The sequence below is a fragment of the Typopeltis vanoorti genome, chromosome 16 (assembly GCF_054136105.1).
Source record: "Typopeltis vanoorti isolate ZY-2024b chromosome 16, IOZ_Tvanoo_1.0, whole genome shotgun sequence".
NCBI lineage: Eukaryota > Metazoa > Arthropoda > Arachnida > Uropygi > Thelyphonidae > Typopeltis > Typopeltis vanoorti.
Genome location: NC_143564.1, coordinates 45,918,110 through 45,979,057, shown reverse-complemented (window position 1 = coordinate 45,979,057; position 60,948 = coordinate 45,918,110). Strand labels below are relative to the sequence as shown.

At 37.0% G+C, this 60,948-nt stretch overlaps 1 protein-coding gene across 1 annotated transcript; it reads right to left on the bottom strand.

Moving 5' to 3' along the window:
- Positions 1–18,863: 18,863 nt before the first annotated feature.
- Positions 18,864–44,602, bottom strand: LOC150097995 (uncharacterized). The gene is made up of 3 exons (XM_090406184.1): positions 44,401–44,602; positions 32,159–32,230; positions 18,864–24,559 (listed from the first exon to the last, which is right to left on the bottom strand). The coding sequence occupies exon 3, from the start codon at positions 24,501–24,503 to the stop codon at positions 19,095–19,097; it is 5,409 nt and encodes a 1,802-aa protein (XP_090262310.1). The 5' UTR covers positions 24,504–24,559; positions 32,159–32,230; positions 44,401–44,602; the 3' UTR covers positions 18,864–19,094.
- Positions 44,603–60,948: the final 16,346 nt, after the last annotated feature.

Sequence of the window (60,948 nt, the reverse complement as noted above, 5' to 3'; positions counted from 1 at the left end):
GGTATAATATATGTTAAAGATGCCAAGCTATTTTAAACCTGGTTTTACTCCATTTCCCAAGTAAGCAAACAGACAAATAAGTCAAGTTTGCGCCTGCAAGTAGTGGAAGTCTAAGTGACCCGCAAAGTAGTGCCAGTCTAAGCAACTCGTGGTAAAGGTGGAACAATACCCACAGTAATGGGTAGTGGCCCCTTGCCTTTAATGCATACCATCACACATCTCCTCAAGGAGATGGGCTTTGCATTAAGGGTAAATATTAAGAAGTGATCAGAGCTTATTCCACCTTTACCACGAGTTGCCTAGACTTGCACTACTTTTCGGTTCACTTAGACTTGCACTATGTGCAGGCGCAAACTTGATTTACTTGTCTGTTTGCTTACTTGGGAAATGGAGTAAAACCAGGTTTAAAATAGCTTGGCATCTTTAACATATATATATGAAAGAATGATCATTAACTCGATTAACATACATATTTTTATGAAGAATTGTGTGGAACAGCCGTGGCACCCACCATATTAAGATCTACCGCCTACTTTCGCTGCGATGACTGCAGCAATCATATGTGGAATACTTTCCACAAGTATACGATAGTGATGAATGGGAATTTTGGACCATTCTTCCTGTAAGCATGTAATGAGATGCTGGACTGCTGTGGAATGGACTTCTCTTGACCTCACCCAACACTCCATTTCATCCCACAGATGTTCAATACGCTCCACTTTCATCCCACAGATGTTCAATACGCTCCACTTTCATCCTACAGATGTTCAATACGCTCCACTTTCATCCCACAGATGTTCAACATCAGGGATGAAGTGGAGCATCACCCCACAGATGTTCAATATGGTTGAGATCAGACTTTGTGGAGGCCAATCAAGTGTGTTGATGTTCACAAACCAGACGGTTACAGAAGCAGCCTTATGACGCAGTTCATTGTCATGTGTCATGCTGAAAGAGACAATGGTCAGTTCTGTAGAAATGCCACAAAGTAAGAAGCATCGCATTGTCCAGAATGTTCATGGTGCTCTTGGAGTTCAATGTTTGTGGTACCATAAGCAGAGGTCCGATCGAAATCGGGAAAACATGATCACACCGCCACCTGTGAATTTCATAGTTTGGGTTACTCACTCTAGTAAGAGACGTTCCGGGCATCAGCCACACTCACACCAGTCCACATGCTCGGTAGATGGTATGATTCGTCGGTCCGTAAGACGAATTTCCAAGCTTCCATGCCCGACTGTACACTATCTTCGCACCACTGAAGACAACACTGCATATAGGTCCTGTTAATGTGGGGCCTGCATATTGCATTCCTACCATGAAAACCCATGTTGTGAGCCTCGGTTCTGAATGTTTGTGATGATTCGTGTTTCCAGTGGATGTCCAGAACTCCACATTCAACCTGTCGGCCGACGAATGATGGTTTTTGGATATCCTTCCTAGTACTCTACAGTTACGTTCCATGGGTGTCATGGATCGTCCTCTGTGGGTAGTACTTCTGGTTAACTCCCTGAGCTTACCTGGGGTAAATTATTGACCTGGGATGGACCAATTTTTCAACAGTTTATCAAAGAGATAGGCTGCAATGGTATCCTATCACAGCACTTCTTTCAAACTCCATCACCTCCCTTCTCTCAGCCATTTCACCTGGACACAGTTGCACTGATTTGGAAGCTTTCTCCAATTTATACCGGCTACAAAATCGTGACTCGTTACATGGCACAATGCGCCTTGCTCGTATGTGATGTCATTGACTTCTTACTAAGCAGTGTATATGCTTACTTCCCCACACTGAGAAAATTGCAAGATGAGTATAAAAGACTAGAGATATATCATGGGGTTTAGTTCTGGAGAACTTTTTAGTACAATTAGACAAATGTCTTGGAATTTGCCTTAGCCACTATGCAGGGGGTTGGAGAAGTGATTCCAGGCTGTCAGCTTTATCTGTGTTATAAGAATGATGACACTGGTGGGAGATAGAGAGATGGAAGCACATGTAAACAGAAGATGCGCCCCCATGGTCTTCCAAAGGGAGCAAAACACACTTTCCATTTGCAAATGACATTTGGTGGCAGAATGTGAGTTTTGTTAGTGTTTGTTTGACATTTACTGCATGCTTACGTATAGCTCCAATGTGAAATTGGAATTGATATTGCAACTCCCCTTAAAGTCTTTTTTAGTACATTTAGTCAGCCCATGGTTTGGAAAGTAGGTAGGAATTTTGAATGGAATGGGGAATCAAGGCAGTACCGAAATACAGATCGTAACACGGTAACATCGCTTAAAGATAAGCCAGAACTTTTACCATCAGTTCTCTCCAACTTCAGTATAGACAATAGAAATTCACCTTCCACCTTGCTCAGGAACAACTCACTCCATAATAATTTTTGCACGATCTTTCTTGCTAAATAACATGTTTCTTCTTGCATAATTCTAATTCTTTGGAATACAAAGATAATTTTAAAGTTCCTTGTGGAGCTTACCTTTAGTACAAAAAGTTCGCCATTTTCGAAATATACGTTAGCTGTATAACATATCAAAAGGAACTGTCTGTAGCTTCGGAAGAGTCCGAAGATTCCGACTTAGCTTCCTAATTGGTATTAGAAAAATGGAGAGCTAAACCGGAAGTCTTCTCTGTTGTTGTTGTTGTTGCAAACCTGCTAAGACCTCTCGAGATCTGAGTGGCCATCCAACCAATAAAGACAGTTCGCAACTTGTTACGGTCACCTAAGGACAGGATTGCTTTCTATAAACATCCTGAAGTATACAACATCACCTGCTCTTGTGGTTTAAATTACATAACACAAATATCTATAAGTTTAGAGGTAAAAAAAAAAAGAACACATCGGGGACGTCAACAACAACAGAGAAGATAATTCCGGTTTAGCTCTCCATTTTTCTAATACCCATCACAACATTGAATGGGATAAAAGTACTATGCCATACTTAGAAGAAGACTTTCATTCCAGTAACATCAAAGAAGCTGCAGTAGTGATCCGTTCAAGAAGCAACCTTAAGAGAAACGAAGGATTGGCCCTTGGTGACATCTGGAAAACACTCCTCATCATCATCATCAACAACCATGGGTCCAAGCCCTCTTGATATGATTCAATTTTCTGCAAGATGTCTCAGTTTGTGTACAGAGTTTCTGCACCATTTGACAATGTCATCGCCCCCTTCTCTGTTCGGTCTTCCTTTTTTGTTCTTTCCTTCAATCATCCAAAGCAGCAGCATTTCATTTTCCTCTCATCATTCATTCTACATATATGGCCAAAGAGACGTAGTTTCCTTTTGATTATTTTCTGGATCATGTTTTCTTTTGGTTGTATTCGTCTGTAGATTTCCTCATTGTTCACTTTCTGGATCCAGCTTATTCTCAAGATCTTTCTATAGCACTTCCTCTCAAATGCTAATATCATCCTTTCAGATTCTCTCAAGAGTACCCAGGCCTCATATCCATAGAGCATGCTGCTGAAGATACAGGTTTCTACAATGCGCAGTTTAGTTTGCATCTTTATAGCTCGGCTTTTCCATATTTTGTCCATGGCTTTTAAAATAGTTGTTGCTCTGGCTATTCTCATTTTTCTCTCTTTTTTGGGGGTCCAAGTCATGCGTCATGTAGCATCCAAGATATGTTAAGTGTTCCACATTTTTCAGTTGAAATCTGTCCATCGTAACTCTGTTCAGTAACTCCTGTTGGCCGAATATCATTGTTTTAGTTTTTTCAAAGTTGACATTTAGTCCATATCTTTTTCCTTCTGTGTATAGTGTTTGCAATGTCTGTTCCAGCCTTGTTGCGTCTTCTTCAATCAGGACGATGTCATCTGCAAAGCATAGACAGTTTATTCTCATGCTATTTAATGAAATGCCTCCACCTTCTTCTTTAATCTTATGTAGTGTTCTTCCCAGATGTGTGATGAAGATGATTGGTGAATTGACGTGTGATGAAGACTAGTGGCAAACCAATCTCCAGTCTCACCTGCTATCCCGATTTTTGCTTGTGCTTGGCTGTTTACATCTTTCAGCAGGCAGATCGATTCATTGTCCACACCATAGGATTCCAAGACAGCCCATGTTACATTTTGGTCAATATTATCAAATGCTTTTTTGGAAGTCCATGAAACAGCAGTATATCTTTTTGTTCTTTCTTCAAGCTTTCTCTGTTATTAGTCTTAGTGCGAGTATTTGTTGCACTGTACTTCGATCTTTTCGAAATCCGGCTTGCTCATCAGGAAGTTGTGCCTCCATATAACCCTTCAGGCATTCTGTTAGTATTTTCATCAGCACTTTGCCAAGATGACTCATTAATGCAACAGTTCTGTAATTGGTGAATTCTAACGCACTGCCTTTCTTATCGGTCTCGGAACAACCGAGACCGATTTTTTCCACTCTTCGGGGGCATACCCTGATCCCCATTTTTCATTACATAGCTTGTGCATTTCTTTTACCACTGATTCTCCTCCATATTTTAGCATCTCGCCTATTATGTTGTCATCTCCAGGACTCTTGTTGTTCTTGAGATGTTTTATAGACTTAACCACCTCCTCTTCCAAGATGTCATTTTCAAAGATCTCTGCTGGTGGAGAGATTGCTTTTAGTTCTTTGATTACTTCTGTTGCAGTATTATTTAGTTGATTTTTATATAGTTCTCTGCAATATCTTGTCCATCTGTGTATGATTTCTGTCTTGTCCATCAATACTTTATCATCTTCATCTTTGACTGCTACTGATCTTGTTCGCCACTTCCTATTGACATTTCTTATAAGTTTGTAGACCTCTCTAGTTTTGTGTTCTCCATAGTATTGTAAATGTCATTGTACTGGTCCTCCAACCATTTGGTTTTATCAGATCTTGCTGCTTTCCGTACTTCATTGCATTTTTGACGGTATAACTAATCTTCTGCCTCTGAATTATCTCTTTTAAGCTTCAGTTCTTTCTCTTTTCTCTTATACCAATTTTAGGGTTTCCTGAGTTATCCATTTCTTGTTGATCTTTTCTCTTTCAGGAATTACTTCCTCTACTGCTTTTTTAGCACTGTAGTTAGTCGTTCTACTTTTATATTTATATTTTGTTTTTTACTTAAGTCTTAAGTTTAGTTTCCAATATGTTCTGATATGCTGTTCTTAGCCTGTCTTCATTTAGTTTTGAGATGTCTCTAGCTTTTTGGAACTTTCCTTTTACTTCTGTTTCAGTTTTAGTCTTATATTCGCAATCACTAAGCTGTGGTCCGAATCAATATCAGCTCCTTGGAATGATCTGCACTGTTGAACTGACGTTCTCCATTTCTGGTCTATTAATATCAGGTCAATCATATTCCTGTGTTTGCCATCGAAGGAGTGCCAAGTCCATTTACAACAATCTTTTTGTTGGAATTTGGTATTGCAAATTATCAGGTTGTTATCTGTGGCAAATTCCAGAAGCATCTCTCCACGTTCATTTCTTTTTCCATAACCTTTTCCGATCCTGTGTTATTTTCGCCAATCTTTGCATTCAAGTCTCCTCCAATGATAAGTATATCCTACTTCGGCACCACATCAATTTCTAGTTGTAGATCCCTGTAAAATCTCTCAATGTTTTCATCTGCACTCATATTTGCAGTGGGCAAATATATTTGAATGGTCATGATATTAAATGGTTGGGCAATGAATCTATATTTCACATTTGTATTTCTTCATTTCTTCGTGAAGCAACTGCAATTTTTCAGTTGCCCAGAGTATACAGACATTCCATGTACCAATTGATATTCCATCCTTTACAGGAGTGAGTTTGGTTTTTTTGTCTTTGTTTTCAGTAACTGATTTTTCGATCCAACCCTGATTACTCGATTGGGAACGCGGACCTTGTTTGACCGGGACGTCCAAGCCGGCACGAGTCTTTTCTCTTGTTCTTTGGCATCAGATTACAATCGTGTTTTCTTTTTATTGTCAGCACATCGAACAGAAAACACTCATAAGATCACTCAACACATCAGAGTTCAACTTTGCAGCAAATTACAGAACGAACCTGTATAACAATGACTGCTAACATACACGCTCCATGCGACTGATGTAACGTTTCATTGATATTTAGAAATTTTGATATTTAGCATTCTGTTATCTTTTAACCTGATACTTTAGCTCGTTTCTGTTTTAAGCTGTTTTTGTTGCTTTTTTTTGTGTGCCAAGACGAAGCCAACAGTAAAGTCGGCGAAACTAGTAGGCTATATCTCTGTATATATCTCAGACCAATTAAACCAAGTTTTATATGTTTACTTGTATAAAGGTAAGATAATCTGATATCTCGCTAAATAGCAGATGCCGGCAAAGGTTGGTCGATTGGTAGAGCCTCTGCTACTAATGGCTCAGTTAAGTTTGAGCGCGGTTAGTAGTTGGAAGGGAGTTAATCGTTCGATGCTGTTGACACACTCTCCCTCGATGAGTCCTTGGACTCCCTGGAGGTGTCAAATAATAATAATAATCCTACATCGGGATTCTCAACCTAGTTGTGGTTGCCGGGGCATTCGAGATTGGGAAGAGAGTGGCGATCACCAATATTTTTTTTTTCTATGAAAAATTATACTTGCTAATCACATCAAATGGTAACAATTAACAAATCAATTAACTATGAAAGTAGATAAATACACATGTAACATTTATTATACAGTACAACTAAATTAAACCATTGCACAATAAGCGAAAACATTTCTCTTTACTCTGGAAAAAAACAAGTCTTCTTCGCAATCGTTGTTGATTTATAGATTCATTATTTGGGGACAAAATTTTTTAAACACGAGAAAACAATGTATCATCAAAGCATGTCGACAACGCCGGTGAAGTGGTGACACATCCCTCAAGCGCAAGGTTGCGAGTAGACTAAATACATAAAACATACGCACAAAATTGGCACTGGTAGCACTCACAAAGACAGAGGAATTACAAAATGTTCGTAATATAACATAAATGTTACATTTTTTACGGTCAATAAATATTATTACTAGGAGAAGACATACTTTCCAGTTGTTCCACCCATAATGTATACTGCAATACATTATGGGTGGGGTCACTACCCAGACCGGTTTCAACCTTTTTTGAGATAAGAATCTCTGGAGGAGATATAGATGTAAATAAGTAAATTAGGAATGTCACATACTCTGGATCCAACGAATCCTACTTCTACAAAAAGGTGGGTGGATAGCTTGCTTTGTGCTTTCTCACCAGGTTTAAAATAGCTTGGTATCTTTAACATATATATATATATATATATATATATATATATATATATATATATATATGAATTTATCTGAGTAAAAGAAATGTAAATAATGCTGTTCTCTGGTAAACTTCAAACGAAAGTATAAGCTCAGTTCACTACAGTTAGTTTTCTTAAATATGAAAAAAATACAGATTCAAAATAGTCAAACATCATTATTACATGACACCTCCAGGGAGTCTAAAGACTCATCGCGGGAGGGCAATCTACTTCGCTAAATACATCTCACCATCAATGCCATCTGCAAAGAACCTTATGAATAAGAGACATCTTCTTCACTAAGGTAGGCATTATTGCACTTTTTTTTTTTTTAATGAAAGGGAAAATTAACGTTTAAGAACAGACACAAGAGAATTGGAAATTGGATGTAGTAATTTACTGGAGACATTTGATTCTTACGATCAGGTCTTTCGTGTTAATGGTTTATCCAGATTAAGTTATGAATATCTGTTTATTATTATTACATCAACTCTCCTGAAGTCAAAGACTCATTGAGAAATGTTTAGGAACAAAGAAATATGTTCTACTTCAAAGGAAGCAGCTTTGAATTTTGCTGTTAGGGTAATTTGAATTTAGAACTCATTCTCTCAGAATATGCACATCACTAAAAGTAACTGGTTAACTGTGTAGTTCATTATTTATAAATATAATGTGTGTGTGTGTGTGTACATTAGCTATCTTTAGATATTACATGAATTTTAGTGGCCACTGTGAAATAACCACCCTGCTTATTTAGGGGCCTGAAGTTGTTCTATGAGGAAGGGGAAGCAACAACCTTTTGTGAGATTCTGATATATACCATAAACTCTGCTCTAGGGACCAAAGGTTGTTTATTTATAATCTTCTTGACAAGATTCCCATTAAAAATTCATCTGTTATGCATTGTCCACCTTAGTGATACCATTCTTCATTTTTCTGTGTGAGCAACAGTTACCACAGTTTACAAACTTTAGCTTATAGCTATTCATGGGAAATTAATTTCAGAATATGATTGCAGAAAAATGCATGCAGCCTTTAAGCAATACATCTCAGATGAAAAATGTCCTATATTCTGAACATTTCTTGTATTGGAGTTTCAAAAAAAAAGTGTTACTGTATGCGAATATTTATTTCCCTTTATTTATTATATTTTTTTATCACGATTATATTTGTTATCATTACTACTCCACAGAATCAAAAGATGTAAGAACCTATCATTAACCACTTGACCAACCAGGCCAGCTGTATGGCAATCCATTCCATTCATTCATAACTCTCCGAGCAAAAAATCTAGTCCTCATGTTCCTACTAAATACACTTTTATTCGACTTCCAGAGAAGATCTCTTGTTATGTCCCTTCTCTCTAGCTAAGTGCTGAAATATTTCCCCTGCATCAATCATATAAATTCTTGAAGTAACTTAAATGTTTCTATCATATCCCCCCCTCCCTTCTGCAACCCACACAATAAGGAACATTCCACAGACCACTCACCATCTTGGTTGCTTACTTCTAAATCTTCTCTACTACTTCCATATCCCCCAAGAAACCCAGGTGACCAGATCTGGGCGTAGTAATTCAGATGTGGACTTGTGTGTTCTTCAATAGCCAAGTAACCTTATGAGCTACTTTAGATACGGCCTCTAAACTTTAACTCTGTCTACTACTACCACCACCTCTAAATCTCTAGCTTCATCCATTTCCTGGTGTACAGTTCCATGTGTGGTATGCAGCGTGTAATCTGTTTACCCCAAAATGCATAAATTTTCATTTCTCCACATTAAACTGACACTTATTATCTTTTTGCCCATACTGACTAAGTATGGGCAAAAAGAGCTTACAAGACAAAAAAATTGTCCTGCAAGCTCTCCACATTCACCTTGATTAACTATTGCTCTACCTAATTTTGTAACATCAGCAAACAACTGAATATTTTGTTTCAGGTTATTTCCTATATCATTTATGTGCAAATTAAACAGTAATAGTCCTAGCACTGAACCTTACAGCTCCCCCACTAGTCACTAACTTTTACCTGCATTCTGCTGATCCGTATATCACTTTTTGATATCTGTCCAGCAGCTAAGGACCATGTGATCACTCTCCCCAGCAGGAAGGACTACTGATACCTTGTTTATAATCATATTCTATAATACTATTATCAATAATAGTATTATTGCCTAATCCACATAACCAATGTCATATCCATCGCCATTTGTTCAAATATGTGTAACAGAGTTTGTGGTATTTGGTCAAATGTATTTGCAAAATTCAGCAGAATCAATGTGTAGCCATTTCCTGTATCCAACTCAGCAGTCACTCTATTGTAAAAAGCTAGTAAATTACTAAAGCATGACTGACCCTTCACAATGCCATGTTGCCACTCATGGAGTATCAAGAGCTGGGAAATCTTGGGATATAACAAGTACAGGCAGCTCTCGGTTTACGCCTCAGTTCCGTTCCTGAAAAGCAGGCGTAAAACGAACCCAATTTTAATGGGAGGTATGAAGTTATGTTCTGCGCAGTCAAAAAATATGCACATGAAGTATGCGTAATATTATTATATTTAAAGCTTTGATAATACATACATATCTATATATTTGTTAAAATAAAATTATTAATAATGAAAACAAAACAAAATTATATACAAAAAATAAGAAACTTTGAAGAGATATTACATATTTCTATGTTGAAGTTTCTGGTTTCGGATCACCTGCATTTTTAAAAAAAAAAAAAGTATCCAGTATTAACTGCCTAGATTTTCTTTTTCTTTCTTTAAGGAGTTCAGTGTATTCGAATAGATGCGATTACACTCCTTTTTACGTTCGCACTCCGTTCCCAATCGTGGTCCATTTCGCACAGTTCATCAATGTCCCTATGCTTGCAAGGATACACTGTAAATCGGCCGTTTTCATATCTCTCAGAGGACCACCTTCGTTTTCTTTCTCCTCCTTTGGATGTTGACTTAATTGTTCGGCTAATTCTTTTAAGTCTTCATTGGAAAATTTTAAGTCCTCATTAGAGCAAATTGTTATAGCTCTGTTTTTGAGGGTGTTAATGACTTCAAGTTTTTGTGAGGTGTGGTGGTAAGAGTTAGCATGTATATATTGGCTGGTATGTATAGGCTTGTGGTAGACAGTGATGGATAGATTAATTATTCTACTCAAGCATTTTAACACCTTGATTATTCTGACGCCCCATGTATGCAATCTAATGCTGTTCTCCTTAAATACCTCTTGTTTATTTTATATGCACTACTGACATTCTTCCCATGCACTTTCTTATGCCACGACACTGCTCCAAACTGCTTCCTGAGTTTATCATAATCACTGGCATTATAGTTCCATATCCTTAATTATACTTCTTAACTAAAAATTCCATGTGCTTAACCACCTCTCAGGTCAAGACTGCACAATCACTCCTGCCAGTCAGAGGCAAAATCAGAACCGTGGTTATGGACAATTTCTGATAACATCATCAGAACTAGCATTCTTAAACTAAACCCCAGGTTCCATCTATCACATGTTGTTTTAGGTAAGTTCTCTCAATAGCTGCATAAATTCCATTTCTTTTCAATCTATATCCCTATAATTGAAGTCCCTATCTCACTACAGAGCTAATTTGTCAATGCACATCATCCGCATTTGCTTTTACACTCCTTAGCCTATATCAACAACTACCTATATATTATGACCTTTTTCTTGACTACTAGTATTAATAAATTAAAGACTTAATTCTATATGTTAGTCAAGTAAATAGTAGTTTAATATCCAACGTTTCACTGACTGATATCTGTCAGCATTCTCAAAGGAATACACTGGCAAGCAATAGAAAGTAACAAAAACTAGGAAACTAACTGACAATTCTAAAAATTATATAAAGTTATCACTGTGCATGATACAATGATATAATATGTGTGTCGCGCAACATTTTATTTGTTGAGATATTTAATGTAATTTTCATGAAAGTTCGTTTCTTTTTGATTAAATGACCTGATTAGAGTTTTCCATATACATTCCATTTCTTTTCAATCTATATCCCTATAATTGAAGTGCCTATACAGTGATAACTTTATATAATCTTATGGAGACTCGTTAGTACGAGGTGTGTTAGTAGAGGATTTGACAAAATCGTACCAACCTGGTGCGACCATAAAGGACGTAACTGAGTCTATTAGAGAGCAAAAGGAAAGGGTGAAAGAAATGATTGTTGTGGCAGGTACGAATGATTTGAAAGGAGATAAAATGGAAATGATAGAAGACCTGAATGAATTGTTTGAGGTAGCAAAAGAAAAGAGTGAGAGAGTTAGAATGATTAGTCTTTTGCCACGGTATGACATGAAATGTTTAAAAGGAGGGCTATAATTGCGAATGACTTTATGCGTGGGTTATGTATGACGAGTGGTGTGGAATTTGTGGATGTGTGGAGTGAGTTTGATGGGCGAAAGGATCTATATAAGATGGATGGCTTGCATTTGAATGGTTACGGTGTAAGAAGACTTGAGAAAGTGTTGCTGAATGTAGTGGATGTACAAATTCAGGGAAACTAGATTTGTTAAGGGGGGGGAGAAGAGATACAGTCCTTATGGAGGCAGTTGAATGTAAGAATGAATATAATATGCCAGAGCAAATAAGGACAACAAATCTGAGTGGGATAGTTAATATAAGGCATCAAGGTAGGGTTGGGGCTAATGGGGGTCTTAAATTCATGTACACTAATACTAGGAGTATTAGGAACAAGAAGGAAGAGTTTTTGGCCATGGTTGGCACTTCCAGACCACAGGTTATAGGTATTAGTGAAACATGGCTGACTGTAGATGATATAACTAGTGGGATTGAATGTGATGGGTATAGTGTGTTCAGGAATGACAGAGAGAATAAAATGGGGGGAGGAGTATTGTTGATGATAGCTGATGAGCTCCAGCCAAGGAGAATAGAAGTTGAATTGCAGGATAGAGAAAAGAGCACATATTTGAGGCCATTTGGTGTGAGATTGTGGCTAGCAGAACTAAATATACAATTGGGTGCTGCTATAGACCAGGTGATGGAAAAGATGGTGGTGACAGTATGCACAAGCAAATAGAAGAAATGGGTGGAAGGAGGGTGATTATTATGGGAGATTTCAACTATGGTCGCATTGATTGGAGTGAGGAGAGGACATATGGGAGGAAGGAACTGGATTTTATGCGGTTATTAAGGGATAACTATCTGCGACAGCATGTAATGGAAAATACTAGGGGTCAGAGAGTGCTTGACCTAGTAATTACATCTGAGGATTTGGCTGTAACAAATATGACCACATTGCCACCAATCGGTGAGAGTGATCATAGGGTCTTAACTTGGGAGGTGGCTAAAGGTGTAGAATTTTCAATTAAGACAGGGTACATGTGGAATTATCGGGCTGGAAAGTATGACAAGCTTAGGAGTTTGATTGGTTCAGTGCCATGGCATGTACAACTGCAAGGACTAGAAGTTGATAGTGCATGGGAGGTAGTTAAGATGTGCTTGCATGAAGCAATGGCTGACTGTATACCTAGAGTCCGAATAATAAATCAAGTAGGGGTTAAATGGATGAATAACACCATTAAGCTTGAGTTGCAAAAAAAGAAACAACTATGGAGGTAATTTAAGGAGAAGGGTGACCGGCAGGCACATGAACGGTATAAAGCGCAGGCCAGAAGGGTGACGAGTGTGGTAAGAAAAGCAAAAAAGGATTACGAAAGAACATTGGCCATGCAGGCTAAAGAGAATCCTAAACAGTTTTTTAGATATGTAGCAAGTAAAAGGAAAAATGTACATGGCAGATTGATTTTAAAGAATGCCGATGGTAGGGAGGTAACTGAATCAGTTGAGATAGTTGAGTTACTGAGTGAGCACTTTGCAAAAGTATATCATCCAGGTGGTGACATTGCAGAAACGAATAAACCAGTAGATTATACGGGAATTGTGGTGAATGAAGCGGAGGTGAGTAGTCTATTGCATAACCTCAATGTCAATACATCTGTGGGATTGGATGGTATACCAGCTCGTGTTGTACGAGAAGCAGCTAAAGAATTGTCAGTATCCTTGACCATTTTGTTTAATTTGAGTCTCGGGTCTGGGTTAGTCCCGAGCGGGTGGAAAGAGGGGAAAATAGTTCCACTGCATAAAGGTGGTTCCAAGACTGCTGTTGTAAATTACCGACCGATTAGCATATCAGGAATCATTGTCAAGGTCTTAGAGAAATTAGTCAAGAAAAGAATACAGGATTGGATAGATGAAAATGGGATATTGTATGGGGGACAACATGGTTTTGTGAAGGGTAGATCATGCCTCAGTAACTTGCTCACGTTTTATAACACAGTGACGGCTGAACTGGATAGGGGTAATGGGTTTACAGTGATACTACTGGACCTTGCCAAGGCCTTTGATAGGATACCACATGGAATCCTAATCAGTAAACTGGAGCAGATGGGTATAGATATAGGGTTGGTGAGATGGATAAGAGGGTGGTTGAAGGAGAGATATCAAAGAGTGGTTTATTCAGGAGTGGAGTCTAAAAGACGTCTTGTGACTAGTGGAGTGCCACAGGGCTCTGTTCTTGGACCACTGCTTTTCAATTTGTTCATCAATGATATTGGAAAGGATCTGAGAGGAAGTGTTCACTTGTTTGCTGATGATGCAAAGTTGGGTAGAGCAATTGTGAGTGCACAGGATGTCAAAATTTTACAGGATGATTTGGATAGTTTGGAGGACTGGGCTAGGAAAAATGGATGTCAATTTAATGTGGCAAAGTGTAAGGTTATGCACTTTGGGGTGAAAAGAATAGCAGCAGTATATCGCATTGGTGGAACCATACTCCAGGAGATTGATGAGGCCAGGGATTTGGGAGTGTTGGTGGATAGGGAGTTGAAGTTTAGGGGGCACATTGCAAAAGTAACTAAAACAGCTCACCAAATCACTTGGCTTCTGAAAAATACTTTAACATGCAGAGACGAACAAGTTGTTGTTCCTCTGTATCGAGCCGTGATAAGACCTCATCTGGACTTCTGTGCCCAGCTATGGGCACCAGGGTTTCTTCGTGATGGGAAGGAAGTGGAGAGGGTCCAGAGACGAGTGACCAAGATGATAGCAGGTCTGTGGAATGAACCTTATGAGAATAGGTTGAAGATTTGTGGGTTGCAGAAATTGGCCGATAGGCGAAGGAGGGGTGATATGATTGAGACATTCAAATTACTGAAGGGTTTTTATAAGATTGATCCAGAAGATATTTTTGAAAATATGACTGGTGGTGGGAGGACTAGGGGCCATGCATGGAAGCTGGGCAAGAGCGTGGTTGACAAGGGTGTTAGAGCTAGGTTCTTTACTTGGAGAGTGGTAAATGAGTGGAATAAGCTTCCAGAGTCTGTTGTGGGTGCTACGACCATGAATGAGCTCAAGGCAAGGTATGATAGATACTGTGTGAATGTTGAATAGTTGTTCTTGACATGATGTTAGGGCCTCCCTCGATGAGTCTGTCGACTCCTTGGAGTTTCCCGGAACAATAATAATAATAATAATAATAATTTTCAGAATTGTCGGTTAGTTTCCTCGTTTTTGTTACTTTCTATTGCTTACCAGTGTATTCCTTTGAAAATGCTGACAGATATCAGTCAGTGAAATGTCGGATATTAAAGTAATATTTACTTGACTAACATACAGAATTAAGTCTTTAATTTATTAATACCTATATATTGTCCTGTTGGATCATATTTCACAGCACTGCTTCCCTCAATCTTATCTTCTGATACTCTTACTGGTTGCAATTCTTTTGCTGTCATTAGCAATACCCCCCCTACACACACTCTGTTCTGTTTTTCTCTATCCTCTTTAAAAAGAGTATCGCTTACATTCTAATTCTGTACACTGTTAGAAAAATAGAATAAATAGAGAAAATAAGAAATTAATTTGATTTGTTCACTGCAGTGGATGCTTTTTTAATCTCCAGTTATTCTTCTCACCAGAAAGTAATAATACCTTTTGCAATAATAGATATCTCAAATAAGACTGATTAAATTCTTTGACAAATCAAAATGTAGGGCAACATTTTCATAAAAATTAATACAAAAGAAAACTTGCATTAGAAGCTTAACTGCATAAAATTTTCACCCAAGTATCAAGGGAATCTACACTATGAATTCAAAAATTAAGCAAGGTGAGGTACAATGAATCAATGAGTCAATTACTCACAAAGAGAATAGAGTAGCATGCTTTCAAAGACCTGCAATGTTTTTTGTACATGTTCAAAAAAAACAAACTAGGGAGAACTGTGTGAAGAACAATTTCTCATAAGGAGGATAACTTAAGCATATCAGATTTATTCTATTCAGACTTACAGAATTTTTTTTTTTTTTTGCTGTACGACGGTTTCAAAAGTTTCTTTATGTAACTGCTTCAGCAGAAAACAATTTTTATGTAAGTCATCATCATAATGCTAATTATGGATATAGACCAAATTGGTCTGTTCTGGTCTCATTATCCATCCACTATCCTTTTTTGAGGTCTACCCTACCTTCTCTTTCTAACTGGCTTATATTTTAGTATTTGTTTAGGATATCAGGTTTTATGTTTAAGATATGTTGGCCATTCGGTTTACATGCTCTATCAATTTTTGTTTATAATTGTTTAGTTTTTCTTCTATTAATTTTGTTTTTAGTTCTTTTAATATGTCTTTGTTCCTTTTTTGGTCTAATGATGTGTATTTTGCAGTTCTTCTCATAAACCTTATCTCCTTTGTAAATGAAATTCATGTAAATCTTTTTCCTAAAGAATTCTACATTTGGATTTGATAACATGTTCTACAAGTCTAGATTGTATCATCTGTGGAATTTAATATAGTCTAGATGTTCCTCATGATGAACAACTGAAAATCTGTCAGTTTGGCCAAAGTACGATAAATTAGGCACAGAGAATTTGTCCTTTGCAGAGCCTAGAATGGAGGTAAATTTATTAATTGAGTAAAAAACCACACTGGGAAGAAGCTGTCAACTATATAACATCTTTCTATATGGTTGAAATTCCATAACTGTTAATGACCTCGTTCAAAAAAGACTCAGTGAGGAGAAGCAGCTTCATAAAATATATTTCTTGCGTTAGTAATGTCTCACACAATGTGTGTGCACCTGATGGATAAGAGTTTTAATGGTACCAGATTTTCAACAAGGATGGTAGTCTGATCATGTATGGATATAAAGTCCAGTGTGCATTTTCTTTCTAAGGAAAGAAAACCGAAGGCTACCATCTGGCTGATAAAGACTAAGCAGGTTTAGGAAGGAAATGCATCTGTTATTGTTTCTAGAGCAAATCGTAGATGAAGAATGTAACTATTGATCTTTGCAAGAAAAGTCTAAAGTTCAGATACAAATTAAGGAGATTATTATTCCTCTTTATAAGGCTTTAATAAGGCCACACTGAACTTCCTTGGGAATTTCAGTGTGGCCTAAACTAAATTCCTTGGGAATAACGAGGTGTAGAGAGAATCCAGATCAGCAGCCAAAATTGTGATAAGTCTATGGAATGTTCCCTATGAAAGATAGATTGAATCTCTGTGAGTTACAAATGTTTGCTGACACATAGAAAGAAAAAGAGGAAGGGTTATAGAAACATGTTATTAAAGGGGTTTTATAGAATTACACAAAAGACTTTCTTCAATACATAGCAGCAAGTGAGAGAATTGGGGGGGGGGGCACTCCAGGAAATTGTATAAGAGTGTGGTTAGCAAGGGTATGAGAAGACTAGATTTTTTGCCTAAAGTGTGATGAATGGATCAGCTAAGTTGAAAGTCATATTAGTGAATAAAGTTCAAGGAGAAGCATGAAGGTATAATGTGAATAATGATTGAGACTTCCATGATGAGTCTTTGACTCCATGGACAAACATAATAATTGTTTTGTTTAATTTTTGTAATACACAGACATAATGTGTTATAGTATTTAGAAATAAAGTAGAATAAATAACTTAAGTAATATTAAAATGTATTATAGGTGGCACTGCACTACTACCAACTACTATCCAGAAAAAACGGTATCATAAAAATAAATCTTTATTATTTTTTTTTTAATTTTTTTTTTTTCTGTGGAAGTATGCCAGAATAGGAAAACCATTCAACAATGACAATGATATAAGATCTACAGATCAACCAGAAAAACTGCTCTCTTTCTTTCTCTCTCTCTCTCTCTCTCTCTCTCTATGTTAAATTTAGTTTAATCCTTTATCCAAGTGTGAGCGAACAAAGTTTGCACCTGAAAATATCTTCAGGACTGGGGTAAGGTAGTACAACACTGGGAAACTCGTAGCAAAGGTGGACCAAGCTAACATCACTCCTATCTCCCATAATGCAAAACACATCTCCTTGCAGATATGTATAATGTTATGCATTAAGGGAAGGGTAACTACCCATACTAGTTTCAACCTTTATTGAGGTCTCTTCAGTGGGAGCCAGGCCCAGAAGTGGAGATACCAGGCAGAAGCAATGGCAAGGTCATCTTTACCTATAGGAGTTCCCAAAAGGTGTGCCACCTTTTTATTAAATTACTCTGGATTTAGAGAAAGATGTTGAAAGTTTATTTTTCACTTGGTTAGATTATAATAAATTTAGTTTAATCCTTTATCCAAGTGTGAGCAAACAAAGTTTGCGCCTGAAAATATCTTCAGGACTGGGGTAAGGTAGTACAACACCGGTAGTACAATACCAAACAGCTAACATCACTCCTATCTCAGTATCTCCCATAATGCAAAACACATCTCCTTACGGATATGTATAATGTTATGCATTAAGGGAAGGGTCACTACACAGACTAGTTTGACCTTTATTAAGGTCTCTTCAGTGGGAGCCAGGGTGATGTTAACTTAGTCCACCTTTGCTACGAGTTGCCCAGTGTTGTACTACCTTACCCCAGTCCTGAAGATATTTTCAGATGCAAACTTTGTTTGCTCACACTTGGATAAAGGATTAAACTAAATTTATTATAGTCTAACCAAATGAAAAATAAACTTTCAACATCTTTCTCTAAATCCAGAGTCATTTAATAAAAAGGTGGCACACCTTTTGGCAACTCCTATAGGTAAAGATGACCTTACCATTGCTTCTACCTGGTATCTCCACTTCTGGGCCTGGCTTCCACTGAAGAGACCTCAATAAAGGTCGAATCGAAACTAGTCTGGGTAGTGGCCCTTCCCTTAATGTATAACATTATACATATCCACAAGGAGATGTGTTTTGCATTATGGTTTTGCATTACTGAGATAGGAATGATGTTAGCTTGGTCCACCTTTGCTACGAGTTGCCTGGTGTTGTACTACCTTACCCCAGTCCTGAAGATATTTTCAGGCACAAACTTTGTTTGCTCACACTTGGACAAAGGATTAAACTAAATTTATTATAGTCTAACCAAGTGAAAAATAAACTTTCAACATCTCTCTCTATATGTATGTGTATATATATCTATGTATGTGTATGTTTTTTTTTTTTAAATAACAAATCAGCAGTAATAGAATAATAATTGTCATCGGTGGTAGCATGAAAGCATTAATCATAAAACTGCAATCTCAATTTTCACATCAGCTTTATATTATGAAATTAAAATTGTGATATTTTAATATAATAAAAAATAATTACACTCTCAATGTCTTTCGTTATGAAACAGTCTGCTTTTTAGTGCATAACTACAATATTTTGCTTCAAATTGAATAAACAGAGCCATTTTAGTAATAATTATTCAAACTATTCTTAATATTAGTGCATATTATATTGTTGTAATCAAAAATATATAAATAAAATTTTAATTTAAAATATGCATTTAGATATAAGCAATCAATAAGATAATAAAACAGACTACCATCAATTCTCATATTTGCTAGCTTTTTGAACGTGTGCGATCTTGGAGCTGGGAAAGTTTGAGTATTCTATTTATATCTACTTTATGCATTTCTGTCAAATGTTTTGTGAATAGCTCTAATGTAAAACATGACCGGTAGCACTTAGAACATACATATTTTTTTATATCTGTACTTGTATCAGCAGTCAAAATCTCATCACTATGCTTAGATAAAACTATCCATCCATCACAGTTAGTAACATCAGAAAGAGATGTGGTCTGTGTCACTTGCACAGAGCTAAGGGATCTGTTACTTGTAGCAATGGACGTGTTCGATTTTAGGGATATAACGTTAGTGATTATAGGTAGTATTCCTGGAAGCTCATGTGTATTAACAAAACAACTTTCCTGTTGATTTGAATGTTTTGAAAAATTATTAAATTGTTCTACAGGTGCTGTATAACAATCAGCTGTTGTTGAAACCATCTGTGTGCCAGCAGAAACCTGTGGATATAGTGACACCTTTTGAACAATGGGAACAGATGCTGACATGAGAGTGCTTAGTGGAGGGACATGAACAAAAGATGGTAACACATTTAATGAACTTGAATTTTTTTCTTCCTGTGTATTCCAAAATGATGTTTGTGAATCAGAAGCCATTACTGTATTACTCTGTGACACACTATTAGCAACAATTAAATTTATAGTAGCAGGTCCTTTGTGATTTAATTCCATAGGGTTATTTAATTGACATTTTTGTTTTGAAAACATTGCTGTCCTCTGAAATTTTTCTGAAAATGGCTGGTGTGAAACAGTAGTTTGAACTTGTACATTCTTTGTGCAGTTTATACTGGGTTTAAGGCATTTATGGTCATTGATATCATGTGATTGCAGGCTTTTCACATATTTTTTTTTGTATGTTTGAAATTCATCTTGATGTAACGAGCAAGTATCAACTGTTGGATTCACATAGGCAGTTCTGCAAAGTGGGAAAAGTCTTAGATGCTTTAGAAAGCTGTATTTATCTTGAAAATTTTCAAAACAGATTTTACATTTAATATCTTTTCCATTTAGTGATGGCTGCTGTACATTTGAGGGAATATATACAATGCCATTATTGTTGTTATTTTCATTTTGGTTTAAAGGATTTATTTCTTGATGGTGATCAATAAAAACAGAAGAATTGCAGGTATACTGGTGAAATGAGGCCTCATGATGTTTTAAGTGTAAACATGAATCAAATGATATGCCACATAATTTACACAACCAATTACAAACAACCTGAGATTGACTGCTATCTTTCAAAAAACTGAGCCTTGTAGGCACACTTTTGTCAACAAACAGAAATGAATTTTCAGTATCTGACAGAGACTCTGTCTTAACGTTAGAATACTGATTAAGTGTATTCATATTAACTAAATTATCAGTCACACTCATTCTGCTGCTGTCTTCTATATCAGTACTACAAAGAGAATGACACACATGCCTTTTCATATCAACAAGAGTAGCAAAGTTGTTGGAACAAATTTTACACCTCCATGGATGTTTGAAAGACTGCTTAAGCAGATCTGCTGCAGCAGTAGGCACAGGTGTTGAATGTGAAATAATATGTGTTGACAGAGCATTCTTGGATGTAAAGATAGCTTGACATAATGTGCATTTATTACTTATTAATGATGTTTTGTTGTTGTTTTCATGGACACTAGATAACAGCTTCAAATTATCTTGTTCAGATGCAACTAACAATAAACTATTGTTATTATTCTCTTTACATATCTGCAAATTTTTGGCAGTCTTGAAACTGTTTGCAGTATCATTGCATGATTGTGTTGCTTCTAAAGCTGAAATCTGTTGGCAGACTTCATTTTTCATATTATGAGAATCCTCAGAATTAATGTGACTCACAGTGAACCTTAATTGCTTTTTGTGCCCATTTACTAATTCATTAGGAGAAAGCTTGTGCAAAAGAACGATACATGATCTCATATGCAGGAGATAATTTTCACAAGGATGTGCATCAAAGGTTTGTATATCTAGACAGCAGAGGCCACATGTGATACAATATACTTTTTTATTGTACTGTGGTTCTTTACAAGTGTTTATGTCATCCTGATTGGAATCTGGATTATTCTGAAAATCACAGTTCTCTGAGATTATATTGCTCATGGAAAATGTCTTCCGAGATACACAAAATTCTTTATGATTTAAGAACATTCCAAGATTTTCAAATTTATTAAAGCAACTCATGCAAACTATAAACAAATGATTTTCAGATGAGAGATTTTTAGGCAACTGCTTCGTATTACACCTAACAGAATGAGAAAGAATTAAATCAAACTCTGGAAAATGTTGCTTACATTGTGGACACTTCCATATGGTTCCTTTGTGATACACAACTACATAGTCTGGAAGAACTGACTTTGCCAATATGGTACGTGTCATGACAGATATTTTATCACTACCAGAAACCACTTTTAGAATGGATTCACAAACTTTTTTTTTAGTCCTATTGGTATCCTTGAACTTATTTTTGGCATCTTCATGATGATTTTCAAATATGTTCTTTTTATTAGATAATGAATTACCCTTTCTTTCAGAATAAGCAGTGTGCTCTACTTTAGCATTATCTGATAACAACTGATTGTGATCTTCACTATTTTTATCAACAAAACTGAGAATTTTTGGAACTACTTTGCGCCGTTTTAATACAGAAAAAGTACACACAGTATTCATATTAGTAATACTTTTTTTCTCATCAGCAGTTTCTCCCCTTTTAATTTGCATCAGTTTTCGTTTTTTTGTACGCGTCATGACAGATATTTTATCACTACCAGAAACCACTTTTAGAATGGATTCACAAACATTTTTTTTAGTCCTACTGGTATCTTTGAACTTATTTTTGGCATCATCATGATGATTTTCAAATATGTTCTTTTTATTAGATAATGAATTACCCTTTCTTTCAGAATAAGCAGTATGCTCTACTTTAGCATTATCTGATAACAACTGATTGTGATCTTCACTATTTTTATCAACAAAACTGAGAATTTTTGGAACTACTTTGCGCCGTTTTAATACAGAAAAAGTACACACAGTATTCATATTAGTAATACTTTTTTTCTCATCAGCAGTTTCTCTCCTTTTTATTTGCATCAGTTTTCGTTTTTTTGTACGCGTCATGACAGATATTTTATCGCTACCAGAAACCACTTTTAAAATGGATTCACAAACATTTTTTTTAGTCCTACTGGTATCTTTGAACTTATTTTTGGCATCTTCATGATTTTCAAATATGTTCTTTTTATTAGATAATGAATTACCCTTTCTTTCAGAATAAGGAGTGTGCTCTACTTTAGCATTATCTGATAACAACTGATTGTGATCTTTACTATTTTTATCAACAAAACTGAGAATTTTTGGAACTACTTTGCGCTGTTTTAATACAGAAAAAGTACACACAGTATTCATATTAGTAATACTTTTTTTCTCATCAGCAGTTTCTCCCCTTTTTATTTGCATCAGTTTTCGTTTTTTAGAGACTAGCTTTTTAGATATTTTTGAGCAATTAAAAATACTACTATTTCTAGAAGCATGAATGAGTTTATTTGAAGACTTTATGAAATTTTCAGAATTATCTGGTTCATTATTCTTGGTCTGTTTAAAATCTACTTCAGTATCACAATTTGCTGATGATTCTAATGTCCGTTCTGCTTCATTTTCGTTTTGAAGAGGAAATAATTTAGTACTGTCTTTAAGCAGTTCTGCACATTTCAATGTTTTCAGGTCAGAAATACTTTCCTGTTCTGCTTTGTTTTCAGCTTTGATAAAAACAAGTGCATCCTTATCTGTAACCATTTTAACGCAATGTAAAGCTTTCGGCCTCTCTAGGTTTGATGGTATCTCATCTGCTTCATGAGGATTAATTTGGACTGCACTGTTCTCTTCTGCTTTTTTATTTTCATGATCACAAGTTATTCTGCTTTCTTCTTTCTCTTCTACTCTTTCAAAAGTACTAGATATCTCCATTTCTTCTGACATGATTGTTTTATTCAGATTACAAGATAATAAATCTATCATTTTGGATGGTGACTCATCTGTATTACCAATATCCATAGAACTAGTTGTTCCATTTTTCTTTAACTGCTTGCAAATATTCTGCTCACTTTCACTTAAATGAAAACTTGATCTGAAACTTTTTTGAAATCTTTCTGCAGAGAATGATGTATCGTAATTTTTTAATCCTGCAGTTTCAATGTGGCTTGAAGATGGTGCAAGCTTTGCTTGTGAATCTGTCTTCAATAGTTCTTCTGTATCAGTAATTGAACAGCATTTTGGCATAGATAATGTCCTAAGCAGCTGTGCCTTATGTTGATCATGAGCAGGTGCGACCTTCATATCCTCAATTCTTTGCACAAAGCTAGTTCTACCATTTTCTGATTTAACTGTATTGTTGATAGCAGTCGGTGAAAGTGTTGACATATTAGATGCATTTTTTGGTAACATTTCTGCATTTGATACTGGGTTGGTAGAAAAAACTACTGTAGATGTTACCAAATGATTGCTGACACACTGGTTAGGTTTTTTGTTTTGCTCCTGATTTTCATCACAGGAATTATTCTTTTTATCATGAATCAGAGAAGTATGTGTCTTAGGAGGACTAAAGGGGAAATGAGTGTTACCTTTTTCCACTGCACCAGAAAATTGTTTATTATGTAAGCTTGTTGAATTTTCTGAATCTGATTCTATACAGTCTGAATCTCTCAAAGTGTTATTTGTTATTTGATTTACCAGAAGTTCTGTAGTGGCACATCTGTGGTTTTCAAATGATTCTTTATCTTCAAATTTTAAGCAACACTGAATACATTTCCAATATGATGAAATACAGGAATGGTCATCATTTTCACAAATAGTTTGATCATCTTCTGCAAATTTCTTTGGTGAAGTTAGGCTATCACATTTAGAGAGTGATGAAGAATCTTTGGGTCTTCGTTTACAAAAATCCAAGTGCATTTCATATGATGTTTTCCATTCATTTGATAAATCAAACTGAAAACGGCAATGAATACACTTTTTATCCAAAATTGCATGTTGTTTCATGTGATCTCTTAGAAGCGATGAATTTTCAAATGTATCAGGACATTTATTACATGGCACCCTTCCTTTCATGTGATAAAAACGAACATGTTCTGAAAGATTAAACTTTGATTTGAATGGAAAATTACATATTGGGCATATCCACGGACGAGGATCTTTACCAGCATCTTTAGCTTTAAACGAACACTGAGGAGGTTCAAAAGTCTGAATACTACCTAATCTTAATAATTCTTGAACAACCTTTTCACAGTCTTCTGAAGAAACATTACTTCTTCCCTCTTTCTGAATGAAGATGGTATTATCATTCTTGTCTAAAGATGAAGATAATTTTTTTAATCTGCTAACATCTTCCATTACCACATCTTTTGTATTACCATAACAAAAAGTATTCTGATATTCTCCTGTTGATCCTATCAAAAAGAGAAAGCACACCACTATAGTTCTTTTTTTTTTCCCTAACATTTCTAAACAAATAATATATGTATAATCACATATAGACCAATAAGTGCATCAGCAAAATCATTTCTTTGCCATGAAGCACATTTATTATTAAAATATGAATTTTTTCTGTTATAATAGAGATTTCAAAGTTAGCTGAATTCAATTTTTAATTATCCATTCATTCAATGTCAAGTGACATCATTAGGAAAATATAGCATAGTAACAACAAACAAGCAAAGACATTTAGGTTGTAGATGATTTGCATCACCTGAAGTGAGACTACTAACTTGATTAAAGTGTTATGAAAAGTTCGTGTTTGATCTCTACACTAGTTTTCTCATTTGACCTAACTTGACCCACCTTGATACTAATATCTATCTAATGTTGCTTATTTTTCATAGAGAGCATTATCATTAAAATCAAATATAATAATAAACAAGTAGAAAACTAACATCCTGTGGGTATATTTGTAGCTGCATGCTGGGTTTCTGTTTCCCATTGTACGGGTTTCACTAAAATGTTGGCGTAAAACAGTATCTTAATCTTTTAGATATGTAGGGAGTCTGGACTCAGTTTGGAGTGTTTTTCAAAACTCCCAGTCAGTTCTTTATTAAAAAAAAAAAAAAAAAAATTTCTGGCTTGAATAGTATGTGATGGGCAACACAAGAGAATAAGGAACATCTAATTTGGTGCTAACATCTAATAACACAGTGTTGCATAAACTGACAATCCCTCCACAGTGAGTAAGAGTGATCGTAAGGTTTTCAAGAGAGAGACAGTAAAAGGCAATGATATTTTCATAAAGAAAGATTATATGAGGAACTATAGAGCTGATGATTATGTAAAGCTTAAAAACTATGCTTCAGGAAGAAAGGTAGTATCAGCAAATTTGACATTGAGAGACAAATGATATGTGGAACTATTTCAATGTCATTTCAAAAAATGTTGTAATCTTCTAATCATTAGTGTATGGTTAACATTACCAAATCATAATACCTAAGAACATAAAGCACCATTATTTCTCCCTTTAGGTTTTCATCTCTCTAAAACAGTTTGCCTATTTTAGAGGGATGAAAATCCAAAGGGAAAATCCTTCCATTTCATATGAGACTGGCTACCTCACCTTTAGTCAAAAACATGTCTAAATATCAATGGGAGAAACAATGCAATAGTCATGTGAATCATATTTGAATCATAATAAACAAGTGGAAAACTAACATTCTGTGGGTATATTTGTAGCTGCATGTTGGGTTTCTGTTTGCCATTGTATGGGTTTCACTAAAAAAGAAAAAGAACTGGATTTGGAAGCAATATAAGACAAAATAAGTGTAGGCACAATCAATATAAAAAGCACTCTCAGTTACTAACAGGAACACTGTTAGTAACCAATTTGGATCTTGATCTTCTGTGATTAAACCTATCAGATGAGGGAACATGAACAGGAGTTAAAAAGGAAATTAAGGTTAAATCTCAAAGCAGTTTATTCTCAAAAAAATAAGAATTGTAAATAGTTCACTACTAGTAAATAAAAGGAGGATATCATTAGGTTATCTCTCATAAACGCTGATGGAAACAGTTAAGTGAGCAGCATGTGGTTGTGTTGATTTGGAAAAATTATTTTGCAAAAGATTTTGAGGGTTTCTGTTAAAATGCATAGAGAGATTAGAAAATGGGTGTACAAACTTTTTCATTTCAGTACCAATATCTGAAATGCATTTTATACAGTGCATCAGTGGAAAATGTTAGTGGCATGCTCTTGACCAGCTACTTTAAATAAATTATGTATGTTTATTTTCACATGTTCATTCAGTTTTATTCTCTGAGTTTGTTCACTATGTGCTACCAAATTAATGCTCCTTGGCCATGTTCTGCAGATTGATTTCCTGTTCTTCTATTACTTTAATTCCTGTTATAATATACGAATGTTATGATAAAAAAAAAAAAGGGTTTTATAATGATCAATACTAGTTATTTTTCTAAATATTTTGAACTCTTGTTATAACAGATTTCTACTGTATGCATTAATTTTATGGAGGTATGTGAATTCATTATTATGGGAAGGAAATCAGTGCAGCTTGGTCCGTACGCAAGAACTATCTGGCAGAGGCAATGACTGAGTGTAATCCAAAAGTTGGGAGATTAAATAAGATAGGTGTAAAATGGATAGGTGAAGCATGTAATATGAAAGAAAAGGGCATATGGAGGCAGCACAAGATGAGTGGAAATAACCAGTTACATGAGACAAAGAGTAAGCAAGGAAAGTGACTTGCTTGGTAAAGGTAGTAAAAATGCAACATGAGCAGAAGTTAGCAAATGAGGCTAAAAGAAATCCTATGGAATATTTTTTGATAAGTGGCCAGTAGAAGGAAGAATGATGTTGGTCAGTGATAATAGTAGAATGATAACCATTAAGGAGGATATATAGCAGAGATGTTAAATGAGCAATTCATTAAAGTATTCCACCCTTGTGAATGTAACATAATGCAGAACTTAAAGGGCAGTAGTTGGGGGGATGGGGTGGGGACTACTGATGGTGAATGAGCAGAAGGTATATGAGAAATGAATAAACTTGATCTTGGTTGGCCGAGTAGTTAGCGTATCCACTCTCCAGCCAAAAGGCTGAGGGTTCGTGACCCTTCCCATAATGCATAGAATCGTACATGTCTGTAACGATATATGCTTTGCATTATGGGATAGGTCACTACCCAGGCTTCAACCTTGGTATCACTTCTGGGTCTGGCTCCCACTGATGACACCACAATAAAGGTCGAAACCAGTCTGGGTAGTGATCCCCTTCCCATAATGCATAGCATCATACATGTCCATAAGGATATCTAGTTTGCATTATGGGATACTAAGGCAAGTGATGTGAAGTCATGAGCCTCTATATATGAGTTGCCCAATCCTGAAATTACTTCAGGTGCAAACTTTGTTTGCTTACACTTGGATAAAGGATTAAATCAATAATATAATTTTTTGGAATCTTTAATTTAAAGGCCATAAGATGTGATGGTATATCACCACGTGTCTTGAAGGAATGTTCCAGGGAGTTAAAAACAGCCTTAACTTATCTTTTTAATATGAGTCTTAGATTGGCCCAAGTTTCAAAGGAGTGGAAAGAGGACAAAATTGTTCTGCTTCATAACCTAAAATCTTTTGGACATTTTCCTATAAAAATTGTGAGGACAATATGGATTATGGAAATGATGCAGGGAACACTGACATATAGAAGTAAGGTGTTGTCTCAGGGTGTTATCATTGCACAAGGCTTTGATAACGCTGCATAAGGTACAGTGGTGCACAGATTTGATCAACTGATTTTTAAAAGAATGGTGAGTTGATGGAAAGGGTTCAGAAAATTAACTAAGTTGGTTTTGCATCTCTGGAATGTGGAGTATGAAGACAGATTGAGCAAATGTAATTTTGCAGAGCCTAGTGGATAGGAGGAAGGGGACATGATTAAGACAAAAGTTGGTAAGGAGTAATTACCAGATTAATGTGGATGAGAATTTCATGGAATCACTGGAGATAGGGGTGAACAAAAGGCCATCCCTGGAGGCTGCATAAGGAAGGTATGAGCAAGAAAATGACTTTTACAGTATCTTGACAGCCACTTGTAAGATTTTTCTCTGTTTTTGTAACCTCATTTTATGTTATGAAACTATTTTGTTCTCTTTTCACTCCATTGGTATCCTGCTAGAGATGAGTCTTAAAGCAACCTTATCAGAGACTCAGCTGAGTATCACACATTCTTAAATATGGGCCAATATCTCATCCAGTCCAATGGCTGTATTGACATTGATATTAATATCCTAAGCACCTCCAGTTCATCTACATCTATTCTCACAGTGTCTATCACATCAATCACTATATATCTTCTCTGCATGATTCATGACTTATATTTAACAGTATTAACAACACCAAATGAACTATTTTATAAAAATATGTTTTATTAACTTGCTTTTTTCACTTACTCACTGTCACATTTATATGTGACAGTGAGTAAGTGAAACAAATCAATTGTAACAAATTGATTTGTTAAAAATATTTTGAAATGAAATGTAAATTGCTCTTAAAATAACAATATCAAAAATTTTTGGCAAATTAATGCAACCACATTTATTCAGAATGGAAGAATTCTTTACAGCCATAGCTGACTCAAAAAATAATCTTTTGGATCTGTAACGACTTCTTAATAGCACATTAATTTCCTTCCATCTAATCCTGTGTGAAGAGGTGTCTAAAGTGTGGTCTGCCAGGCCTGACTTGCCATAATAATGGTAGCGAATGTACAGGGTGTCTACAAATGTTTACCCTGATTATAATATATTATAACTCTTCAGTGGATACTTGAAATGGAACACAAAGTTAGACTTCAATGCATAACATATAGAAAAAAAGTCACGAGACCAATGAGATGGAGCTCCGTCCTGTTGAAAGCTAATGTTTGGTTGCATCTCCTGTAGCTGGGGAATGGCATAATTATGGAGCATGTCTAAGTACACATTTCCATTAATTTCTTTTTCAAGAAAGAAGAAAGGGCCAATCACTCAATCATGCATTAGTCCACACCACACGCTGAGTTTTGGACTAGCTTGAATATGTTCTCTTCTCGGTTTTTAGATCCCCAGATAGATCCCTACATTGTGTTTGTTGACTACTCCACTCACGTGAAATGTTGCCTCATCAAAGAAACAAACAAACACGCTACAAAAAATCATTATCCTCATTGATGCGGTTCAAAATGAGGTTAGTAAATTCTTCACGCCTTGGACGATCATCTGGCTTTATCTCCTGGACAATTTGGACTTTGTACACAAACAATTTCAAACGACTTCTGCGTTGACCTGGTGAAGGAAGTTTGAACTGTCTCCTCGGAAACTGATAATCTGCCACTGCTTGTACCCTTATGAACTAAACCTGTTTCTTAAAACTTTGTCTTCTATGGCTTAATGAGCTTGACATCAGGTGGGGTCTTTTCATACTGTGCCCTACACATTCTCTGAACTGTAACTGGAGATTTTGTTTCTGCTAGCCACAGAACACATTGGGCTTTTTCCTGTACTGAAGCCATTTTTATTTAAAGAAAATCAGCAGCAGCGCTCCTGGTGGCAAAAGCAGTATACTGAAGATACCAGTATGGAAACTTTATGAGTGCCCAAGTTTACCTGCAACAAAATTCATTCAGTTAGTTTCATTGTTAAAATATTATAGCCAGATGTTAACAGATCTAGTCCGCGCGGTTAGCCTAGTGGCTTTGCGCTTCGCAACCATATGCCTGGGGAAGGAGTGTCCTAGGTTCGATTCCCGTCGGAGACGTGAAGAGCTGAAGGATCTTCCTCAGCCATAGCCAAGTTAGCCGGTCTTGGGTGCGGGCAGTAGGGTTTTTTCCGCCAGTTTATCTGGTGTTTTTCATCCCACAAGCAGGCAAACCGGACCATTGAACACACAGGGATACAGCCAAGAATACCTTGAGGCATAGGAGTGACCATTCTATCCTCGTATTTCGGTTATGAAATCCAAGCATGCTTGGAAGGTTGTGGGCCTTAAAGGCCTGTTAAAGCCATTGGGATAGATAGTTAACAGATCTTCCTGTCTGGCCATAGGAGGCCAAGTCGCAAGGAACTTCATACACTCCAGGGTGTGCTAAAGGGTGAAGTTTATTCTCAGGTGAGCGGATCAGAGTTGCTAATTTAACGAGGTTTGAATGTGGCGCAAAGGCCATGTTTCATTAGTAATTTGGCTATTTTTTTTCTGATGTACCTCTGACATAGGGAACATAAATAGTAATGTTGTGTTCCTGTGTATTATTATTATGTGACACCTCCAAGGAGTCCAAAGACTCATCGAGGGAGGGCACCTACTCTATAACTCTTATCTCTACCACTCAATTCACCAACTCCAACGAACTACAACTACGCCAACCACCACCACTAGTATTTTCACAGACAATCGCAAACATCCATGCCCATGGCAGGATTCAACCCCATGGCCTTTTGGCTGGGGAGCAGATACACTAACCACTCGGCCAACCAAGCCAGTAGGCCTGGTTCTCCCCCCCCCCCCTCCTGCTACTGTCTTAAGTTCTGCATTATGTTACATTCACAAGGATTAGAGGAGGGAGAAGTAATGGGGCTATGTAGTATTTTATCTATTTCGTAGGAACTGTAGCCGTTGGCCAAGAAACTATGGCACAGACATTTGAGTTTTGTGGACAGAGCTGTATCATTAAAACAAATGGCTCTAGTTCCTGTGTAAGTGTTTTAAAAATAAAAATAAAAAAATAAAAAACCATACTGTTGGGCTGGATGATGAGGTGATTGTGGGGGGGGCCTTTCTGTAAATGGAAAAAGATAGTGGTCCATCTGAAAGGCAGGTGACTAATGTGTCAAGAAAAGGTAAACAGTTGTTAGATTGTTTTTCTACTGTCAAGTGGATTTTTGGGGTGTTGGCTGTTTAGGTAGATGAAAGACAACATGGATACATTCGTGCTGTCTGTGGAGCCAAATGGCAAACACATGATCAATGTAGCATAACCACACTAGGGGCTTGTATGTAGCTGTGGTAAGTACTTTGTTTTCAAAGTGTTCTATGTAAAAGTTTGCTAAAGGGAGAAAGAGGGGGGGGGGAACCTATAGCAGGAGCATTAATCTGTTTGTAGAATTTTTCTTCCCATGTTTTTTTTTTTTTTTTTTTTACCTCGGATAATACAGGAAAAGATTAAAAGTGCGAAGAATGTTGCCTAAGCACATCAGTGAGAACCTGCTTGCATGAACGATATCAGCATGTAATACTTTTTTTTTTTTACAACATTAGAGGGTGCCAAAATAGGACTTTAGATTTTTTGTCTTTTACAATTGTATTGTTTCCATATACATGCTGTGTTGTGCTTTGATGATGCTGATTTGAAATTCAGCAAAATAGAGGCAAGTTAATAAAACATCTTTTTATAAAATAGTTCGTTTGGTGTTGTTATCTATTAGATTATCTGTTAGGTCCTCTGCATGAACCCTTTGTAAAGTGATCACTCCGTAATTCAATGACAGTTTTTGTTTCTGTCACTTCCCAACATCGGCATTCATTAATGTTATCCTTCCATAATCTTTTTGATGCGAAACATCTCTACAAAAGTTTTCTACATGGAGTACACTCGCAACATGTATGTCACAAAATTAGATGATGGAAGTAATTGTCATTGCCTTAAAGCAGTGATGTTTGCAACAGCATGTGACTAGTCAGCATCACCTCATTTTGCAACAACTCAAGTTCTACTGGACCGATTTTAAAAATTCAAAATGCAGTGATTTTCTTTCATCATTTTTGGTAAGAAAAATGTGAATTCCAGAAAACCACTACCTATGTAACAGTCACATGACACTGCATTAAGTAGATTACAAAACATTATACATATAAGAAAACAGAAACTTTCAAGAGAAAAAAAAGAAAAAGGCAATCATAACACAACACATACTATAACATACTGCCAATAAAAAAGAAAACAAGTATTAAGGGAAACAACCAAGAAAAATAAATGCTTAAATCACACAAAATAAAACAGGTAGACATACCTTCATCTATATAAACAATCTAATTTCATCCTGTAAATTTCATGAAGTTTTACACAAAATTGACATAATTACCTACAAATATTTAAAAAAAAAATAAAAAAATAAAAAAAATTGTTTAGTTCTTGACTATTAGTTCAACTTATCATCTCATAGCAAATAAACTATACATTATCTCTGTTATTCTTCACTATTCTTAGTATTTCCTACATAACATAACCTCCAGTAATAAAAAGATAAAAAAAGCATTTTTATACATAACCAGTTGACTTTAATTTAAGAATTTTAATGACTGCACAATGAACCATAAAAAGAGAGAACTTACTCTGTAATGTAATATGTTAGATAATTGAAGGGGGGTGGCATTCCAATGAGTTGGCTCATGCAACTGTTGCATGAGCACAAGGGCAAAAGCAATTAATGGATGCATTGTTCCTTATCTCTAGCTACTGTGCCCTTCCCCAACCCAGAAAACACTACCAATATTCAGAAATGTCATGAAGTAATATAAAGAGAATAACTTGTAATTAGTCAGAAAAGACAGCAATCATTATTGACAGTATAACAGTTAATACAGCCTTAAAAATTTCGATCTCCAAGAACATGCTACTGTCGTATGAAGATGGACAACAATACAGAACCTTGTTTAAATACATTGGAATGTTTATCATCAACAAAATCAGTACAAGTGTCAAGCTGTTATCTCAAGTTCATGAAAGGTTAAAACAAATAACACAGCATGTTAATTTAGTGGAAAAAGTTAATAGGAGAACTTTGTCAACTTTCACCAGCACAAGCTACTCCAATGTATAAACAGCCAAAGAGACCTTAGATCTCATGCAAGCCAAATTTCTTCCTGATATTTCAGTCCTGTTTCAGTTCACCATGAACTCAAGCTATTTCGTTTGGTAAGGAAAATTTTACAAACAGACAGAGGGGACCGCCATGGATTCTCCACTCCTGGCCAACTTCTTTATGGAGACCTCTGAAGAAAAAGCCTTGAACTCAGCCCCACAAAAACCCACTGTTTGGCTACACTACGTGGATGATGTGTTCACTATTTGCCCACATGGTTTAGATACACTCCACAACTTCTTAACACACTTAAACAATCAACACCCCAGAATCCAGTTCATCTTGGAAAAGGGAAACAACAACAATCTCCCTGTCCTAGACACTCTGATTACATGCCAGCTTGATGGATCCCTGGCTTTCTCTGTTTACAAAAAACCAACCCGTACAGGTAGATACATTCACCAGCAATCACCCTCCTACACACACAACAATATGGGATTATAAAAACCCTATATAACAAGGCTAAATTAATCTCTTCAGATAACAATGCCCTAACTATTGAACCAACCATATCCTTAACACCTTCTTAGCCAGTGGCTATAACCCCAAAAAAATTCAAAAAATATTAAAACCAGTCAACAACCCCCCCCCTCCCTCCATAACAGAGATTACACTAAATCTATCACCATTCCTTATATCCAAGGCACGTTTGAAAAGCTAACAAAAGTGCTAAAAAAATGACTTGACTACCTGTTACAAACCATATAAGAAATTGGCATCCCTTATCCACTCCACCAAAGACCAGACACTTCCCCTAGACCTACCTGGAGTATACCAGGTCCCATGCAGTTGTAAACTGTCCTACTATGGCCAAACAGGCAGGACAGCTAATATCAGAATATCCAAACACAAAGACTACATTTGGTTTCACCAATATGGCCACTCAGGACTTGCTGACCATGCCCTAGATACCCACTACAGAATATGCTGGAAGAAAGCCACTTTACTACACACCATGGCAAATATAAGTATGAAACATTTTTCCTGGAATCAGCTTCAGCTCTAAAAAAAAACTTCCCAAACCTCAACAAATTTGGGTGCATGAGACTACCCCAAATTTGGGAAGCTTTCATCCTAAGGACATCAGTTCAACCCAATTCAGTCTGCTAGGGGACACCTTTAGGACTCTAGGACCAACTTCAGTTCCCTTCATCAGCCTGATTTGCTTGTTGTTAATGCCTGCGTGCACATATCATAGTTTGATCTTCCAAGAAGATGGCAGTGTAAAATTGCCGAAATATAGGAAGGTATTGATTAAATTTTTTAAATTAATATTTTAGTATACATTGTCATTTCCTGAAAAATTTAAAGTCATCTGTTTATACATGGGAGTAGCTTGTGCTGGTGAAAGTTGACAAAGATCTCCTCTTAAATACCTATCTTATATAGGAAGGTATTGATTAAAGTTTTTTAATTAATATTTTAATATACGTTGTCATTTCCTGAAAAATTTAAATTCATTGTATAAATAGATGAGACAGCGTATTGCCAGGTCACTCTGTGGCATGAGCTCAACAAAGTGATGCATTAGTCTAACGTTTTCTTCACCATGTTCACCAAAATTAATCACGGCTTGAAGTTCGAAATTTGCAAAAAGACCTGATTGAATCTGCATTTCATGACTAAAGAAGAAGCTGATTGTCTTCGTGCCGACAGTTACAGGACTGTTTCTTCGCAGTCATTCTGTAAATTGGTATAATAGCTCAGTGTTTAACTTATCAGAAAACAAGTTGACTTTTGCCACTCAAGACATCTTCTCATTAGGTGCAAAAGCACAGAGTAAGAAGCCCATGTAAGACAGAAGCTACATAAAATGTCTGTTTTAGATACCAGCAGTCAGCCCTATGAACTTCCCTTAGTTGTGAGAAGTTCATAGGGCCCCGCAAATTGCTTCACAGTAATTTGTGCTGCTGAATGTCTTTTGCCTGACAGACAAACTGTTCTCAAGTCACATACATTTTTCCATCACAATGAATACAGATGTTTCTGATGAATTAGGAAATGGAGCTTTAGGTCAACTGGCAAGCATTGAATTTGAAGATTGCATATCCAGCATCATATGACTTTGAATCATATTTCCAAATGCTCTGCCAGTTGGCTCCCTAAGCCAAGAAATAAGGCCCAGTATGCCTGATCAGAATAAGAGGTGCTCTTATTCTGATCAGACAATGCACGGCCAGTTTGTTTTTGAATAACAATAAAACAATGTTAGCTAAATGGAACACGTCCCCCCTCATTCCAGTTTGTGCCATAACCATTCATAAATATCAAGGAGGAACTTTCAATTCAGTTGTGTGCAAATATGAAAAGAACCACAAGCAGTTGTGTGCATCACCTTGTCCAGATTAAATGATATCACTGGAATCTACATCGTATCCACTGCAGTAACAAGATCTTTCATCATAGACTGAAAAATGTGCAACCAGCAGTGCTTCTCCAAAAGAAGTTTGGAGGAGCAAGCAAAGCAAGATTGTCAACAGACCAGTGGAGTTGCAGTACACTAAAACAAGAACAATAGTGTATACGTTATTACTCCCTATCTCGATATTATTTAGTGAGAAATGACAGGAATGTTTGTAGGTATCAAGCTGTTACCTACAGCTTGATACCTACAGCTATAGAGGGCACTTTGTGCTGCTAAATGTCTTTTGCCTGACAGACAAACTGTTCTCAACACAGTTACATACATTTGTCCAAACCACTCAATTGAAAATATATATTTCATTCACTTTGTTTCTTCTTCTTATACAACTGAGAGTGCTGCACTGTTCAAGAAAAATTATCATCAAATACTAGTGATTCTAAATGGCAACTTCAGTATTGATTTCTCTGATCCTAATCTGTAAGCCCTTGTCGAGTTTCTAAAAGAGAATTTCAATTTCACTATGAATGCTGATTTTGCTGTAGCAACAATAAAAAATTGTACTTCTATAGATGCAGTTTTTCAGCAGAGATTGCAATCACAAGTCTCTTGTATTTTAGTTACTACCAATCAATTGTATCTTGTATTCTTGAAATTTAAAGCTGATGAATTACATAAAAAAATTTCTTTTTTTTCTTTATTTTAAAAACTTAAATTTTACAGAGAAAATAGAACATCGTTTGCATATGCTTGGCACATGCATGTTTTTTTTTCTTTCTTTTCCTTGCTACCTACAACTACAGGATTTCTTTTTTGACAACTCCCAGCTATTTTCCTTTCATAATCTCATTTTGCCTTTCTTGCCATGTTTGTCACCCTTCTTATACACAGCCTTTTTTTTTCAACTTCCACTACTCTCTCTCTTGATTCTAGGTATGAAATCTAATACTGATTCTCACTATCGCACCACTACTTCTAGCTACCTCCTGACTTCCTCATAATCAAAAGGTCTGTAGTTCCACATAATTCCCATAATTACTGAAAATTCCACATTTAGCAAAGAGTACTTAATCAAACTCTTTGTTTCATCCATCACATGTTGTTTCTTAAGTTGCATATATTCAATTTCCTTTCATCCATATGTCTGTTTATCCTTCCAATTTGTGTCCCAATCGTTGAAGTCCTCCCTAATAATTGCTAGTCCGCCATTCATTGAGATATTTGCCCATTCACATCTTCCTTTGCATCTCCTGGCCTTTCACAAACTTCTGTTTGTTTGGGTGCACTGCTTCTGTGGTTCATCAACAGCCCCTCATCCTGGTTAATCTGTCTACAAGAAAACATAATACCCTCCCCAATATTTTATCCTCCTATTGCTCCTTAAATTCATTCAATGTGTATACTCAATGTGTATATTCAATGTGTATATTATGATGCAGGTCAAGAATATAAATTCTTAACAAGCTATTATATTCTTTTATTTAAATAATTATAATACCCGAATTAACTCACGTAAAATATTATTTATTAGTATAATTTTCGCCTGAGTATCACAGGCATCTTCAGTACAAAGCTGATAGAACAATAACTGACAATTCCAAAAGGTGTCACCTAAGTAGCTAATGTAAGATAACTAAAAAAAGGTCATTACATTTCGTAACTTTCGTAAATTTAGTTATCTTACATTATCTACTTAGGTGACGCCTTTTGTAATTGTCAGCTATTGTTCTATCAGCTTTGTACTGAAGATGCCTGTGATACTCAGGTGAAAATTATACTAATAAATAATATTTTACGTGCATTAATAGCCAACAAAGGTTGGCCGATTGGTAGAGTCTCTCTTCCTAATGCCTCATGCAAAATGTTAAGCAAGTTTGAGCACAATTAGTAGGTTGGAAGGGGATCAATCGTTTGATGCTGTTGGCACAGTCTCCCTTGATGAGTCTTTGAACTCCCTGGAGGTGTCACATAATAATAATTAATTCCGGAATTATAATTATTTAAATATGCCTACTCACAGTAATTCCTTATTGAAACACACTATTATATTCTTGTTTTTATCTATATTTTACCCATAAGTAAATAATAAAAGTTTGCATCAAAAGTATTTTTGCAAGAAGTTTTGAGAGCAGCTGACTTTACAAGTTGCCATTAGTGCTCATAACATAAAGCAGACTTCCTAGGATGTATAAATTGTTCTTTATTAAGGTGAGAATCATGCCCCAGATAAATATGAAAAAACTTGATATAGCCATCTAAATCTAGAGTATAGTAAACTATGATTACACTTCATTTTAATACTAGTATATAAGAAATATAACCTCTAACAAAGAGCTATGTCTGTGGTAGAAATACCTTTGCAGGGCTAGCTTCCCAGTAATGAGACCTCAGTAAAGAAACAAAGATTCAATATCCCTTTTCCACTATATTACTGTATTGTTTTGAACAGCATTTTCTCTTGACACCTTTCAGATACCTTTTCCAGATCTACAAAACTTAAATAACAGATCCTTGTTATATTCCCAAGATATCTTATTGTTCTAAAGTAAAAATCTGATCTTGTTTACCCCATTTGGCCTGAACCCAGCTCATTCTTCACCAGATTTCTCTTCCACAATTTTTACTAGCCTCTTCTCAGTATGCTTGCATAAATCTGACATGGAATACTCAGTACACAAAATTTCTCTTTGATTCCAACATTGTTTTATTTCACTTTTTAAATATGGGTACTATGAGAGTTTTATTCCAATAATTTGGAATTTGACCTTTTAACCATGCCTTCTGAATTATGCAATTCAGTTGCTGTAAAACATTTATACCTCCACACTTCAGCATTTCTGGTCAAATATCATCTACTTCAGCTGACTTTCCGCATTTCATATTTTTGATGGCTTTTCTACCTCAAGTATTGATTATGTAGTTTGATAGCATTCCTCTCAAATATTTCCTACCACTGTTCTGTTACTACTTGTTTAACAGTCTTTCAAAGTAATTACTCCAAACTTCTATGATAACTTTATCTTCAGATTTCATGTTACTTTTATTATTTCTGATTCCTTGTACAGTACTTTTCTTCAGATGCTCTTTTTTTCAATAGCCTTCAGAACATATTGCCACCTTTCCTGATATTTCTCTTCTATATTCTTACAAGGTCTTCCCATGACTTTTATTTAGCTACTTTTACATATTACATTTACTTTTTACAACATTCTCTCAGAGTACATGCTGCCTTACTTGCTATTAACTTTCAATATATTTTCTTTTCCATGACTACCTCTCTTGAAATTCCTAATTTCACCATAGAATTCTGATATTTCTGTCCTTGCAGACAGTTTCACATGCCTCTGGCTGCATCAGTGTTTTCTTCAAAGTCTGACACTACTAATTACCAACATTTTGATTATCATTTCAAAATCTGTCATTTTTTTTATATTTGTATTTATATTATATTAAATAATATTTGTATATTTGAATCCACAGTTTACTACTCAGTATTCCATTTAAACCCATATGGATATGGGTTTATGCTGACTTTGTATTATGAGAAAGTTCAAGGGAATTGAAATTGGTAACATGCCTATGACCAGTCTGTTTATTGTGCATTTCAGCACTGGCAGTGCTGAAATGCACAAAAAAAATATATGTTCATTTTGGAAATGGATATATAGAAATATAATATTGAGAATATTATTACCCAACATGGAGTCAGAGACTCATTTAAGATGTATTGCTATATTCTAGACTCATATAGGATATACTAATAATAATGAGATACAGCACAGCTTTGTAAGGGGGAAAGTTTTATATAATAATAAAGTGACAGCTGAGTTCAGTGACCAACATATAAACATCAAATGGAGTATATTGATGGGGCAGAATCAAGGAAAGAGAAATAATGTGGATGATGGCAAATAGTAATGTGCCGCAGGACTCTGTAGTTAATTTGCTACAATTCAGTTTGCCCATAGTAATATATATTTGTTTGCTGGTGATAAACTGGGGAACACAGAAATAAAAAGACAGAGTTCCTGCAGGATGATTTGATATAGTAATATTATAGGCAAATGTAATGGTTATCAGTTCAGTGTGGCAGTGTGTAAAAGTTATGCATTTAGGGCTCATAAGATTTTAAACTGTACTGTATTGATGAGGCCTACAATGCAGGAGTTTGGTGGTGGACAGAAAATTTACGTTCAAGACACACATTGGAAATGTGGGCAAGATAACACAAAGAATCATTTGTTGGGATGTTGTTGGGGGGGGGGTAATAAGCATATGAGAAAAATATCCTTCTTTTTATACAACTATGCTCAGAATGAGTCACATGGATTTCCTGGAGTTGAAGTGATTAAGGGGATCCAGAAACAGATTACCAGGTTGCAAAAATGGGTTAATAAATCAGAAGGTAAGAACATAACAGAAACATAAGTGCTGAAGAGGATTTCATAAAATAAATGCAATGGAAATTTTTCAATATATGTTTGAAAGGAAAAAGAACAAGGTAATGAACAAGGAAGTGGTCCTCTTGGAAGTTGAATAAAAGCATGATTAACAAGAATTTCCAAACCAACTTTCAGATGAGCTACAGAGCAGTATACTAGGACAACTCCTGTTAAATTTGTACATGAATTTTTGATAAAACGGAATTTTTTTAACAGAAACAGCCACTTGATTCTTAATGACGAAACAAAACTGAGGAGGATAACAATTGATAGAGATGATGCAGAAATCCTGCAGAATGATAGAAACAGACTGACAGTGGGAACAATGGATAAGGTTGTCAGTTTAATCTGCAAAGGATAAGGTTATATACTTTGAGATGAAAAATTACAAAGTAAATTCTATTAACAGAACTGGACTGCAGAAAACTGATGAGGCTAAAGAGTTATGGATGATGGATAGGAATCTGAAGTTCAGAGAGAGCATACTCCTAAAGTGAAGTATGCGCTCGCTCTCTCTCTAACAATAATTAACATCTGAGTAGCAATAATTACTTGAATGCTATGTAACATTACTATTGTGTACAAGGGTTGGTTGCCTAAGTTTCTTGGGATGAAGGGATGATGGAGAGGAATCAGATGCGAGTGATCAAGATGGTGACTGGTCCATAGACTGCTCCCTGTGAGAAGAGATTGAAAGTGTGGATTACTAAGTTTATTTAGTTGACAACAGAAAAGAGGAACATGATAAAAACATACAATTTTCCAAAGAGACTAAGATTTATGGAGAAGAATTTTTAGTGCATAACAAGAAAGTCATTCCTGCATGTGTTGTATATAAGTATGGTTAAGTTAACAAGGACAAAAAAGATATTTTTTGCTTGGAGAATGGTGAAAAGATGGAATGTGTTATCAGTGTCAGTCATGACTACTTTGTCATCGAAGTATGACAGGTACTGTATGAAGAATAGTTAGTGCAAACCCTCCATGATCAGGTCTTCAAATTCTATGAAGATATCTGTATAATAATAATATTTCACTTTTCTAGGACTGTCTCTTTAACTTATTGAATGTTCTGATTTTTCTTTATCCTGCAAACAGCTTCACTACATTTGCAATTATCTGGGTCAGTAATCTTCAGCTTTTCCTACTTAATCTCTAAGGTTTGGTTCTTATTTTCAAACTTTTTAAAACATTTTTTATTCTTATCCCGTTCATTTCAACGCTAAGTGGTAGTCATTTCCTGTTTTTGTCTTGTTGTTTTATGAACTATTTTTTTTCTATTTTTATTAATATATATTTTTTATTATTATTAATCTTCTTCTTCTTCTTCTTCTGCAGCTTCTCCCACTTAAGTGGGGTCACTGTTTCTTATGAGTCTCCTCCACACCTTCCTGTCTTGGGCTGTCACCACATCCAAGTTCTTCATCTTCAAGTCCTCTTCTACCAGCTCCCTCCATCTCTTCTTTGGCCGCCCACGCTTCCGCCTTCCTTGCACATCCATCTGCATGACCCTTCTTCCCACATATTCGTCCTCCCTCCTCATCACATGACCAAACCATCTCAACCTTGCCTCCTGTATTTTCGCTCCTAAGTTCGTAACTTTTATTTTTTTTTTTTATTATTAATATTTTTACATAATCCAAAAACTATGCTCCAGAGACTAAACATAACTTCAAACCATATCAAGCATCCAATAAATGAAGCAAGTAGTTTCATGCCAAGCAATGAAATTCATGACAGTGCCATTGCAAAAGGATAATGGTAAAATGCAAGCATCCAATTGTAGACCAGCTTGTTGTAGAAAATGGAAAGAGCTCATATACAGAGTTGGACAGATGAGGGTGTGAATGAATTTCAGGGATATTGTTACAGTAATCTGCCTGCCTTTTTATAATAAAGTGAGAAAGAGTGGTTGATGATGTATGCCCGTGTCTGGGATTAATTTCCTGCTATGCTTTTTAGGTCTCCAATAGGAACTGGCCTTTTCTTTTTCTTATACACAAAAAGAAAAACGAACATGACTATCTTCCTTTTTCTAGATGGTTATCTACTGCCCTCTCTAATTCCTCTAATTTTTAAATGAATTTCACCCAGAAACTTACCTCTAAAAATCAACACTGAACTTTTTCATGCCATTCATGCCACCAACAGAATGGATGCAGCTAAATATACTGGCGATGAAACCCATCCACTACCTTAAAGACATTCACAAACACCCATGCCCATTGTGGGATTCCAACAATGGGCATGGATGTTCCAACTCCGACCATCAGTTGGAAAGAACTAGAACACAGACGCATAGAACCTTCCATATAATCATTGACACAATAAGAACTGTTGTCTAATTTCCCAATTTGAAATTTTTTCATATCAACATCCTAATTGAAACTGCCTGCCATTCAAGAAGTTTCTCTTTATGTTGCCTGATTATATTGTTTTATAGTTATGATTTAGATGTATCTCACTTGTTCTTTTCTTCTTAAACAATAAGCAATTATCTTGACATGATTCTGTTATTCTTCTCTTTTCCAGTGATGTTTCTTATGTTAATGGCACCTATGGAGTTTGTTCCAGTAATTGATTTACAATGTTCACTCTTGTTCACTGGCAAAAACATGAGACTTGTTTAACCAGTCAATGTTCCAGCTGACATGGCATTTGATGGTTACCATACATGTGTAGTTTAAGATAATACAGAATGCATTGTCAGCCATATCCCAAACTGCTAGCCCATTTTCATTTGTTCAGTCTTTGCTGTTCTGTCACTGCTTTGTTCGTTTAACAATTTTTAAGGTGGATACTTCCATATTTAAGAGTGAGTACCTAGTAAGAAGCACATCACAAGAATGTAGAGTTTGAATATTAGGTCAGAAGTGCATTCAATCATCTGCATACTTAATAGGCTAGGTGGAAGTCTTAGCTATTTGATGCTAACCCTTAATCAATCCTATACTTCAGTAAAATATGGTTGTAAGCAATAATATAATTTGTTGTTAGATATACAAGTAAGTGGGGAAGGGAAAAGGCCAGGGGAAAAAAAAACAATACAGGTGTATATTACTCACTTGCCCTCTTCATTACTCATGTAGATCAGGGAAGAGGAGGAAGTGATACCACTTCTCACTTTCTTCCTCATCACAAGTTTGCTTAACTTTCAGTTTGATTCCTTGTTTTCTCTTCTGCTCATGAATAATCTCCTCTGTACATACTGTACAAAATCCTTACCCACAGAAACAGTTTCAACTTTTTTTCTTATTGTTAGAACACCTAGTAATTCTCTGAGCATAGTAGCTGTGTCAGTTGTCTCATGTTTCTCCATCATATTGTATTTTTTTTCTATTTACCAAGTACTGAAGCTTTCACCACCACTGATTCTGCCTTAGTTAATATTCTAGTCCTGATATAATCATGTAATTAAAATTATATGTTCAAGACAATATATTACTGCACAGCAAATATTATGAGCTATCAACAATATTCTCTATAGTCACATATCCATAATGACTATTCTGGACTGTCTCTTCTTGATAATCTAGCACTTATGGTAAGCAATTGTAAAAAGCCACTCATTTTTATTTCCCCCCCCCCCCCGCACTGAGTCTTTTGACTCCATGGAGGCCTTAATCATAATAATAATGATATTTATTTGCTTTGACCCTTCTCACTGTCCTCAAAATCTTTTCCTTTCTCAATTTCATTATCATAAACTAAAGAAAATTACATATTCCTCACACATAAACACCAAACGTTTATTTTTTCTTGATACCATTAACTATTATTAGGCTAAAACAGTTAATTGTATATTCTGTTTTTAGAATAACTTTTCTGTCACTAGAGAAAATAATCGTTATTCTAAAATGGCTTCACTGTTTTCCTTGGATGGAGAAGAGCAACCTCTTCCAAGATGGTTTAAAAGTTCACTTTGTTTTTGGAGTTACAGCCAGAGTAATGAAGACTGAGGCCAGTGTATTATGTTTGGTAATTGCATATGTCCTTCTGGCTAGTGTGTCTGTTTTACAAGATTTAGCAGAAGAGTGCAACTTCTACCAAATTACCTTTCAAGGAGGTTACAAAACTGTTTGCTTCTTTGTGTTATCTTGAACCCAAAAAACATTATTCTAATTCCTCACCTGATCTACGGATTGCTTAGATCTCATCTATTAATGTCTGTGATAAAGATCTAGATTTCTTGGCGGGAAGAAATGCGGCGGGGGAGGGGGGGGGGAATTCATTACTAGTAGCTGACATGTGACCAAAGACTACACTTTGCTTTCTCTCAATGAAGTTTCTTATTTAGCAAAAGAAAATATTTTATGTACGTCTGGTGTACAAAATCCTTCCTCTATGTGATTGTTATGAGGTTTGAGCATGATATTCGCTTGAACATTTCCTTTGCTTCTGTTCAATTTGTCTCAAAAGAACGATGACATTCTTAATAGGATTTTTTTTTTCGTATAATTTTACAAAAAAAAACAAAAATAACTACAGCAGGCATTGATGGAATATTTCAGTGCAGATTAGTTACCCAATAAATTAGAGTTTCTGAAAGTTAATGCGAAGTTCAATTCGAAGTCCACATTTCTTACCTCGAAAGAAATTTCAAATGATTTCTGGAGTTTATTTACACGTGAGTAGTTTCATTGTAAATTTCATCGCATCACTATATCAACAAGCAATCAGCTGAATTTTTATGTAACACTTTTCTCAATTTATATAAATTACACAACCACGCTTTGCGATTTTACCATGGTGACTAAATATTAATAACAATTTACGATATGCCTTGCTTTCTATTAAAATTCTTGCTTTCGTTTACATGACGAATCTAAGCGGCGCCCAACGCAGTATATACTGCTTGCAAACAGACGATTATTCAGATTTACTACACAGAAAAGAAAAAAAATATATATATATATGTGTGTGTGTGTGTGTTTTCTTTAGAAAAAAAAAAACATTTAGTGCATATCTGCAACATTGATATACCTGTTTTACCAAAACATTGCATACTTCTTCCTTTTCTTTCAAAACTTTATATATGCCAGTATATTCCACAGAAGTTATCTGTGGAAGTTGACAGCACAGGACCCACAGTGTGTGTGTGTGTGTTGGGGGGGGGGGGATCATAGGAAAGTTGGAGTTTCAAATTTTGAGGATTATGTGACAAAAAAAAAAATACTGATCAAATATTTCTGTTAAAAAAAATCAGCCAACCCCTGGCGAGACCTTTTAACGCTATCTAGCTTTTGGAGACTGGGTGGGCAATTCCATCTCCACCTTCTGGCCCAAGATTGACTAATTATAAGCGACAACCGATGAAGAGATTGTGTTGCCATTTCTTGATACCTAACCCTAACAGGGTATGTTTATTGTCTGAAATAGTGTGGGTTCGATTTTCCTCCAGTTAGCGACTAGATTTGAACTTAAGTCTATCTTCGACGGCCTAGAACAGAGAATGTAAGCACCAATTCCGCCGAGCTACACAGGCTACATGTTTCTCTTAATGAGCAGCTTGATTTCTGGAATCCAGGAATACACAAGCAATAATGATTTTTTTTTGTTATTGTTTGTGTGCGTTTCCTCTCATGATATTCCACAAAAGAACACAAGTTTTACATATTCCGTATAAAATTATGTTAAAGCGCTGTTATTATACACTCAATTGACAAAACATTAGAGATAGGAGTGATGGGAAGTTGACACTGGCATCCCCGCGCAGAGTGAAACATAGGTTGGTCGATTGGTAGAGCCTCTGCTACTAATGGCTCAGTTAAGTAAGTTTGAGCACGGTTAGTATTTGGAAGGGATCCAAAGACTCATTGAGGGAGAGTGTGCTGTTGGCACACTCTGTCGATGAGTCTTTGGACTCCCTGGAGGTGTCAAATAATAATAATAATATACCCAAGCCGAAAGTAGACAGTAAATAGGCAGACATCGAGGCTTCCCAATAGTGTATCACAATCAATGAACATGGGTAAATTTGAAGTTCTTACCGACTGAACGTGGGCGTATTATCGGCACAAGGCAGATTCGTCATTCTGTCTACCAAGTGGTAATAACTCTAGGGTTCTCAATGGTATCAAGGATCTACGTGAGTGTACCATCAACGGACCAGCGAGCAAGTGGTACCTGCTACATGCCGCTGATTACCGGGGTCGATGTTGACCATCCAGGCTCGTACTGCAGAGCAACGGCGGCACAAAACACCCGTTCTTTTTCTATGTCAGAGGGCCAAGCAGCGTCAGCAAGCGAATGGTATGGGAGCCGACGCCCTAATCATGTACTATTGTTGGCTCGTTCATCGGGAATTGTGCCTCGCTTCTGAAAACCATCAAACTGTACCTCTGCAGAGTGGACCAGAGTCATGTGGTCTGATGAATCCCGTTATCAGCAGTACCGAGCTGACGGCAGGGTAGAGGTATGGTCAGCAGCATGAGGTCATGGTCCAGCCATGCCAGGTCGGTTCTGTTCAAGGAGGTGGTGACTCTGTGAAGGTTTGGGGAGCCTTCTCATGTGAAACATTTGGTCCCTTAGTGTGTTTGGAGAGGTCCTTAAATGCTGCAAGCTACCAGAATGTGCTGACTGATCACCTACACACTTTCATGGCCTTTGAACATTTTGCAGTGGATAGTCTGTTACAGCAGGACAATTCTTCACCCCACCTGGCCATAACCACCTAAGCATGGTTTGAGGAACACTCCTTTGAATTTGGGACCATCCAATTTCCCCCAAGGTTCCAGGATTTAAATCCATTCGAAACTCTCTAGGAGTCAGATATCCAGATATCATGTATCCGGTACTGACATATAAATCGTATTTGTTGAGAATGCTGCAACAGGCATGGCTGGAATTGCCTCTGGCAACCAGCTGGCATCTGATGGAGTAAATGTCTCGGAAAGTACAGGCTGTTATTTGCGCTAGAGTAGGACCGACAAGCTATTAGGTAGGTATCTCTGATGTTTTGTCCATTGAACGTATAGTACCCCAATGGGATGTGAGGACTTATCCCAGAAAAACACTCAGTTCACCAGGCTAAATTCTAAGCAATGACTGTATTATGCATTTTTAAATTTACACTTACCTTTAAAATTAACTTTCCTAACTTCAGAAATTAATCTTCAACAAATAAACGAACCCGTTTTGATATGAATATTTGGGATTATACATTTTTATTATATACAAAATAAGAATAAAATATAATACTGTAAAAAGCCTGTACTTATTTTTATTCTCCAAATGGATTAGGCAAAACGTTTTAATCCTTTCTGAAAAAGCTACCGACATCTTTCTCATCGCCTCAACATAGTGGGATATTTAGCTAAGATGGACAAACGAATCAATAACTATAGCATATATCTCACTAAGTAGTATCAGAGTAGGTTAATATAGTCTTCGGGCTATCGTTTTTTCTGAATTTCATGAGAAACAGACAGGAGTATGAAATGTTTTACTACAGATAAGGAAAGAAACCTACGACCTAAAGATCGAGTAACAATCAACGCTGGAGAGGCTAGAAAAAAAGTCCTCTAAACTGAACGACTGCAAACACATAGGTGTAATTGTGTGATGTGCATAATCGTATGGAATACAGTGAATATTAATGTAACTAATATGCTTATAAAGATTTATTTCCCACATAAACCATGCGCAGCAATTTACATATATCTAAATCCAATCTGTAATTTCTAACAGCAACACAGTTCTTCCCCTCAATTTTCCAAACTACACACTGATATTTGTAGCAAAAGAACCTCTGTAGCTCAGTCAGTATAGACGAAGCCCTTTGGTCGGAAAGACCTGGGTTCGATTCCCGCCAGTGAATGTGAGAAATCTTTCTCTGGTCTCTTTCAACTAAAGGTGAATTAGCCAATCTCATACGGGGGTACGGATTTTTCGTCCTCCAGAACAGCAAAACTGGCGTTGTGAACACACATGGATTGCAGTCATGAAGATGTCCCAGCCATATGCCGGTTCAGAGCATGAATAAAATTGGGGTGGGGGAAACAATGGTGAAGTACCCTGTAAAAATCTCACCAGGAATACTTTGTGAACAACGCCTACAAAGTCACCTACGGAAACGACTGAAAGGGAAAACCAGGACCAGTAGCAAAAATCGCACCTCTATCACTCAACAAATTCTAATAACCACTCAAACACTTTTAATTATTTATTTTTCAGGGTAGATGCCTGTGTAGGCCTTTCAGATTGGTGCTTGCTTTCAGAGTATTAGACCACTAAAGAAAGGGCACCAACTAGGGAAAATATTTTTTGGTCTCTCTCTCTTCAGCTGGTTCCAGAGTTAGTCGATCTTGGGGACATGAATTTGGTTTATTCTCGTAGAAATTCTGATTTTTAACCTCACATCGCAAATTAACCGTAGAACTCACCATTTCAGACACATATGCTGGTAGGATTTAGAGCCACAAGATACCTCTGTTATCCTCATTCTTAGCTATCGCTGACTGATAGTGGGGGGGATGGACTGCCCACCTATTTTCAAAACAATACTGCTGAAAGCATTTCTAGCTACTCCCAAAAGATTTATATTTATTTATTGTTTATTTTTATCCTTCAACTTCACGCATGATTTTCTACAGTCTAAAGCTAGTGTTATTACTTATCTTTTGCATAATGTTGATAGAATACTGAATTGATTTCAGTACTTGTAAAACTCAAATCTTATTTCTCATGAAATTGAACCTTTGTTCCATTCTTACTTTAGACAACATGCAAAGATTTCATCTCTGGAGATGAAACTTTTCACTTGAGACAGTGTTAATCTCCAAACTTTCTTGTCATAAATATAACAAATATTGCATCCTATGATCCAAGTAATCTCTTTTTCTCTTTCACTCAAGGCATTACTTTACCCTGAACTCTGTACAAAACCATAAATCTGTTCAATTGTTGAATACCACTGTCACAGTTGAGATGGTGTCAAAATCTGAGCTGCTTAAAAATAATGGACTCCATACACCAAAGATAGTTCTCATTTCAATTTCTACAAATATTTCCATGGGTGCTGTTTATCAGAACTGTTGAATACTGCTGTCAGATTTTGGAAGGTGTGAAAAGCTATGGCTCCTTAAAATATCATCTATAATTTCGCCCTCCCCCACATAACACACACAAACTCTCCTCTAAATCTGTTAAAACTTGTGACGACTGTTGAATATTCCTTTATAGTTGAACTCCAAACTTCCAGAACAAAATTTTCGCTCATTCTTACTACTCATTCAGAATCATCTCCCTCTTATGTATTTCCTAAAAAATACAATCTATGGGTTTTATATCAAATATTTATTTCACTTCACTTTCTGCCCATCGATAGTGGTAATCCCATAAGACACTCCAGGAATAAATATTGACCTACCTCTTCCGAGGGATTTCGGTTTCGAACGCCTGCACAGCGACATGTGGGGCTACACATGAGCGTAAGTCAGTTTGTCGATGTACGGGGGGGGTATCAAATAATGGAAAGACCTATAAATTTTTGGAGAATTTTTTATTAATGAGGTTTATGCCCGCCATAGGCTGTTAGAACACCATGAATTCGACTTGGAATAGACTGATACAAGTCATGTACATATGATAATGGAATTTGGGAATATTCTTCCTGCAAAATATGTCCGATTTGTGCCAGCAATGATGTAGGCGGAAAATGTGATCGAACCTTGGAGAACTGATTGGAGAAAAACGCCTTGTCTGTTTCCATAAAAAATTGGCAATTCACATTAATGTCTTTAGGGGTGAAGCGAAAAGCTTTTCATATTCCCCGCTATCTGTTATGGCTATACTGAGGTTAGACTTTTATGAGCATTTTGCTCGCCCTGAATGGGCATGGAGATGATGCATCGCTACAGGAACTTAAAATAGCTTTTGGTCTTCTATGCTTGAATACATTCGCCGCATCGTGCGCTACAGCTTGTTGAACTAGATTATTGGGATGTGTAGACGTCTTTAGGAAGAATTTTGTTGCTAAAGATTGTAGGAAAAAGATGATATAAGGAATATTTGTGTCTCAATGGAGTTGATTATTTCTGACGAACCATGGGGCGTTCAGTATCATTCGCAAGCACTTGTTTTGTACACGTTGAAGTTTGATAATATTTGTTGTGGGGGTGTGGCTCCAGGCTGGAGAAGTGCGACTATAGGACGAATCATCAGCTGGTATAAAAGCAATTTGATTCTGACGTTTAGCTTGCTGTTTCTGTTAATTAGGGGGTAGATCTGGGCGATGGCTTTAGATGCCGTTGCACAAGTTGCCTTGATGTGTTGGTTAAAAGTTAATTTTTTGTCGAGGACAACACCAGGGTATTTTGTTTCTGTCTGCCAGGGAATTTTGGTATTGAATAGTAAGACGTCTCCTGCAGGAGAGATTGACCTTTTCGTGAAGAGAATGGCTGCGCTTTTTTGGAGATTTACTAGCAGTCTCCATTTGGAGAACCATCTTTCTAGCTTTAGAAGGTTTTCATGAAGCTTTCTGGTAACAAACTGTGGTTGGAGAGATCTGGCTAACAATGCTGTGTCATCCGCATACAGGGCCATGATGGATGACATTGGGTTGTGCGGGATATCTGACATGTATATAGAGAACAGCAATGGGGCCAGTAGGGATCCCTGCAGTTCTCCGGCCAAGATGTGGCGCCGAGATGAGGTGGTGCCATTGATTTTGACTCGCATGGTTCTGTTTTGTCGGTATGATCTAACTAGGTGTACCATTTTTATTGAGATGCCAGCTGTGATGAGTTTATGTAGCAAACCGAAGTGCCATATTTTGTTCAAATGCTTTGGATAGATCGAGAAAAACATCTCCCATGTATTGGCGCCAGTTGTAGCTGGTAGTAATATATTCCACAATTCTGTGGATCTGTTGGGTAGTACTATGGTGTTGTCGAAAACCGAACTGTTCTTTAGGAAGGATGTCTAGTTCATTTACTGAGGCTTGAAGTCGTGAAAAGATGCCCTTCTCCGCATCTTTACCCAGGTTGGAGATGAGACTGATTGGACGAAAACTTTGAGGCAGGTGTGGGTCCTTGCCTGGCTTGTGTATAGAAATTACATCAGCCAGTTTCCAGGTGGAAGGAAAATAGTGAAGTCTTAAGATTGCATTTATTATTATGGTTAGGTGCCCTACAGCTTTTTGGTGAAGTAGTTTGATCACCCTATTTGTAATGCCTTCTGGCCAAGGAGCTTTATTATTCTTTAATTTTTTAATAATTTCATATATTTCAGCTGGTGATATCTGGAAGTTTGAGTGAGTGTCTCTGACCTGTCTGTGAGTTTTATACAAGTGATCAAAATCTAGGTTTTCATATGAGGGTTTGCATTGCTCTTCTAAATTGTTTGCTATGACTTCTGCCTTGTCTACGTCTGTATGAGCAAGGCCCTGTTCAGAGAATATTGGGGGAAGGGATCTATCTTTGTTTCTGATATTTCTCAGTAGTCCCCAGATGAAGTGATCAGTAGGTGAAATATATTCCACAATTCTGTGGAACTGTTGGATAGTACTATGGTGTTGTCGAAAACCGAACTGTTCTTTAGGAAGGATGTCTAGTTCATTTACTGAGGCTTGAAGTCGTGAATGGATGACCTTCTTTGCATCTTTACCCAGGTTGGAGATGAGACTGATTGGATGATAACTTTGAGGCAGGTGTGGATCCTTGCCTGGCTTGTGTATAGGAATTACATCAGCCAGTTTCCAGGTAGAAGGAAAATAGTGAAGTCTTAAGATTGCATTTATTATTATGGTCAGGTGCACTACAGCTTTTCGGGGAAGTAGTTTGATCACCCTATTTGGTTAACTTTTCTTCCCATACATGGTCTCTATGAGCTTTGAGATTTAATCTGTTTAGAGCTGTTTTGTCTTGTGGTGCACTAGTGTTAATCTTCTCCTGGCTCTGTTTTTTCTCTGATCAAGTTCATAATATCTTCGGGCAAACGACCTGGCTTGCGGGCAGATTTGTAGGAGGTGGCTGCCGATATAGCAGAATTAATTTGTTGGGTGAGGTTTATAACTACAGATTCTAATTCTTCTTTTGTACATATACGAGGAACCGGTTCAATATAATCCTTAAGTGCTGTTGACAGTCTTTCCCATGATATATAGGAATGAGAAGGAGGAGACAGGTATTCTTGTTTTCCCAGCTGTAGTAGAATTGGGTTGTGATCAGATGACAACTCATTTATTGATTGTAGGCTGTACTGAAGATTAATATCCCGCAGGATAGCTATATCCAGGATGTCCGCAGTGCCAAACATACTAAGATGAGTTGGTTCGGTGGGGCCTGCCACAACAGCATTGTTTGATCCTATGTAGGTGGAAAGGATGCAACCATTCTTGTTGGTGGATCTGCAATTCTATGCAGGGTGCTTGGAATTCAGATCTCCGGCTATAATTGTGGGTTCTCTGATGCATAAGATGGCATTTAGGTCAGGGTGTAGTAGAATTTTTAGGGGTGGGTTGTAAGCAGAGTAGATTTTCAATCTGCCAGCTGAGCTGGTGAATACTTCCACGCTTGTGATCTCAAGATTAGTGGTTGGAGGGTTGTTCATAGAACTGTGCTTGATGCGACTTTTAACGAAGATGGCAGTGCCACCGCCTCTGTAAAGCGGTAACCCCTTATTTTAGGGTTATCTGAGGGTCTTAAGTGTGATTCACTAATTAATATAACATCTGGTTGATACCTGTATGCGAAATCTTGGAGCTCCAGAATTTTGTGTTTGGGGCCATTTGCATTCCATGCAACGATCTGAAGGGATGCTGGAATAAGTTAGTATCTATTCATTTATGAGTGCTGCGAGGATGACCTGGATCTTTTAGTGGAGGTTGCTGAAGGGTTTGACAGGCTGAAGTCTTGTAACATGTTCGCTATAGAGGCTGTAATAACAGCTGTCAGGTTTGTAGGTGCTGTTGCCTGATTCTGTTCTGGTATTGATTTATTTGAACGGGCCACATTGGCATAACTTCTTGTTTGCCTTTGGCTCCCTTTATCTTTGAAGGTCTCCGACTGTGGCCGCTGAGCCTTCGGTTGTGGTGCACGGGCCTCTGGCGCTCTTGTACTGTAGGGGGAAGGGCTATTTATCTGTCTACATCCGTCTGTTCTTTGGGTGCTGAATGCATCCCTTATAATTCGCGGAATGAGGGCTACCGCAGTTGGCATATTTGGCTGGGGTAGTTTTTGGTTTTGTGCAGATGTTGGTTGGGTGGCTATCCCCGCATTTTAAACATTTAAATTCAGCTCTACACAGTTTCTTGGCATGGCCAAACTTTTGGCATCTGTGGCATTGCCCAGAAGCTGCCCTTTTCCAGAGTGGTTCTGGTGTGACGATGACCCACAGACTGTTTTTAAGTTGTAGATATTTTTGTAGATGTTATGAATCTCTACCAGGACCAAAGGCATGGGAGTCTTGTCGGATCTATACATTCTGCTGACCTTGACTGGAGACAGATCCTGTAAATTAAGATCAGCAGCAATTTCTGCTATGTCAATGTCTTCACGGACGCTACGGAGGACAATTTGTAAATTTGTTTCGGAGCTGAACATGATATTGGATAGTACTGTCATCCATTTCTTTAGTCAAACTTCTATAGTCTCTCACTGTTGTTGATTGCCTTCATCCATGTTTTTTTTTTTTTTTGGCTTTTATAAATCCAATGTTCAGATTGGACATTGCAGATCTTAGAGCTGCCCATCTGTTTTTCTGATGGTCGTTTTAGGATGATCAGAAGCACCTTTTCTTTAGGAGAAATAGTGGCGTCCGAACCTTGACCATCTTGTTCAATTTCATTGTCTTTGTGTGGTTCTTCTGTTGTTCTTCGCTTTTTGTGTGCGCGCAACTATACAAAGTCTGAAGGAGTGGAAGTCACCGATTCTAACTGATCTTCTATTTTCTCGGCGACAGCATCTGTGACACTTGAGAGGGGAAACATATCATGAAGTTTCACTTTTCCCGGCCAATTATTGTTGAATAGTTCGCCTAATCTAAGGAATTCTCGATATACTTCAAATATCGTCTCGTTCAGCTGCTTTTCCATATCTGTCAAGGTGAAATGACTGAAAAAGGAAAAAAAAAACGCTTACTGTGCAGTAGTAGCCTGGCCAGAACTTCTGCAAAACTTGGAATCTTTTGGGGAGGAGCACTAATATAAAATGGCAAGATCTTCAGACCACATTACAGCTTAAAATAACATGTCCCAACTATCACAATCTCAATTCCTCGAATCTCAATCGCCTCAGATCTCCATAAAAAAATCAGCTAATACCTTTTATTCCCTTATAGGGAGTAGGCGAGGCCTTTATACCCTATCTAGCTTTTGGAGACTAAGTGGGCAGTTCAATCTCCACCGGTAGCCAATCAGAGATAACTGGCCCATGTCTATCACTAATTACAGCAGCCACCGATAAAGAGGCTGACAAACAAGTGCTGCCATCTCTTGGTACCTAAACCTAACAAGATATGTTACTGTCTGAAGTAATGTGGGTACTACGGTCGATTTTCTTGAGTTTACAGGATAAAACACCCGAGTTTCCGGGAGGAAAACTTACTTGCCTGTGCCTGAGATCGACTAACTCTGGAATCGGTCGAAGAAAGGCTTAGAAAAAGTTCCTCCAGTCGGCGATTAGACTTGAACTTAAGTCTGACTTCGAGCGACCAAGCGCCACTTCCACTGAGCTACACAGGCCTCTTTCCATACTTTGTGATAATATTTGATACTGTGGTTCTTGATACAACTATGATTAATGCCGTTTTGATTACGGGAGCTCCTGCAAGCCGCACTCCAATGATCATACCTTTTTGGAGATCACTGAGGTCTGATCTTTTGCACACTAACTGCACAACAGCTAATTCATCACAGACCATGGCAGTGCTGTGTGATAGCCGATATCATACTGCACCGTATTATATACCTCACATCACGGATGACATTGTCTCTGTGATTGCATACCAAAATGTCATACTGCAGTGACCTCCAAAGAAAGTATGATCATTGGAGTTCAGCTTGCAGGAGCTGCTGAAACCAACACGCCCGAAATCGTAGGTGTATCAGGAGCCAGAGTATCGAAGATTATGACCAAGTATGGAAATGGACAAGGCGTTGTCTCCAATCGGTTCTTCAATGTCAAATTCCATTATCTTATGTACATGACTTATATTATGTACATAAGATAATGGAATTGACTTTATTACATATTTTTATATAAAATATATTTATATATTTCATTAATAAGCTGTAGGTTGTCCTACAGCTTATTAATAAAAAAATTCTCCAAAACATTTGCAGGTGTTTTCGTAATTTTGATACCCCCGTAGGGGGGGTATCAAAATTGAAAATTTTGATATAAAAATTGAAATCAAAATTGAAACTGACACCTGTGTCAGTTTCAATTTTGGCTTCAGGCAGCATATTATTTTGATTTTCAACATGATTTGAATTGATTTTAATAATTCTCCAGTGTAAACATGGAATCTGGTGAAATTTGATATTATTTATTATTATTATTTTCGTGACGCATCCAAGGAGTCCGAAGACTCATCGCGGGAGGACACCTATTGTACAACTCTCTGTCTCCACCGAACATCATCTAATCATCTACATCAGCGCCATCTACTTCCCATCACCAGCTAGTATTTTTTGACTGTAAATTGCGTGTGTTCTAAAGGGCCGATTTGTCTGTATGCGGGATGAAAAATCCAAGTTTCCCGGAGGGAAAACCCTGCAATCTCCGTATGACATCGGTTAACTCACCTTCGATTGAAAAAGTCCATATAAAGATTCCTCCTGTCATGAGGAGACTCGAACTTAGGCCTTTTCAATTGAAGGGTGCAACGCACCGTCGTTCTTCCAATTGCGCTACTTTTTTTTTTTTTTTAAACAACTTTATTATAAACTTTTGCAATTATTTACATCATAATGAATTCTATATACAATATATACATTTGTTATACCATTATTTCAATCGAAGTTTCATTTTATATTATATCATCATGTTATAATGTAGTTGTTACATTACTGTTCTCTTAAAATGCCTTAACGCGGAATTGGTGTCGAGGCTAGCTGGTGAGCGGACGTGCTATCGGAGAGCTCCTGAGAGATTTGTGTTTTTGTTGATTTATTGGTGTTTTGGATTCAATTTAATGGACTTAAGTGTTTAATTTTGGTATATTATTGGAGCTTTATTAGCGTGGTTAGTGTACTAAAGTGTTTTATAACATAATCTATGTCGGGAAGTCGCCGCTAGATGAATTCGTAATGTGTAGTGTTCGTGCAAGCTCCAGATAAAATAAGTATCATTTTCAGTTATCGATACAAATTACTTAATATTGTGTAGTTTTGTTTTGTTTTGTTTGCCTTGCGTATTTTAGTGCGTCTATTTTTGGTGTGTTATAACGTATAATTTGACAAAACACGTTACAGATAAATATGGCACCTGTGCGAAGGAAAATGGCGGCCAGTAATGTAGGTTCGCCATCGTTATCAAAGAACAGTAGCATAAAAGAAATGAGTCAGTGTACTAGCTGTGAAATGTACGCTTTGCGGAGTGTGGTTAGATGATAATAAAGGATTGAATGTGTGTAGAAAATGTAGGGAGAATGCGGAATTGAAGTGTATTTCGGATCGTGAGTGTGATATTTTTGTCAACCTTCAGAATGAAGGAAATAGGGATATGATAAGAAACGGCAAGGTTATACATGAAAATTGTGAGAGTGTGAATGATAGTATAAATGGATTCTCAGAGAACAAAAAAGATGAGATAGATGCATTGAGTGAGATTGCGTTGTTGAATAGTGCGATAGAAAGAGCAAAACAGCAGCTAGAGTGCATGAACAAAAGTAGACTGAATGAACCAACCAATAATAAAAGGTATGACAGGAAAAATAGACGTATGAATGTGAACATGAACAAAATGAAGGATAGAGTGCTGTATGGAGACTCGTTAGTACGAGGTGTGTTAGTAGAGGATTTGACAAAATCGTACCAACCTGGTGCGACCATAAAGGACGTAACTGCGTCTATTAGAGAGCAAAAGGAAACGGTGAAAGAAATGATTGTTGTGGCAGGTACGAATGATTTGAAAGGAGATAAAATGGAAATGATAGAAGACCTGAATGAATTGTTTGAGGTAGCAAAAGAAAAGAGTGAGAGAGTTAGAATGATTAGTCTTTTGCCACGGTATGACAGTGAAATGTTTAAAAGGAGGGCTATAATTGCAAATGACTTTATGCGTGGGTTATGTATGACAAGTGGTGTGGAATTTGTGGATGTGTGGAGTGAGTTTGATGGGCGAAAGGATCTATATAAGATGGATGGCTTGCATTTGAATGGTTACGGTGTAAGAAGACTTGAGAAAGTGTTGCTGAATGTAGTGGATGTGCAAATTCAGGGAAACTAGATTTGTTAGAGGGGGAAGTAGAGATACAGTCCTTATGGAGGCAGTTGAATGTAAGAATGAATATAATATTCCAGAGCAAATAAGGACAACAAATCTGAGTGGGATAGTTAATATAAGGCATCAAGGTAGGGTTGGGGCTAATGGGGATCTTAAATTCATGTACACTAATACTAGGAGTATTAGGAACAAGAAGGAAGAGTTTTTGGCCATGGTTGGCACTTCCAGACCACAGGTTATAGGTATTAGTGAAACATGGCTGACTGTAGATGATATAACTAGTGGGATTGAATGTGATGGGTATAGTGTGTTCAGGAATGACAGAGAGAATAAAATGGGGGGAGGAGTATTGTTGATGATAGCTGATGAACTCCAGCCAAGGAGAATAGAAGTTGAATTGCAGGATAGAGAAAAGAGCACATATTTGAGGCCATTTGGTGTGAGATTGTGGCTAGCAGAACTAAATATACAATTGGGTGCTGCTATAGACCAGGTGATGGAAAAGATGGTGGTGACAGTATGCACAAGCAAATAGAAGAAATGGGTGGAAGGAGGGTGATTATTATGGGAGATTTCAACTATGGTCGTATTGATTTGAGTGAGGAGAGGACACACGGGAGGAAGGAACTGGATTTTATGCGGTTATTAAAGGATAACTATCTGCGACAGCATGTAATGGAAAATACTAGGGGTCAGAGAGTGCTTGACCTAGTAATTACATCTGAGGATTTGGCTGTAACAAATATGACCACATTACCACCAATCGGTGAGAGTGATCATAGGGTCTTAACTTGGGAGGTGGCTAAAGGTGTAGAATTTTCAATTAAGAGAGGGTACATGTGGAATTATCGGGCTGGAAAGTATGACAAGCTTCGGAGTTTGATTGGTTCAGTGCCATGGCATGTACAACTGCAAGGACTAGAAGTTGATAGTGCATGGGAGGTAGTTAAGAAGTGCTTGCATGAAGCAATGGCTGACTGTATACCTAGAGTCCGAATAATAAATCAAGTAGGGGTTAAATGGATGAATAACACCATTAAGCTTGAGTTGCAAAAAAAGAAACAACTATGGAGGGAATTTAAGGAGAAGGGTGACCGGCAGGCACATGAACGGTATAAAGCGCAGGCCAGAAGGGTGACGAGTGTGGTAAGAAAAGCAAAAAAGGATTACGAAAGAACATTGGCCATGCAGGCTAAAGAGAATCCTAAACAGTTTTTTAGATATGTAGCAAGTAAAAGGAAAAATGTACATGGCAGATTGATTTTTAAGAATACCGATGGTAGGGAGGTAACTGAATCAGTTGAGTTACTGAGTGAGCACTTTGCAAACGTATATCATCCAGGTGGTGACATTGCAGAAACGAATAAACCAGTAGATTATACGGGAATTGAGGTTAATGAAGTGGAGGTGAGTAGTCTATTGCATAACCTCAATGTCAATACATCTGTGGGATTGAATGGTATACCAGCTCGTGTTGTACGAGAAGCAGCTAAAGAATTTGAGTCTCGGGTCTGGGTTAGTCCCGAGCGGGTGGAAAGAGGGGAAAATAGTTCCACTGCATAAAGGTGGTTCCAGGACTGCTGTTGTGAATTACCGACCGATTAGCATATCAATAATCATTGTCAAGGTCTTAGAGAAAATAGTCAAGAGGAAAATACAAGATTGGATAGAAGAAAATGGGATACTGTATCGGGGACAGCATGGTTTTGTGAAGGGTAGGTCATGCCTCAGTAACTTGCTCACGTATTATAACACAGTGACGGCTGAACTGGATAAGGGTAATGGGTTTACGGTGATTCTACTGGACCTTGCCAAGGCCTTTGACAGGATTCCACATGGAATTCTAAATTGCGGCATATGAGAAAGGACATAGGGTTGGTGAGATGGATAGGAGGGTGGTTGACGGAGAGATATCAGAGAGTGGTTTACTCGGCAGTAGAGTCCACAAGACGGCCTGTGACTAGTGGTGTGCCACAAGGATCTGTTCTTGGACCACTGCTGTTTAATTTGTTCATAAATGATATAGGAAATGATCTGAGAGGAACAGTTCATTTGTTTGCGGATGATGCGAAGTTGGGTAGGGCAATAGTGAATGCAGATGACGTCAAAATTTTGCAGGATGATTTGGATAGATTGGAGTTCTGGGCTAAGGAGAATGGATGTCAGTTTAATGTGGCAAAATGTAAGGTTATGCATTTTGGGGTGAAAAAATTAGCGGCAGTTTACTGCATTGGTGGAACCGTGCCCCAGGAAATTGATGAGGCACGAGATTTAGGAGTGTTGGTAGATAAGGAATTGAAATTTAGGGGACACATTGCAAAAGTGACCAAAACAGCTCATCAAATCACTTGGTTGCTGAAGAAATCGTTGACAAGCAGAGACAAGCAGGTTATTGTTCCTCTGTATCGAGCCTTGATAAGACCCCATCTAGACTACTGTGCTCAGATTTGGTCACCTAGGTTTCTTCTTGATGGGGAGGAGGTGGAGAGGATCCAGAGGCGAGTGACCAAGATGATAGCAGGTCTGTGGAATGAGCCGTATGAGAACAGGTTGAGGATTTGTGGTTTGCAAAAATTGGTTGATAGGCGGAGGAGGGGAGATATGATTGAGACATTCAAATTACTGAAGGGTTTCTATAAAATTAATTCAGAAGATATTTTTGAGAGCAGGGCTGGTTGTGGGAGGACTAGGGGACATCCATGGAAACTGGGCAAAAGTGTGGTTAGTAAAGGTGTTAGAGCTGGGTTCTTTACTTTTAGAGTAGTGAATGAGTGGAATGCGCTCCCTGAGACTGTGGTGGATGCTGTGACAGTTAATGAGTTTAAGGCGAGGTATGATAGATACTGTATGAATGTCAAATAGTTGTGATGAATATGATTTGGGGCCTCCCTCGATGAGTCTAATGACTCCCTGGAGTTGCCCGTAATAATAGTAATAATAATAATAATAAATAATAACTTCATTTACTTATAAACAGGGAATCTCATCTGTTATTGCGCTACGGAGGCGCTATGATCTCTCTCTCTCTCCCTACTTACTCGCTTCAGTTTTTTCAAATCAGTTCATTTATTGTGACGAAACAAAATCATATCCTAGAGCAGTGTTTCTCAAAGTGGGGCGTACGCCCAACAGGGTGGAAATTTTAATATTATTGGGGAAATTGAAAAATGATGTTGCATTCGTCACCTCATTACTAATATATTCAAAACACTCACCATTGTCGGCGGGGGGGGGGGCATCAAAATCTTTGAGACGTTGGGAAATACTGTCCTAGAGTTATAAAGCCACAATTGGGCAGAGCTTATAATAAAAACAATTTTACAAGGTTTCTGATGCACTTGGAATATTTTTACAAAACTGCCACTATTTGATAAAATTTTTAAGTCACGTTTTCACTGACTTCGTGTCAGTTTTTAGAAAAATAATACGAATACTGACAGTCAAATATTCAAGTTATATCCATATGGTATGAGCTGTGTTGTATACAAACAAAGGTGAAAAGTGCCAATTTTAACGCATGCGTGTGTGTGTGTGTGTGCGCGTGTGCGTGGATACGCTTCTACACTGTTAGGTGTAATTATTGAACTAGTTCTTATTGCAAAATTGCTTGAGGAAATAATTCATCTTCAGTTTTTTTTTTTTTTTCGTTACATTTCTGTCCTCATTCGCAAAACGATTAAAAATAATGACTATTCCCCCCCCCTCTAATTTAATTTTGTTTAAAGCAAAACAATATTATACACA

Bases quoted from the DNA above. Each gene is read 5' to 3' on its own strand.
- LOC150097995 (XM_090406184.1), bottom strand. From the start codon at position 24,503: ATGGAAGATGTTAGCAGATTAAAAAAATTATCTTCATCTTTAGACAAG.